The sequence below is a fragment of the Nycticebus coucang genome, chromosome 1 (assembly GCF_027406575.1).
Source record: "Nycticebus coucang isolate mNycCou1 chromosome 1, mNycCou1.pri, whole genome shotgun sequence".
In the NCBI taxonomy this organism is placed as follows: domain Eukaryota; kingdom Metazoa; phylum Chordata; class Mammalia; order Primates; family Lorisidae; genus Nycticebus; species Nycticebus coucang.
In genome coordinates, this window is record NC_069780.1 from 173,048,513 (window position 1) to 173,120,601 (window position 72,089).

The window sequence follows — 72,089 nt, forward strand, 5'->3', positions numbered from 1 at the left end:
GCATTATAAATAATTTTTACATTGAGTTGGTAAGGAAAGGATACATCATAAAGTGCCTAATATAATATTTTTCTTTGCCTTCATATTTTAAAAATTTTGTTAACCTCACCATTATGTTGCTGGCAATTACTTGGTTCACATTAGTTCTAGTTTTAACTTTTCAGAATATAGAGAATATTTAAGTATGCACAAGAATAATTAAAAACATAATAATCCAAAGCAATGCTTTTAGGAAATTGTCAAATTTGTGGGGAATGGTGGAATAGGGGGTTGTTGTTTTTATCACATAGTACAAATTTATTTTAGCTGTATGGTTAAAATATCAGGTGCATATTCCATTTTGCATAAAATTTATGTAAAATATCAATTCTCAAATATTTGGAGTTAAAGAATGTGGCTAATGGAAACAGACTATGATAAACATGTTAAAAATAAGATGAATAGAATTATATTACACAGAAATAAATGCTAAGAAAGAAATAAAATAGAACATAATCCAGTAATAGTGTCAGCAAGGAAAAGGAAAAATGAAAGTGAGAAATGGAAGTAAACCAGGTGGTCTTACGCCTTATAAATGCTAGAAATCGAAATTCCCAATGGAAATGCTAATGGGGTTCTAATTTAATGAGAATCATTGCAGTGTTTAAGCAGAATGCTATAACTTAATGGAATATATATATAAAATTCAAGGACATTCAGAACCAAAAAAGAAAAAGAAAAAAAAAAATTTTGGAGGGAGCGGCACCTGTGGCTCAATGGAGTAGGGCTCCAGCCCCATATGCCGGAGGTGGTGGGTTTAAACCCAGCCCAGGCCAAAAACTGCAAAAAAAAAAAAGAATTCTAGAGGAATAAACAGTCGTAAATGTGCCAAGTGGTAGATTACACCAGCCTGAAACATTGTGGACGTTCAGATGTTCGTTATTTTAAGGATATTCTATAAATGGTGTTTAATTAATAATTTTTCCTTCTTAGATGGTGTTCATGGATGATCACAGTATTTTTGGATGATGACCTTGAATTACAACATAAAATCTCTCATTCTATTAAAAGAATTTAATTATTATAGTTATAATAATTATGAAAAATCACCCAACATCTATCTCTAGGCTCCAATAAAATCTCTAGATAAAAAAGTCAAAAGTTGGAGCTGCTGTCCAGATAATTTTAAAAACAGCATGAAACATACCCGACCCCTTCTAAGATTTCCTTAGAGAAAGATGATAAACAGCAAGTGACTCCAAATGACCAACTTAACGGAGAAAATAGAAGGAAGAATTTGAGAAATCTCTTGAGAGTCAAGGGACCAGCAGTAGAGTAACACTACAGAAAGTAATCCTGGAGCTAAGGCAATAATAAAAGTAACCTCAATGCTGAACTCAAAGACATTGAAAATGGCTTCCACAATAGAGGCTACATGCTTTCTGTTATGTTTTGCATCTCCTTTTTAGAGTTGACTTTGTTAATTTTTTTTAAAGAAGGAAAAAAACACAAGTGCAAATGGGAAAGGCATTTTTCTGCAGGAATTAGTCTTTCCTAATTAAAGTAAATATTTAAAAGTCTAGTTATTTGTCACATGTATCTTAAGATAAGACTGGTACAATTATTTGAAGGTATAAAGATTTGGAGTAACTACTTAGAATTCTTACTTTTCCATAGGTCCTTAGAATATTTTTATCTCAATTGTATCAATATACTAGTCACTTACTAATAAACACTCACAGAAAATAAAAACAGCAAATATAATACATAGGAGTAGATTTCATCAGTAGATTTTTTATTTAAATTAGGGTGTAAGTATATAAGTAGAAACATAAACATCTGTTTATTCTGACACTACCTGAATAGTTTTATTTTTGCACGTGTGTACTTTAAACTGACTTTATGTCTCTACCAAAAGATAAATTGAGGCATGGCACTGTTCTATCAACAATGAAGAGAATACTTTGATGCTTTCATGGCCTGCTTCTGTCACTCTGGCCTGTTCTCTCTGGCTAGATCTTGCCATGAAACAATTTTCAGGGCCCAGTTTTAAATTTATCTTCCCTGTGAACTATTTAAAAATTCCCCATTCTATGTAATCTGTTATTTCTGTTGCTTTTATAGTATGTAAATTTATATAAAAATAATTTACATTTATAACTTTTATCTAATATTTAAATCTTCTTTTATGTGATTTTTCCAAGTTACATCTTCCTTTTTGCTAAAAACTGACCTGAACCAGGATAAATAACCAGCCACTCTGTGGTAGAGGAGAGGCATAGGTCTCCTTCCTCAACCCATTATAGGGTATATGGATTTATTTATCAATAATGAGAAATAAAAACTCATACTATCTCAAAATTTCTTACATTTCTAAGGAATATATAGGTAAGTGGATAAGGAAAGAGAGCAGTTCAATTTTGAAAATTGAAACAAAATCTCTGAATGGAAGGACAGGTATGTGCATTTTCATTGATCTTGCTCAGCAAAGGTCTTGAGCTATTTTTATACAAAGCAATATCTAAGAAAAGAAAATGCCTTCAAGTAAGTAATGTGATTTAGAACTGAAATTTCTGATTCCTGGCTCTGAAAACTTTAAAGGACAAATCTGGAGTAGTCTGGAGAATACTAGGATTTACTTATAAATTTGAAAATCTTAAAAAAATTTCACTAAATATATAACCTACAAAAATGGACGTAGTAAGAAACTAAAATTGTAAGAAATCTTTTACTCCTAGAACAAATTTTATAGTCCCATGATCAGTACCATCTTACTGTCCTATAAAAAAGTATCACCAAGAAGACACTTTTTCTAGATGGACCATCACATAGTAGAATTATACTGTGCCAATTTGGTGAAGCCAAAACTTTTTTTTCCAAAATTCTCTTCCCTACATAATTGTAGGTTAGCAATGGTCCAAATAAAACATTTTGCAAGAAATTTGGAAAGCAGAATTGTGCAGCAGACACATTATTTTTATACTTGGAAGATTTTTTCATTGCTTTTAAGTAGAATGGAAAAAGAAACTTGGAACAAAAAAGATGTGCTGTCAAATATTATTTATTCTAGATTTTTGCACTCTTCAACCATCCCCCCACCACCCTTATACCGAGCCTTTAAAATAAATAAAAAGTGGAATTGGAATGTTTCTAATGCAAAGAAATGATAAATACCTAAGGTAATGGGTATTTCATTTACTCTGCATTGATTAGTTCACATCATATTCTTGTATCAATACATCATATGTACCCCATAAATATATATGATTATGTACCCATAATAATTAAAAATAAGACTTTTTTTTAAATGATAAACTTGGGACATTATTTCCAGCCTAAATTTCTCACAAGAAAGGTTTTATTGCTACCACAAAAGAAAACTTCATATCCTATATGAGGTGAGAAATTCTCATGTTCTGCAGAGCTGACATTTTTGAATATTATGCCCGAATTATAAGATTACATGTGGTTAACTCATAATGCAAATGGAATTACCAGAATCCCAAGGTATCTCATGATAAACTTAGGATAGTGATTTGGAAGCATTCAGTCTAAAATTAAGAGAGATATGGAAAAATTGCAAAAAGGAAAGTTGCCTTTCAAGAGACAGCTAATAATCCTTATGTCCCATCCCCAGCAGCTCTTGTTGTTCCTGTATCTCTAACCACATTCAAGTTTTAACCAGGCCCAGAGGGTAACATACAAGCCTAACACATAAAAAGTGTTACATGCCTCTTCCCGTCCCTGAAAATCACATATGATTTAGATGTTTTACATTTATGAAACAAGTGTGAGATGATCAAGAGTGTGTTAGATTAAAATAAAGGAAATATGAATTTGATTTAGATATAACATTGTTATGATCTCACTAGACAGAGATTTTGAATTTAACATGTCAAATCAAAGGGATGGCAGCAGATTGGACTTTTTGCTTTGCTATTAATTGAACTCAGGCTCAAAAATGGCTTACATTAAATTAAATTAAAATACCAGAACTTCCCAGTCAAATGTATTATAGAGGGCTGTTAACTAAGACCAGAGAGATTGGAATGTTAGAGTGGATTTTTCATGTCATGCCTCTTACCTTATCTCTTCAAATAGCCCTCAAGTAGATCTAGGCTTGAGTCTTCACTAGGTATAGAGGAAATATATTCTTGTGGGAAGTTCTTAGTATTCTAAAAACTTCCTTGGAGATTACTTTCTACAGCAGCGGTTCTCAACCTGTGGGTTGCAACCCCTTTTTAATAATGAAAATACATTGCAGCATTAGGAAGGTTGAGATCCACTGCTCTATAGGCTGGAAGTCTAAGTAGATACAACAACAAGTAGAACTTGGATTCCAGAATTCCTTGAGGATCATGGGATACTATGGCAGTCGATGACAAATAGTGGCACTTAATCCTCAGAGATAAAATGTTAATGGTAGTTGTATTGGAGAACACAGTTGAAGCTACTAGAATCAGAGTATCAAACTGATGAAAAGATCATTGGTGTTGAATAGTTAATCACTGTATTTCCAGAACTGAAATAGACGAGCAGTCTGGTAATTTTGCATAAGTAAAACTATCTGTTGAATGGAATCAGTCTTAAGTTACAACCGATTCACAACCACCCCTCAGTTTACCTTAGCAGAGTTCCTTTCATCAAGAGAAGTCCGTATCCCCCTGAGGAAATAGCTAGGCACATAGCCAAAGATGAACATATTATAAACATTTCTCCTGGCTTTCCCCAAAGACTTATAAAGATATATGAGGGTTACTGTGCATTGGTGAAGGGGAATTAAGCAAATGTTTCAAGGACATTAGACATTGGCTCTGAATCATCGTAGTGTCTGAAGACTAAAATAATACCAGGGTGCAGGAGTCAGCATAGAGTCCTAGAAAGGTCGGATGCTCAGTGGAGGGCGTCCATCTCATTGTGGGTCCAGTGGATACCTTCACTCTGATTACCTTCTGAGTTCCAAAACACACAATTGGATCACACGTAATCAGCAACTGACCAGAATTCCCACATGATTTCCTGACTCCATGGAAAGGGCGTTATAGTGGTTGGGAAAGTCCAGCAGAAATCCCTAGCCATTCCTTTACATAAAAAATATTAAAACAAAAACTCTACCATATCCCTAGAGAGACTGTGAGGACTAATGCCACCATTAAGGACTTTTAAAATGCGAGGGTGGTGGTTCCAATCACAGTTCATTCAGATCATGGGTGGTGCCTGTGAAGAAGATGGCTAGAACATGACAATTATGAAATTGGATTAATGAAAGTATAATCATACCCTGACTCCAATTGCAGCTGCTCATCCAGATGTAGTTCCATGGCTGGAGCAAATCATCGCATCACCTAGCAACTAAGAGGAAGCAGTAGATCTGGAAAACGCTTGTTTTCTCTATGTCTGTTAGTAGCCGTCATTACACATACTTTGCTTTTGACAGGCCAAAGATATGTCTGGGCGATTCTAGCACAGGGTTATGTCAACTCCTCAGCTTTCTGTCACAATCTAGTCCATAATGATGTGAAACACCTCTCAGTTCAAAAAGATGTCATGTTCATCCATTATGTTTACGAGGTAATGATTTTGAATACAGTGAACAGGAAATACCAGCTACTCTAGACACTTTGGTAAGACATATGCATGTGAAAGATTATGAAATGCATCCTATAAAGTTCAAGGTCTGGCTACTTTAGTGAACTTTCTAGGGGTCCACCTCATCCCCGGAATGTTGAAATACCACTTTCAAGTTGAAGGGCAAGTTGCTTTGTCTGATCTTTCCTACTTTTTTTAAATTTTTTATTAAATCATAGATGTACATAATAATGCAATCGTGAGGTACTATGTGCTTGTTCCATATTCAGTCTGAAATATTTTCACCGAACTGGTTAACCTAGCCTTTATGGCATTTTCTTAATTATTGTGTTCAAACCCTTACACTCTACACTTAGTAAACTTCACCTACACCCTTCCAAAGATCTTTCCTACTATTAAGAAAAGTTGTAGCACCCTGTGTAACCCCTTTAGATTTAGAATGCAACGTATACCTCCCCTGCATTTAATTATATTACACTTTCTCATCTACTGGGTCATCAGAAAAGCAGTCAGTTTTGAGTGGGACCTAGAATAAATCTCTACAAAAAGTCCATCTGCCACGAAAGCACCTCTGCTTCTTTTACAATGTTATTCAAAAGATTTAATTCTGCTTCAAGTGTCTGTGGCAGGTAGAAATACCATATGGGCAGTTAGTAGGATGGTAAAAATGATTCAAGGAATTTAGCTTCGAAATTTTACAACAAAGCTAAGGTGTTTTCTATAGGTAATAATAATACTCCTTATGACAAACAACATCCATTTTCCCACTGAGCCTTTGTAGCGATTAACATGGGGTAACCAGTTACCAGGAGACCTGAGGCCCCGCCATAAACTTGGTTTAATCTGAAGGTAACCAACTAAAACTAATAAAGTAAATGAATGCAAAATTTAAAATTTGCAATGTTCTATGTGAGATGAAGGCTGAACTAAGCAAATTATCCTTGCAATTTATTTGATTAAACAATTTTTATACTAAAATGCAGGCTTAAAAACCATTTTGGGTTCTTAGGTGACTTATAGAAGGCATCTTAGCAGTAAAAATTTGGGGGAATTTTTTTTTTTTTTTTATTCTTTGGCAAACCAATGAATAGTCTGAATTGGAAAAACAAATATTAAATTGATTTTTATTTAAAGAGATTTTTGTTTTTCTCCTCACCTGTGGGAAACCTAAAACTTGAGGTAACTTGGAATAAGTAAAAAAAAAAAAAAAAAAAAAAAAAATAGGTTGTGGAAAGGAGAGGGCTACCTACGATTTCTGAACGGTGACAACTGGGCTTTGTGAAAGACAGGTAAGTGAGGAAGATAATGAGTTCAGAGAGCCCATGGTGAAGCTATTTACTAAAATGGTCTTGATTATGACTTCAGTCTTTTATGTTTGCAATGGACTTAATGTTTATTTAGTTCACAGTTCATATGTTGAAACCCTTATCCTAAGGTTGTTAGGTCATGAGTGGGAACCTCACCCTCTTTGCACCATATGAGAACATGATGATGTGAAACCCACCATCTCTGCAACCCGGGGAGCCCCTCCCCAGAACTCAGGCAGCTTGTCCTGATCTCAGACCTCCAGCCTCCAGACCTGTGAGAAATCAATTACATTTATAAGCCATCCAGTGTATGGTACTTTGTCACAGCAGTCCAAAAGGACTTAAGGCAATGTCCAAATCCTAAGTAATTGCTTACTGCATGCAATCAGAATGTTATTGACAACGTAGGCAGTAATGTAAAAGATAGTTTCCTCATTGTGATAGAATGTCAGCAGTTGCAAACAATAAGCATCAATTTTGTTGATTTCAGATTGAGCTAGAAATGTCATTTCTGGGCAAGAATATAATTGCCTTGGACATGTAAAAAGTATATTGATAATAAAACAACCAATAATAAATGGTAGTAGCAATAACATACATTGTGATTGCAAACATTAATAGACACTTTGTCAGATATAAATATTAAGTGCTTTATCTAGATTATAATTTTATGCTACTAAAATATATGAGGGAAAGCACTTGATTCCTCCGTTTCTCAGTAAGGAACTTGAGTCCCTAAAAGATTCATTAATTTGCCAAAGGTCAAATTTCTTGTGAGTTAAAGTCACAAGATGTCAAGTCAGGTAGCCATCACTGGAGACCTGGCTAATAATCACTATGGTAGAGTCCTCTCCATTCATAAAATGGGGAGAGAAAATTTGACAGGGTAATTCTAGAACAGTGAGTTTCTTTGAGTTATAAATGTTATATTTGCATGTATTTTATATTTATTTCCTAACATTTATTAAGATTATTTTCCATTTTATTTATGAGACATAATTGTGTCATAAAATAAATATCGCTAGATATATACTCCTCACATTGTTAATTCATTGCAAAGTCATGCACTTAAGACTGATTAAAATTGAACAAGTACTATTATGTAAACAGACAGTTTTATCCTCTGTAAGACTGGTGATTTAGGAAATACTTTTTATCATAAGTCAAGAAGACGGTAGAGCTATCATTTCACTATAAATGAAACAAGAGAATCAATTCTTTACACAGAAAATGGCTAATGTGGAAATTAGATTCTGTGACAACTCATTGAACAAACAATCATGAGCAACCACGATAAAATGTAATTTCCTTTATCTTATATTCCTTAAAGTTAGCAGTTAAAGCTGAATTCTCATGTATGCCATTCCATATAGTTTATCTTTCAAGCAGATGATTTTATGTGTCAAATATCTGTAGTAAGGGTAATTCATGAGCTGAGCTTTCAGGGGTGAAGAAATCAATGAAATATCACACTGCTGTTTCTTTGCTTCAAACTCATAATGGCATAATGTTAGTTGTTTTTCTTTTAAAATTTTTTCTGGGTTTGTATGAGCTTGTGTATCAGCAGGAAAGCATAATATAATCAAGGCAGCAGGGAGCTTCTCACTCCAACTAGAATGAATTTACATTTGTCCATTATGTAAATGATTCTTCATTATTTTCCATTTGGAGTAGTGGCAGAGTAAATTTCTATATACACTTATTAGAATGTTTTCAAAATCTTTATAAAATGACAATAATATTCAATTTTTCATCAATATTAAGATAGGTGACTGGTATGTTTCTTTTAAAAATAACAACTTGATCACATTTGCTGTTACTTCTTCTCATTATCTTGTATATGATTTAATCTAAAAAGCAACATTTGTTAAAATATTTATTATGTAACTTGAATCAGCCATAATTATAGTTGTAATAGTTGGTAGTCTTCAAATAGTTTTATAAAATAATTAATAGATCCTCTAATTTTCTCATTAAAAAGACATTAATATTATTTATTTTTCTAAATTAAGCATTTCTGTATTCTGACAGATTCCTTAATCAACCAGGTCTAAAAATATATTAAATAGAAAGTTTTCGGACTCTGCATTTTTGAATTATGTCTGTCTAGTTCTGGGCTCTCAAGTTATAAATATAGTTGAATGGATTTTGCTGCAGTATAAAAAATATTTTCAACTCTAGAAAAAGTTAAAGTGCAATTTAAAACTGATGCCTTTCTATGTATTTCATTTTATCATCTACCTTACTTTAGACTCAATGAATGCCATATATTTTTTATTTCTGAAATTTAGTTCACTTTATAGAAGCTGCACTAAGAGTCACTCATTCAGTCAGCGCAATTAATAACAAATGGCAGGCAAGTAGTAAAAGTGTTCAAACCATTTATTTTCTTTAGTGCAGACTTTTGGGGCAGTTGAGTAAGGCACAGTTTTCTCACTAGTACGCAAGTTTCTGTTGAGTGGCGTTTGAATTTTTCCGAGAGCATCGTTGTCCACAGAATAACCTAAGCTCAAGGCTCCATTCCTCTTATTGGATATTTCTTCTCCCAAACATGTCATCTACATCTGTGCCTTCAACCATCATTTTTCGTAGTGACAATTTTGAAATTTACAAACAGAACTCTAACCTTTGGTTTCTCTGCTTTTGTATTCAAATCTACCTTCAAAATACTTGCACTTTACTTTGCTTCCAACCACACCATTGAATTGTCATGAAAGCAAAGCCGGCTTCTTATTGCTGTAGCACCTCCTCTTGCCCTGAATCTGTCTGTCTTGCATCAGTCATCTCTAGGGTGTCTCCTCCCCCGATGTGAAGGCTTCAGTTCCTCCCTCTAAGGTCCAGTTACTCAAAGTACCGTGGATGAGCTCTACTCTGGACTTCTGGGCCGCTTTACATAGGTACATTTCATGAAGTACTATTACTTTGTAGTGCTTTTGTCAACAGTTCAATCCTACAGTTTGGCACCTAAGATTTTCCTTTACTGGATGAATGAATTCTTTTCACAGTCATGTTTTTTTTAACTATAAAAATCAACATCTCTAGTTAATTTATTTTTACTCTTTTGTATCTCCCAGAGGAAGACACACACACACACACACACACACATCTAAACAAAAATATTTTACTCATATTGGCATCTAGGTCTTTCCTATTTTTATATCTCTTGCATGGGCAACCCTTTTTATATGCTCAACTAAATCAAATTCTAAATTTTTGTCTAATAGCTAGCTACCTCTGAATCCTTTACAATTTCCAACATAGTTGTGAGTAATTATTACAACACAACTTGTTGTAAATCAATGTGACACAAAGAGCAAGCAATAATGATGACATTGCACAAGCTCTCTGTACTCCTAATATTTCTGAATTTATCTGACACAATGAATATTTGCTAAAACGAATGCTGGGGTAAGGAATGGTGCTGAAGAAGGTAGTAACACTTTATGGGTAAATAAAGTTGTTTTCCTTCAATTCTTGTTATCTTTCAGTTTCTTAAAGAAAATACGTAGTTGGAGATGTGAATTTTGGAGTAGTTGAAAATAAGGAAAGATGTAAAAATGAAATTGGGTAAAGCTATTCTAGACGGATGTTTTAAAATTGCTTGAGAGAAATAATCTCTGTTGACAGAAACCAGGAGAGTGATTCCTCTTGGGCCAGTTACTAAAACAGAAGATAAATGAGACTTCTGGACTAAAATGATTAACAAAATTGGTATACATCTAAAACAGTAACACCTTTTTTAAAGCTCCTTGAAAATATAAAAATTGTTTAAAATAATTAATATATAGCATGGAAATATACAAAAACAGCTATAAAAACTAATTATAGCAACTAAACTTTATATTTGGTTTCTATGGTAGGGAAGACTCCAAAATATTCCCCAATAATCCCTGTGTCTTCTTGTGACATATAATCATCCCTGAATGTAGGTGAAATCTGGTAATATGGGGGATAACTTTGCTGTGACTAAATTATTAATAACATGACCGTGTGTTAATCAAAAGTGTTATTATTCTGGGTGGAGCCAACCTAATTAGCCAAGCCTTTCAAAGAAGGGAAAGAGTCAAAAAACAGAAGAGCGCAAACAACCACCTTTTAAATTCCAGAAATTGTCGGTATTAAAATCATCCATTTAGTGAAACCAATTTTGAATTCATGGGATTTCTTTGTTTTTATTGAATTTTCTATATTTTATGTTATCTAATTATTATTGTAAGCTTATCTAATTATGAATCCTTATTACTTTATCATCTTTCTTCTTTTTTTGTCACCATCTTAAGTGAAAAATGTGTTTCATGGAATCCCTAGTTCTTTTCTTTCCAAAAATAAACGTTTAAAGTCTTACTTCTAATCAAGACTACATTAGCTGCATCAGAAAAAATCTGACTTAGCAAGTTTTTATTTTCATTCAATTAAAATATTTTCTATTTGCATTATGAGGTTTTCTTTATAGTTCAAAATGTAAAGAGGATAAAATGTTTTCGTTACATGAATGTCTTATATAATGCTCACATCAGGGCTTTTAGTGTTTCCACTACCAAGAACAGTGTTCACCTTATCTGACATGTAGGTTTTTATCTGCCACTCCAGGACCTTTCCTCCTTCGTACCTTCTAATGTCAGCCAATCTCTTCCTGCCTGTGTGTCTCTATTGATTAACTCCCACTAATTAATGAGTACACGTGGTGTTTTTTATCCATTCCCAAGACACTTCACTTACGATAAATTTCTCTAGTTCCATCTAAATGCTAAAAATGACATTATTTCATTCATTTTTATGTCTGAATACTACTCCATGGTCCTTGTATGTGTGTATGTGAACATATACACACATATCCTGCACATTTTCTTTGCCCACTCATGAATTCATAAGCTCTTAGGTTGATTACACATGTTTGCAATTCTGCATTGTACTGCAATACACATTCAAATGCCTTTTTCCTTTGGGGAGATATGCAGTAGTCTGGAATTGCTGGGTCACATAGGAAGTCTACATTTCTTCTTTTGAGGAATAGCTGCTTTCTTTTTTTTTTTTTTTTGTAGAGACAGAGTCTCACTTTATGGCCCTCGGTAGAGTGCCGTGGCCTCACACAGCTCACAGCAACCTCCAACTCCTGGGCTTAAGCAATTCTCTTGCCTCAGCCTCCCGAGTAGCTGGGACTACAGGCACCCGCCACAACACCCGGCTATTTTTTTTTTTGGTTGCAGTTTGGCCGGGGATGGGTTTGAACCTGCCACACTCGGTATATGGGGCTGGCGCCCTACGGACTGAGCCACAGGCGCCGCCCAAGGAATAGCTGCTTTCTATAGGGTTTGTACTAATATGCAACTCCACTCACCATGTGTAATCATTCCTTCCTGTCTGTATCCATGCCATCCATGCCATCCATGCCGTCCATTTTGACAGAGGTAAGGTGGTATCTCATTGCTCAATGTGTGTGTGTGTGTGTGTGTGTGTGTGTGTGTGTGTGTGTGTGTGTGTGTGTTCAAGACAGGATCATGCTCCATCACCCAGGCTAGAGTGCAATGTGGTCATCATAGGTCACTGCAACCTCTTTCAGTCTCAAACTCCTGGGCTCAAATGATTTTTCAGCCTCAGTTTCCCTAGGAGCTGGGACTACAGATGTGCCACCATGTACAGCTATTTTTTCTATTTTTTTAGATACAGTCTTGCTCTTACTCAGGCTGGTCTGTTTTTGGCCTGAAGCAAACTTCTAACCTTGGTCTTCCAAGGTGTTAGAATTATAGGAGTGAGCCACCAAGCCCATGGTTATTTTAGTTTTAATTTGACATTTCTCCAATGATTGGTGATGCTGAGCATTTTTGCATTGTTTGTTGGCAATTTGTGAATCTTCTTTTGAAAAATGTCTGTACATGTCTTTTGAGCATTTGTTTGAATTATTTGTAGAATCTGGATGTTAGCCCTGTGTCAGATGCACAGTTGGAGAATATTTTCTCCTATTGTGTAGGATATCTATCTGTTCTGTTGATAGTTTAATTTCTGGACAGAAGCTTTTTAAATTAATTAAATCCCATTTATTTATTTTGTTGTTGTTGATTTACCTTTGGGTTCTGTCATAAATTCTTTGCCTTTGTTGATTTCTAGAAAATTTTTTTTTACATTTTATTCTAGAAATTTTACAGTCTCATGTTTACATTTAAATCCTTTACTGGTCTTGAATTGGTTTTTTGTGTGGCAAGAGATAGGATTTCTGCTTCAATCATTTGCAATTGGCTATCCAATTTTCCCAGCACCATTCTTAACTGGGGATGCCTTTCTCTTGCGTATTTTCTTGTCTACTTTCTTGTAGATATATGGTTTTCTGGGTTCTTGATTCTCTTTCTTTTCTTTTCTTTTTTTTTGAGTTTTGAATATTTATTTTCCTGGTTTTTACATAATTTGCAAATTTACATAATCTTTGATAGTGGCTATGTTTAAACAATTGGCTTGCAATGAAATCACTTAAAATTGGATAATCGGCTCTCCTAAGCTGGGACAAGTCAGCTCGGCACATCATTCACTATCCCTGCACTTCTAGGACGCCTCAGGATTATTTTGATTCCCTTTCATTGGTCTATGTCTCTCATACCAGCACCATGTTGTTTTGATACCTATACCCATGGTGTATAATTTGAACTCAGTTAATGGGATGCCTCAAGATTTATTCCTTTTGCTTAAGATTGCTTAACTTGTACCTGGTTTTACTTTTTTATTTTTTAATTAAATCACAGCTGTGTACGTTAGTGCAATCAAGGGGTACAATATGCTGGTTTCATATACAATCTGAAATATTTTCATCAAACTATTTAATAGAGCCTTCGTGGAATTTTCTTAGTTATTGTATGTAGACATTTGTATTCTGCATTTAGTAATTTTCACCTATACATTTTTTGTATTTAATATTTTAATATCATGTGTTACATTAGTAGTTTTTTATAAATTACATCAAAGAGATATTCCTTGGATAAAACCTGTATAGCCATATAAATTTATTTTTACATATTGCTAGATTCATTTTGCTAATATTTGGAGGATTCTATGTCTGTTTACAAAGACAACTGGTCTGTATACTATACTCATAATATCCTTTTACTACTAGAAAATTATCCATCTGTCTTAGTTCTATAGAATGAAATTATTTCTTAACACTAACTTATGAATTCATTCTGTTTCTATCATGATCCATGCAAGATTATGGAAATTTTTATTAATATAGAAAAATTAATAATTATAATTATGCTCTGTTTCTTTCAAATGAAAGAAAGCATGTAATTCCTCTATGACAATGCACATTTAAAATGAAAATTGCTAAGTCTTATTTTATGGTGCTTTAAAATATTTTCCTTCCTCAGTTGTGTTATTTTAAATCCATGAATTTAAGATACACATGCACAATGGTGTTTGTGTCTTTTATATTGTTGGCCCATAAACATTATTTAAACATTGCAAGGTTTTGCATTAGGGTATTATTTCTTAACCTCTCAACTAAAGTTTATAAATAACTGATTCTGACCTTGTGTACACTGTAAATAAATGAGGACTGGGTACAATATCAAGCTTACCACAGCTGATCATAAATGCACAAGAATGTTTTATGTTGGAAGGAATAAAAAAGTTGACTATCATTGAATGGAAAACAGAAGCATGATTATACCCAGAAAATAAAGGCAGTAAATGGTTCATTTGCTCTCTTTCCATTTGCAGAATTGTAATAAAAATGCCAACTAGATTGATATTTAGGCAAAGAGTACTTTGCAATAAAGTTAAGATTACTAGAGGAGATGCATTAATAAAGAAAATTCCTCTCTGAGTCTGCTTTTCTGCTTCAATTTCAAGAGTACTTGGGTATTTTAATTTCAGTTATAGGTACTCATTTAGCTTCTGATTCAAAGAGAACTCTCTTTTCTGTGAAATTAATGTGAACACTTTTATGTTATTTCATTTCACCATGCTTTCTTAGATTTTAATCTCAATATTTTAAAAAGTCACAACATTGGAGAGAAGTTACAGTCCTGTATATCACACAAAGTGCTGAATGCCTACAGTTTACATGTTATTAAGCTGCTGTAGCAGCAGCTGCATAGATTTAACACAACATATGGTGTTGATTCTATTTTTTAATGAAAATCTGAATTATAAATCTCTTGTAACAAACCAATGATGAGATGTTTAGTAAAGCTATAACACATATTACTTGATATTTTAAAATGCCACTTTTTTTATTCCTATGAGCAAAGGGATGATAGAATTATGAGGGGTGTGAAAAGAGGAGAGGAAATACAATGGAAAGAAAGAACAAAGACAAAATGTAGAATTACAAGATAATAACTAATACCCCCTAAATTGAGTCTCATAAAATGATGTTTATTTTTGTGGGTTGAGTAAAGTTTTTTAGAAATTTTCTAAAATTCAAAGCTATAAAATCTGAAGAGATGTGTGTGTGTGTGTGTGCGTGTTATTGACGAAGTATAAAGAGGTAGATAGCACAGCAGCTAAAAAGAAACTACACCGCTCAGGATTTGAAGAACACTAGCTATATGTTTCAGATAAAAATGTCAATATGAATTCTATAAACTAAAAAAAAAAATAGAAAAATTAAAATAAGGTAAAATTTTATACAGACTCTCAGTCCAGAAAAAGACCTTGGTGAAGCTCACTTTTTTCTAAACACCAACTCCTGTTTTTATTTTCCTATGCCATTTAGGCATCTTATGGCCTCCCCTCCCTTTGTTGTGGTTTATAATCTTTTCCCCTAATAGAAAAAATCCTTTTGACTAAAATATTTCCCTTAAGGTTTGAGAGACTTTTTAAATACTGTACCTGGAATTTTTCCACTTAAAAACACACACCACTTAAGAGATATTCCAGTGAAAAATTTATTACCCTTAAAAGATCCAACAAAGGGGAAAATCACTCTTTGTTGGTACACTTACGGTGATAAGATGTGGGTATTTTTAGGAGTAAAGTTTTTCCGTGTGTGTGTATGCATGCATGCACGTGAAGAAACTTGGTTCACCATCTAATATGTCTTAAACCTCACCAACACAAAATTGACATTTTTGTTACCAAGATGCTTTCATAACTTACATAGCAGACATTCTCACAAGCGTCATTCTGTCATCACCAATGGCTTTGTCTCACTCTGGCAACATCACTTTCAGATTATAAATCAGAGATTAGATTTATTTCTTTGTATTCATTTTCATAGGGCCAAGCATTAATACATTCTATCCTCTCAATTGAGAATACTGGAAATGACAGCTTTTCTTTTCAGAGTAATCTTTTACTTCTACTGTTCCAGTTAACTTTGCTAGGGTCCATTTCCTCTTTATTCATAGTAAGCCTCCCTCCTCTATTTCCCAACCAAGGAAGGCCTCCATGTCCTAGAATAATTTTCCTCACTTTGATTTAGCTGGCCCAAACTTGTGTCAATATTAGAGTCAGCATGATTCACTCATTCAACCACATAGAAAACTAACAAAGTTAGTTTTAAACTCATAAGACATAAAACATTTTCATCTAGCAAAGAAGAAGATACTTTTAAAAACCCACAAAATTAGTCTTTCATATCGGGTAGTATAATTTATTTTATTTATAATAAACAATATGGATCTTATTAAGCTAAATAACACAGCTTATAAAATATTTATAGTTTTTACTAACAGAATTCATGGTGCATAGAAAGTCACTGTCATTGTTCTGATCTGATTATTGCTACCATTATTATACTCATCACCACTGACCACACATAATGTGTAGTTGCATATTGACCTCTCTGCAGAAGGAAATAGTATCAAGAAAAACAACAGACTAACAGAAAGGAAAAGAGTTAAATATTAAATTAAATCATGATATCAGGCTCTCTGTGACAGCAAAGAAATTCTGTTTATAATACAAAGCAAACATACTTAACTCCTTCTTCCCTCATTTATATTAATAGTTAATATTAATTGCTCCAATTTTCTATTCCCCACTCAATTCGGTTGCTAACTAGTTATGCTGAGGTCCACAACCCAGTCTTCTAGGTGCGTTTATTCCATTTCTCACTTTGCTTCTCTCTCACAATGTCTTAGGGGCTTTGTACTAACTTGTCTATATTTCAGTATGTTTTGATTTAGCTGCCATATTTTTTGTAAATTTCACTTTACTTCATTATTCCCCTTCTTTGTCTTATGAGGCTGAAGTTTATCTATAAGGCCAATAACTCTTAGATTTTGAGGCTATTCTCCAGATCTTGCTGGCATACTTCATTCTTATTTAACGTTTTTCCTTTTCTCTCTTCTATCTTTTTTCAAACAGCCTGTCTCCAACCTCACTAATTGTCTTTTCATGTCATTTCTGCTTTTCAGACGGATGCATTTCTCCATTTGTTGATTAAACTCTTAAGGTGAGGAATCTCAGCTAGATTTTTTAAAATTATTTCAATCTCTTTGTTTCATTTCTCTGATAGACTCTGAATTTCTTCTCATTGCTGTCATGACGTTCATTGAGCTTCTTTAGGAAAGTTATTTTCAACATTTTGAATTCTCTATGGAAAAGGTCAAACATCTCCATTGCTCTGGATTGGTCATTGGAAGGTCAAATATCTCCATTGCTCTGGGATTGGTCATTGGTACCTTACTTAGTTTGATGAGATCATGATGTTTGTAGGTATGTATCAATGTCTGGACATCAAACAGTTAAGTATTTGTTTCAATTTTTACTTTCTGGACTTGTTTGAGTCCCTCACTCTTGGGAACACTTACCAAATTCTGAAATGGCTTTGAGTGTTGTGGTTTAACCATAACAGCCCCAAGTCTAGTAATGTTGATTTTTGGAGTGTCCTGGTGGTACCACCTTGGTGATTTGGGTAAGATATTGGAGAATTTCATGGATTACCACTAAGTTTCTCCCTCTCTTTCATCAGTCTTTGTGCTGGGCTTTCAGCACTGGGGGAGAAGTGACGTGGGAAGTCCTGCCTTGCCATCAAGGTCACACCTGAAGCCAGCCAGTCTCACCAAAAGCCAGTGACTATTGTCTGGGTAACTCTGAAATTTATTTAAAAGTCAAGTGGTCTTTAGCCAGCAGGTTGTGAATCATGCTGGGGTTTGAGCCTTTCCTTCAAAGAAGGCTGTTACCTTTGGGCCTATAGAGCATCCAGAAATGATATCCAAATACTAAGGTTGGACTCTGGCTGCTCAGGATTCCAGCTGATACTTTATTTTACTATGGCCGAGCTGGTACTTAAGTTGCAAAACAAGGTCCTTTGAGCTCTTCCCTCTCCTTTGCTCAAGTCACACTGTCTATAGTTGGGGAAGGATAACACAGGTACTGGCTTGGCCCAGCTGCTGGTGTCTCATTGGGTCATATGCACCCATAGTCCAGGATTCAAGGTGCTCTTTTTCTGCTGTTGGTGGGGCTGGCAGGAACTATGACTTCAGGCCAGAGCATTCCCCTCTGGCCAGGCTACTCAAAATGCCCCTACTGTGGGCATCAGCCTTCTACTGGGCTGTGTTCCCACATGCCAGGGCAACCTGAATTACAGTGCAAAGCCTCACCATGACTTCACTCTCTCCAGTCCTAGAGCACAGAGTCTCTCTCCTATCGGCGTTCTGGAGGGATGACACAGGCAGTGCAAGGCTGTCTTTTCTGCTTTCTTCAGTGCCCCTTTCCTTGAGATATAATGTCAAAACCAGAGAGTTGACCGCACTCTTGATTTTTGGTTCTCCTGGAGGTGCTTATTTGTATGCATTATTATTGAATTAACTGTCTCTGCAGAGAAATAATACTCTTCCTCTTTCAGCCTCAATAATTTTATTTAGCAGTAATATTCCTCTTTTTACAGATAGGTTTTCTCATCATAATTGTGTGTAAAAATATTATCTTGATTAAAGAAAAGAGAATTACTGCACAATGCAATCATAATTTTAGAGGAAAGGCCTAGCATCTTTATTCATAACTTCAAAAGAGCAGGTATAACATTTTAAAGTCTGGGATTTTGTATTTGATGAAATCAGTAAAGACCTCTGAACTTTATATTTGTTTCCTCAAGCACATCATATTTGACACAATTTTTAAAGGTCTCTTATATCCCAGTTCACTTTTCATATACCATTGTCTTGGTCAAATGCTCTCTTTATGTTCGAGAAAGAAATGGAAATTTCTATGCATAAATATTATTTTAAATTTGTATTATAAAATAATTGTTTTTCATACTTAAGAATTAATAAGTTCATAATAATAATGATTTAAAAAACAGAATAGATCATAATTTGTGAAAATTTAAAGTTAAAAGCTGCTGTCATTTATAAAATAGAAAATTGAAAGGTTATAATTATTACAGTTATAAAAGTATAAGAACAACGTTTTAAAACATTCATAGAATTGTGCTCCATCTAATATCACAGAACATAACTGATAGCTATGAGTTCAAGTCTAGGAAATCACCCTAAATGCTTATTTGGCTAGGGGATCAGTTAAACAAATGTCCTTAAGCTATTTAAATGTGTCATTTCAATGGAAGACAGATCTCAAAAAAATGAGTTGGTGGACTCAGAAACACATGGGTCCGTACACACTGTGACTGTCCTATTATTAGAAGCTAAAAGGTAATTACAGATCACAGAGGTGGAAGTGGCTTGATAAGTTCAGAATAGAAAGACAAGGAGAAAAATGATGGTCTAATTTAAAAAAAATAGCATGTGTGTTTAAACCCAATTGAGTTATTTAATGAGTAGATTTATCGAAAGGATGGTACCCTGTCAGACCACTTCAGCATATTGAGTAGCCCAAGGGGAAAATGTTGCAAGGAAGCTTTAATTAATTTCCTTCATCTAATCCTCTCTTAACACTGAACAAGCCTTTGTCACACGCATCGTATTAATTCCAAGGACAGAGTAAAAGCCATTTAAAAGCAGTCATATCCCACTAAGGTTGTTATGAGAGCATTTTCAAGTTCTTCATTAAAGTTAATGCATGTAACACTAATACCAGTCAGAAACCATATTATAGTCCGGCACTTTCATAAAATATAGGTTGCTTTGATCTGTTCTTATATACTAACACTGTATTTATAAGTAACTTAGGGAGGCAGAAGTCCAGGTTATTTAGTTTTAGCTGGTGAGAGATTGTAACTTCTATAACTGCTGGAAATACCAATTTATCCCAAGCCTTTGGGTATATCAGTTTCTATATCTAAAATTGAATGCTAGACTTAAAGTTCTTGTATTTTATCTAGAGTTTTTTTCTCTCAGGGTCAGACAAAGAGATGGGAGCTTAATGAGGTGACATATTAAAAAGTTTTATGAATAATAAATATTATCCCTATTTTTGTAGGACAAATGGAGTCATGTGTAGGTTAAGTAACCATTAAAACTGTGATCCTTTAAAAGGATCCATTTACACTGCATTTAACTGCATTTCAAGTACTTATTCCTTTCTACTATTCTTAAGTTGTCACTTTAAGTGCCAAAGGTGGGGAGAGGGTAGCTATCATTAATAAAAATATGCGAATATTGAATTTCTTAAATTATCTTTTCAAATGCATACGAATATATCAAGTTTAATGCTCAAAGCACAGGTTTTTGCTCACTCTTTGCAAAAACAGTTCCTTTGATTGAGATTTTCTTTAATGTAATAGGAAGGAGTAAAAAGATAGGATTACAGATAAACAGGCTTTCCCTTCAGTAAATGTGCTTCCGCAAAACTCTACTAACAGACCCTTGCCTGAAATGATAGTAGAGAAAGAGCTCCACAGGCCATGTTGAAGAATAGTTGTATAATGCTTCTCCAATGACAGGTAGGTGGAGGGACATGTTTGGAGCGAATGTCACAGCAATATTTTACAATGGCTCACTCTTGTAAAATTTCTCTCTCCATGGGCTGATAAAAGTTCTCATAAAATGAGCCTTCTGCAGTTTCCAAACATGAATTTTACAGTATTTTGGAGACCTCCGTTGATTACTTTTTCCTCTTTATATTGAGGATTTTTCGCCTTCTCGTTTTAAAAAGACTCATTGTCAGCATTTGCTCATGTTCAATCCCCCTGTAATCAATCAAAATTCTGCTTAATAGCAAATCTCACCTAAAGTTTCTAATTCTTCCTCTCTCTTGTTTTTCCAAGAACAGCTTGATAAATTTCCAACTTTTAATTCCTTCTACGCTTTTTCACCTTTGTGAGTTTTTCTTCTTCCATCCTCCTTTCACACGTAGGCATTCGTGTATATTTTTTTCTTGCTTATATTTTTTTCCTCATTCTACATTTTCTACTTTGCAATTTGATCTTCATTCACATTTTCAGGCAGAATGATAAGCAAACATTTTCAACTCAGACTTAAGTCCAGCTACTAACACTCAGTTTCAAACTAGAAAAGAGGTAAATGGGAAAGAAAATAATCATGGAGTCAGATGGGTGAACTACTACTGATAAATCCATGGCTTTCCTGACATCATATGATGGAAATATTATCCCAGACTCCTGGTTGAAATTGACTTAGTATGAATAGTACAAAATAAGTTGGATCAACAGAAGATGCTCAGGAGCTGGAATGTCAATGGATCTGTAACCCTGAAAGAACAACACCTTCATAGAAAAGAATAGCCAGAAAAAATTGAATAACAAGTGCATGCGTTTAACACAAGAGAGATTTTCTGAAATGGCCTGAGCCCTAGATAGAGGAGATAAAATATCTTAAGAGAGTGTACAACCACAGTTCTGCTATTTGGTAGGGTACGCTTTGTGCTTCAAATTTATATTGTCTGTACAGTCAGTAAAATACACAGTCAAATGTTAAGCATATGCTGTTCTGTATGACTCTAGAAATTAAAGTTCTCATTATTCCATCAGACAAAACAAGTGAGATCTAGTAAAATTGCTGCATAAGGTAAGTGAAGTCTTGAATGATTGGTGAAGGAAATAGGTCAGTATCCCTTTCGATTCTGTGACCACGGGCAGCTTGACAGACTACATCTTGTTTGCCAATACCTTTCAAGTCTTTTGAGGAGATTGGAATTGACAAATACTTTGAAGGACTAAACTTCTTCCTTCTTTCTTGAGAAATAATTAAGGGCTTCTGTTTCTAGTTAACAGCTTCGAATAGCATAAGAAAACATAAGTGCTATTTAACTGGAGTGAAGGGTAAAACCGTTATAGACTCAGTTAATATGCAACTTGGTTAGATCTTATTCATTTCTCTTGCCTCCCTCCAGACAGGACATGACAGCAAAGCCTTGGCTGCACTGACTGTGTCTTATCTCTGAATACCAAAGCTGGAACCAGGGATGAGTACTAGGAATGGACAGTATTGTGTCCCAGGCAATCTACAGTAATTCCAGCATCCATCCAACAGGGATAGATTCAGTTTCATCTCTGAATGAGATGTGATTACCTAGTGGCCCAACCTGGTGAATTATTTTCCTGAAATGATTTTGGTTAATAAGAGACAGGAGGTAAGAAAAAAATTACAGAGAAATGTCTGACCTTTCCTTGCCCAAGGAACTAATCTGCTGTCTCTGTTGTTGAATTGTATGAGTATGTTCTATGATTGAACACCATATTTTTTCTTTGAAACTATGCTCATTTTAATAAAAAATCACATTTTATTCCCTATCTCTCTTTTTCCACATTCTTAATTAAATAAAATACCAATTTTATTTCCCATCCCTCTTTTCCCACATTCCTTCTTTCATCTGTTTTTACGCTAGCAATAAACACTTAGCCTGTAAGATTTGCCTCATGCTCTGCTTACTAGCAAACCAAGGATAAAATATAATGTTTATGGGAAAGACAGATAAGGTACAATAGAGGGTTGGATAAAAGAAAATTTAAGTACTTTATAAACCTATGATTATGTGAGACCTCAGATTTATACCTTTTAGTTACTAACACATTCTAACTCTTATAATATTATTGACACTATAGGCAGTGCTTTTTAAAAAAAAAAAAAAGCAGAACTTTGAGTTTTCACTATAGGAAAGGCATTTAAAATTATGTTCGTCAAAGACAGTTTTTTACCAGTGCGAACAGACACAGCAATTAATTTTTCCCCTTGCACAGCTATAAAAATATTGGTAATAACCTGTCAGTAATGACCTTTAAATGATATTGACCTTTTAATCTCATAATAGTAAAAATTCAATAATGTGTTGGTGCACATAAACTGTACTTCAAAATTCCTCCACAAATGGGTAAAGCAAGAATTAAGAACCCCCAAATACTGGTTTGTTTAATGTAGTCACATACAGGAAGTGCAAGAGTGTTTAGCAGCAGTAAATTATTTTCACATTCAGTAAAGAAACATGTATATACGAGAGTCCTAGTGCTCGGGCTGTATGACTGGGGTTTTACACTGAGTTCTGCAATAGCCAGCACAATTTACACTAATATTAGAATGAGTGTGAAAGGGTAGTGTGATAATAGGAAATATTTGCACCTGTGAAAAGTTCATGCCCTTTTAAAGGCAATGCTGTATTACATTAAAACTTATGTAGCAATCTAATGAAAGAGGCCATTTTATGTTAAATTACCAAAAAAAGATGTATGCTATGAACGCTTTTTTATCAATGCTTTAGCAGAGGATCACCCACAGTGATCTCTCCTTCACAACCATGCTTCCATTATGTGTGATCAGCACCCTCAATCTGTTTTCCAGGAAACCTACTCTCCATTGTTACCACTATATGTTATTTAATGTATATAATATTTTTTCAGGGAAAACATATTTTATTATCCTTGTGCTTGGCCAGAAAAATTAACTCATGTAATAAAATTTGTCATTTGTTTGAATAAAAGAAAAGGAAACACTCCCCACCCCACCCCAAAAAATGCAAAAGTGTCAAGGTAATACAAAAGATAAAGAAATATTTCCCAAACAAATTCTATCAGAACAAGTGCATATCCATATAGAAAAATACGTAACTCCAAACCTAATTTAACCAAACATAAATTTAGCTCAAAATAGATCACACTTATTAAATAAAAACTAATAATAAAAACCAACTTTTTAAACAAGACAAGCTGTAGCTAACATTTTATGTAATGATAAAATTCTTAAATTGTTCTATGACTGGGAACAGGAAAAAGTTTTTTTCCCATTTAAATCTGTTAAGAGAAAAGCTTTAGACAAATTAAATTTTTAATTAATCAAGGAAAAATGATTTGCAAATTGAGCAGCATTCAGAATCACAGCTGATTCAGAGAGTCATTGGGCCGCTGCATGGTTGAAGAACTTTGGACAGAAAAAGGAAAGGGACCTGCAGAAAATGAAAGTGAAACAGGTGGATTGGTTACAACTCAGCATTTGCCTTACTTAAACACAGTTTGAACAGGTGGCTGCCTGTGATTGGTTGAAGCATGGCTGCAGTGACTGGCTGAGACAGGTATTGTTACAGAAGCACACTCCTACATTCAGTTTTCAGTTTGCTTACGTAGTAAGGTGGGTCACAGCATTGTAGTGTGTATTAAGAACTCAAGTATACAAGTAGAGCAAGCAGGGAAGCTTTCTCAGGTGAGATTTCAGTTTAACAGCTACATTTATTCACAAATGAACTGTTAAATATTAATTTGTAGAATGAGACCATGGAAAGAAATAAAGGCCATATGGACTGGATAGGAAGAAATAACCTGTCTTCATTTACAGTTTACATGTTTGTGTACATAGAAAATCTTAAGGAACCTGTAAAAAAGATAACTAGACTACCAAGTGGGTTTAGCAAGGAAATAGGACACAATATCAATACCCAAAATTAATATTCTAGCAAGGAAAAGTTGGAAATTGAAAATTTTAAAAGACCATTAGCATCAATAAACATGAAATACTTTGTGATAACTTTGACAATAAATGGGAAAGTAATAAAGACTAGAAATGTAAAACATTGCTGAATTTAGAAAAAAAGTAAAGGAAGAAATAGACGATGATCATTGACTGACTCAAAATTAGGAAATGATACAATATAGAACAATTATGAAATTGTTCTATATATTTAATTCAGTTTCTCTTTTGTTGGAGAGGGAAAAGAAATTAATAACCTGATTTTAAAATTTAATGAAAAGTCAAAAAATAGTTAAAATTTTGAAAGAGAACATACTCTACCTAACTACAAGACTTTCTATAATGCTATAATAATTAAAACTGTAATGTTAGCATAAGGATAATCAAATAGAGCAATAAAACAAAAGACGAGTACAGAAATATATTCGCACATACATAGTCAAAGATGCCCAAAGTGATCATCAATATGGTGAAGAATAATGTTTTAAACACATATGATGATGAAAACATTTCTTTATATTTAATAAATTAAAATAGCAAAAGTGCAAAAGGTAAGTTATTAAAACTATTTGTATGTGCCAGAGTCCCACCTTATGGGCAGGGTCCGTTATAAGACCTGTGGATCCGGTGGTGACCTACTGAAGAAATATAAAGTTAGAAATAAAGAGAGAAAGAGACAAGACACATAGAATAGAATTTTCAAAGGTGGGAACACAGGGGACCACCATCATTTTGTCAGTTCCATGCAGCTTTTATTGAAGGCTAATTGCTCATTAGCCTAGAGGGTAAGCTGAAGAAGGGAACAAAGACTCCAGCAGTTTCTCTGAGCAAACATATCAGCTCCTATTGTTTCTATAATCATTAACCTAAAGCATCTGAGCAGTTTGAGAAATCTGGAACCTGAGCCTTGTGTGGGGGCAGCCTCCTGTCTGTGATCACACACAAAGATTCCTAGGGAGGTGTTAATCTCTGCTAGTTCACTGCAGAGTAAAATGCCAGTGGTGTCAATCTTGTCTGAAGAATTGGTGGGAAAAAGGAGTTCTCTCATCACCACCACAGAGGATTTTTCTCTCTGATAAGGGACATTAGCCCTCCTACACATATTTCAGGGCTCAAGCTGTTCCCTGGATCTCTGTGCTGGCCAAATACAAGTCTCCACAATGGGCATTTGCTCTGACTGTTTACTGGGCAGGAAGCTGCCTAGTTAATGCATCTTGCCAGGTCTTGCCACAGTCTCTTCTGTGCCCCTTATTTTCTTCATAGTGTTCACAGACCCAGCAGGGATGTTTGTAAGCTGTATCCCCCAACAGGTCAGAGTTGTAGGAAAAGCAGGAAACTTGCTCACAGGTTTAAAGGTAAACTAGCTGACTTTTCTTTGTTCTGCCTCACTCAGCTTACTTTGTAATCTTTCCCTTTTTCTGGGGCTGTTTTCCATTGCCAAGAATGGGTCTTCAGTCTCCATTCTACCTGCATCATGAAATTGTTACTTCTTTCTGGCAGTTGATGATAAATGTGGTCAATTTTATTTCTTTTAATGTTCATTTTAAAATGCCAAATATAATTTTTATTTATTCATTGATGCAGTCAATAAAAAATTACCAATAGGATGATAGAATTGTGTTATAAAATCAGACTCATATGAACAGCAATCTCAACCCGTTTCAAACTTTCTTAGTGATTTTATAGTTACACTGGCAGAGCAAAGAAGAGCCTGGAACTGACAATGCTATTCCCTGGCTCTTCTTGCTGTATCAGGTTGCAGACTCTGCCAGATTAACATATGAAACCTCCCAGTAAATGTGTGTGTGTGTCTGTGACTGACATAGAAGGTAGTCTTTTAAATCATGAAACATTCCAATTTGTGAGTCAAACACAGCCATTTTCTTTACTTCATAATGCCTCATCCTGAGATACTAAGTGCTTCACATGAATTAGAATTATACGTTAAGTCCTATCATTATTTCTATGTCACAGGTAAGGAAATTGAGGCCCAGAGTGTTTAAGTAAATTGTCAAAGGCCATATAAGTTAGGAAGTCACAAATCCAGGGCTTGAACCAGTGTCTTGATTTTTAAATAAAAAACTACAGAGCCACATTTAGGTTATGGGGGAGGTTGAGATACACGAGTATGCCAAATGTGCTGATGTTATTTTATACATATTAGGTAAGATAGAGTAAGAGTGCAGAATGTCCATTTAGAATTTTTTTAGAATTCATATTAACTTTACCCATATATATTAATTATACTGACCTCTAAAATGTTCATTGAATAAATAGAAAGTATTTTTTTTTTTTTTTTTTTTTTTGCAGTTTTTGGCCAGGGCTGGGTTTGAATCCACCACCTCTGGCATATGGGGCGGGCGTCCTACTCCTTTGAGCCACAGGTGCCTCTCTAAATAGAAAGTTTTATAAAAAGTTCTTCAATCTACTAATTTATTTTAGTTTTGTTATTATATATATAATACAACACTTTGAGAGAAAATTCTGATTTTTATTTTAGAAGTTCAAAAGTTAAGTAAAAGAAAAAAGTGTAAACAATAGTATCTTTTTAATAGGTAAACACAAATGAAAAATAAAATCATGCAAATCATGTGCATAAATTTCCAATGTAGATCTAAGGGAAACAATTGATCAGGATCTCTAGTCATCTTGGATATGACAGGAAAAAGTTAAGCAAAGTTTGTTGTGTAATGGTTTGCTTTCCAATAGTAAGCTACTAGTCTTCTTGAAAGACATGACTGGTTTTTTTTATTTATTTATTTTATTTCCTCTATGAACACAACAGGGCATTTTGCTGGAAATTACCTTCATATGGCTCATGGGAAATAGTGGGCTATTGGAAACCTTTATAATAAATGGTAAGCTTATATTAAAGAAGCAAACATAAATATTTAATGTTTAATTTATTAAATACTCTAATTTAGAAAAACTCTTTATATGTTATAATAAATGTGAAAATTCACAAAAGATTATTACATATTTTGATATTTTTAAACAATATGTAGCTAAAGTAAGTACGATAAAACAAAGAACTTGAACACAAAAACAAGGTAGTAAGCAAATATGAATTTACATTTTCCAAGGGGATAATAAAAATCAAATCATACTTTAAAACTTATTTCACTAAAACATGAAAAAAATTCAGGTAAAGCATTCAACACATTTTTGTTTGGGTTAATTGGAAAAACCCTTTTAATTGTTATGAAATACTAACCCATACACATAACATCAACACATACACTTTAAATATCTAATGTTCGTCCAAATATTTAAGATAGTTCATTTCTGAGAACAAAAATAGAGTCATCAGAAAAAATGATGAAGATACTTCCAGATGTATGATCATGAAGTTATCTCAAAAGCACTACTTTGGAAAATAATAATAATTTTTAGGAAAAAAATACTTAAATTATGAATATTTGAAATAATTTGAATGATTCACCTTTGTTATATTTCCAACAATGTTCATTTAACTTTTTATTTTTATTTAATTTTTTTGTAAGAAAACTTAGCATGTTATCTACTCTTTTAACTAATTTTTTAGTGTCCGGTTATTAATGACAATAGGTACAATGTTGTACAGCATATATCTAGAGACCATTAATCTTTGGGGGCTAAATCATTATCACTAATGATTATTTTTAAGGAAGACTAGTGCTATTATATATAAGTACCACATTTTCTTTATCCACTCCTTTATTGATGGACTTTTAGGTTGATTTCATATCTCAGCTATTGTGAATAGTGCTCTAAATACATTGTCAGGATCGTAATTTCAATTATTTTGGTTAAATATTCAAAAGTAGGATTGTTGGATCATAAGGTGGTTCTATTTTAAATATTTTAAGAAACATCAACCTGTTTTCTAAAAAGTTTTCCAAAAAGGTTGCATTCCCACCAACAGGGTTCTAGGGTTCCAATTGTCCCACATCCTAGCTAACATTTGCTGTCTCTCATCTTTTTGATAATAGTCATTCTAACAGGCATGTTTGAAAGAATATCTCACTCTGATATTGACTTGTGTTTACCTGATGATTAGTGATGTTAGAAATATTTTATGTACATGTTGGACATTTGTATGTCCTTGGCGAAATGTCTATATAAATCCTTAGGACACTATTAGCTATTAAAAAATTACTTGAAAAGCCAGGAGCGGTGGCTACACCTGTAATCCTGGGACTTTGGGAGACTGAGGAGGGTGGAGGGCCTGAGCTCAGGAGTTTAAGACCAGCCTGAGCAAGAGTGACACTCCATCTCTAAAAAATCACTATGTGTTTTGGCAGAAGCCCATAGACCCAGCTCGTTGGAAGGGGAGGGGTGAGACAAGAGAATTGCTTGAATCCAAGGGTTTGAGATTGCTGTGAGCTATGATGCCGTGGCACTGTATCCAGGGTGACAGAGTGAAACTTTGCCTAAAAAAAAAAAAAAAAAAAAAAAACTTGAACATTCTTTTGTCAAATGTTCTAAAGCACCAAGTTGCAAGTTGTCCTTACTTTTTATAAAAGTATTTTAAATTTAACTTATTAAAAATGTTACTGTAAAGTTATTTGTAATAGTCATCATAGATTTGAAGACTCTGATAGCATGCACATAATATAATTTTATTCTTCAAATTCAAATCTAATCAAGGATTTCATTTTCTTCTAGGCTGAAATGCAGAGCACGTGTAAAATAGAAACTACTTTAAAACATTAGCACATATTTGTACATGTGAGTTTGCAGACATAAATACCAATGAAGCACAAAGGAGTGTTTCGAAGGAGAAAGATCACAGGGAAGACACAGAGTGACAAAAGCGTTAGGACCAACTGCGTTTCAGGAAGAGAAAAATAGACAGAGTGTCAGGCCAGTGGCACTAAGGCAGTGTTTGATAACTTTGTGTTTGCCTAAGAATGATGCTCTGTAAATGTTAAAAACTTTAGGAATAAATCAAATATGCAACATTGTAAATATTACACAAATCCACATCTTACCACATGCCGTGTGACAGTGAGAGAAGAGAGAGAAAGAGATCTTTCTCTTACATTCCCTTCTACCCTAATTAGAAGATATCTTAGATCTTTTGTCATCTCTTAGGGATATACATACTGTGGCCCTTACAACTAGAGACTAATGTGTGAAGACACAGGTCTGAAAGACGAAGATTTCTCCTGAGAGCTAACATTTCCAGAACAAATTCAGCAGCTGACAAATATTAAGTCTCTAGATCTCAGAAGATGGTTAAAATCAGTGATCTCAGGATGACCAGAAAAAACAATTACTGAAGATTTTCTCGGAACCTAGACATTTGTTATAACTTTCATCAAAGGCCTCTTTGGTGATTATTATTTTTATTATTTTTTGGTAATAATCAATGTTTGTAGATTTGGCCAAGTGTTTTAAATTTGATAGCCGAGTAGATTCAGAAAGATTATTTTCATGGAAAAACATAGTTTTTCAAAGAGATTTAAATATAAATGAACATAAATATTCCAATTTAAGATGAAGAAAGAAAGAATAAAGCATGATTTGACTCAAATCCATATATTTTTTAGTATATAGCATACATAATATACGTTGTGGATTGCTTATTCCTATTGAAATGTTTTGTTTCATTTTATTGCACTGAATTCTCACAGCAGGCATCCTGCTCTTTATCAATAAATGTTTTTCATTTTTGAAGAATTGATGAATTTTTAAAGACAGCTATCATTTATGTGGTGTACATATTTCCCACTCTTCAAAAAAGGAGTTTGTCATTTTCCACTCATATTACACAGTCAGGTTTAAGAACATACCAGAGAAAAAGTATTTAGAATAAATATTTAATAATTCTTATAAGTAAGGTTGATATTCACAGAAAAGTAAGTTTTTCTATTTCATGACGTAACTTGAATTCTTATCCTTATGTACAAAAATGATTAAATTTTGGAGTATTGTCTTCTTTACCCTAGTGAACGCCATTCTTAAACATTGGAGAGGCTGTATATTGTAATTGTTAAACTTGGAACAGGCATTCAGGTTAAAACAGTAGATCAGCCTCTGATAGACTGTGTTTCTTGAGCAAGTTGTTTAAACTCATAGGATTGAGATAAAATGGAAATAGACACCTCCACATCTTCCGTGATGGTTAAATAAATTCATGCATAAAGGACACTTAGCATATACATGACCAGCATTGAATTTATTGTGTCCTTGTGATTATGAATAGTCTGTGGTCCTATCCAGTCACGAGGAGAAAAAAATATTTCACAAAATATAACTCAGTTACTTTTTCTTTTTCTTTTTTTAGACACAGTCTCACTATGTCACCTTTGGTAGAGTGCTGTGGCATCACACCTCACAACAACATCAAAGTCATGGTCTTAAGTGATTCTCTTGCCTCAGCCTCCCAAGTAGCTGGAACTACAGGCCTGGATATTTTTGTTGTTGTTGATGTTGTCGTTGTTTAGTAGGCCCAGGTCGGGTTCGAAGGCACAAGCCCCTGTGCATGTGGCCGGTGCCCTAACCACTGAGCATAGGCATCGAGCCTCATTTAACTTTTTTAGGTGTAGTTTATTACAATTAGGATCCACAATCAAATGCACAAAAATTTCTTAAAAGAATAATTTAGTTTCACTTCCCCAAGATGCTTTCTAGACAATGTATTTTACCCTTTGATTAATTCATTATGCATAATTCATTCTATAACTTATTATCCTCCTTTCACCAAAACCTGTCTGTTAATATTGTCTTCTCAAATATAATTTCAGTACCTCCTTCTTCCATTGTTAATCATAACTGAATTCTTGGATATGAATTATTGTTTCTCCATCTTAAGTCCCATAATAATGATCTCCTCCGTTGATAACAAAGATTATATTCAGCCTGTTTTTGTTAATCTACACCCAGATCTCTTTAAAAAATGTGTTCATAATTGATGTATAATAGTTGTACATATTGTTGGGGGACAGTGTGATATTTCAATGCATGTGTACAGTGGATGTGGATCAAATCAAGGCAATTAGCACATCCATCACTTTAAACATTTAGCAATTCTTTGTAGTGATAAAATGCAAAATCTTCTCTTCTGGCTACACAATTGGGTATTAAAACACTAGAACTTATTCCTCCTATCTAACTGTAACTTTGCACCCACCTATTAGCCTCTCCTTTTTCCCTGCACCATTCCCAGACTTTGGTCACTACTCTACTCTTCCTTTATGAGATAAAATTATTAGATACCACATGAGTGAGGTTATATGTGCTTACCTATCTATGCCTGCTTACTTCATTGAACATTATGTCCTCTGAGTTCATCCATGCTGCTGCAGGATTTATTCTAAAATAGAATAAATAGGGTTTATTCAACCCTAAAATAGGGTTGAATAGTATTGCATTGTGTGTGTGTGTGTCAGATTTTCCTAACTATTTATCTGTTGTTGAACACTTAAGTTGATTCCATTTCTTGGCTATTGTGAACAGCACCACAATAAACATGGGGGGTCTCTTCAGCGTGCTGACTTTTGTCCTTTGGATATATACCCTGTAATAGAATTAGTGGCTCAGATGGTAGCTCTATTTTTAATTTTTTTAATATCTATATTGTCTCTCATAGACATACACTATTTTATATACCAGCCAAAAATGTATAAGTGTTTCCCTTTCTCCACCTCCTATTCAGCCTTTGATATTTTTGTATTTTTGATGACAGTCGTGCTTACCAGGGTGATAGAATATCTCAATGTGTTTCCCTGATAATTAGTGATGCTGAGCATTTTTCACAAACTAGTGGCCCTTTTTATGTCCTCATTTGAGAAAAGTCTATTCAAGTCTTTTGTACATTTTTAAATTGCACTATTTCGTTATATTGCTATTGAGCTCTTTAAATTTCTTATATATTCTGGATATTAGTCCATTATTGGATGCATAGTTTGCAAATATCTTTTCCCATTCTGTAGGTTGTCTGGTGACTCTGTTATTTCCTTTGTTCCGTGCAATATTTTCAGTTCGATGTAATTCTATGTGTCTATTTTTGCTTTTGTTGTTTAGGCTTTTGAAGTTGTCACCCCAAATTCAGTCCAATTTCATGAACCATTTCCCCTATATTTCATTCTATTAGTTTCATAGTTTCAGGACTTACCTCTAAAAGGATGGGCATTACCCATATATCAAAACCAGATAAAAGCACACAACAAACAAAACTACAGGCCAATCTCCTTGCTGAAAATACATGTAAATACTAGCAAACCAAATTAACAACACAGTAGAAAGAGTTTTCACTATGATCGAGTGATGCAAGAAGTTAAGGATGATTCACCATTCACGAATCAATAATCCTGATGCATCACATTAATAAAACCAAAAAGAAAAAAACATTATCATTTCATTAGATACTGAAAAAGATTGATAAAATCCAACATGTCTTTATAATAAAAGCTCTTAGCAAATTGGATATAGTGAAAACATACCTCAAGATAATAAAGGCCAAATATGACAGACCGACAGCCAACATCATATTGAGCAAGGAAAAACAGATCTAGAATTCAGATCCCATGCCAGCTTTACAGTCATGAGATTTGATATTCATCACATACAGTATATGGCATGAACCTTTTCTATGTTTTATCACAGATCATTTTTTTAAATAACAAAACTATTGATTTTAGCATATTCAGCACATGAATAACATATTACATGTAGATATATTTATACGCAGAGGATGGTCTTCACATCCATCCAGGAAAACAAAAAAGATGTTAAGTCTCCATTTTTCTTTACAGCTGAATAGTGATCCATGGTATACTTATGCCATGGTTTATTCATCCGTTCGTGAATTGATATGCACTTGGGTTGTTTCCACATCTTTGCGATTGTGGATTGAGCTGTGATAAACATTCTAATCATTTTAGGTAAGATCAAAATAAAGTAATCTTATCAAGAAGTAATTTTTTGGGGGGGAAATATTTTACTGTGAAGTTTGTGAAAATGTAAAATAATAAAATGTATATGACAGCCTTTATAAAATGAAAATGAATAGGTTATTGTTCAAGATGTTTGCAGCATTGTAGTCTTCAAAAATGTATCCTTTGTCAAAACAATTTGAATCTATTCAGCTGTCAAATTAATAAATACGTATATTTCCTAATGCAATATGACTCTTTTAATTTTTTTGTTTATGTTAGTGAAACAAGGCAGGTGGCGCCCAGCCAGCTTGGCTAAGCTTAGGGGCCGACCTGCTGCCTCCACCCTGGCAGTGTTGGTGCTGCCACAAGCGGTAGAGGAACCAGCAGGTTGGAGGAGTGGGGTTGCAGCAGGAGGCTCCAATAGCCAGAGGGGCCAGACATCTGCCTTAGTGTCTCCTTCCCCTGCACTTGTGGCTGAACTGGGACCTCCCCCATTTCCCTGGCTTAGTCAATTTCATGTAAGTTTCCTAGGCTTGGAAATGAAAGGGACTTTATCCATTTATTAATGTACTTGTTCATCTTGCCCCAGCAGAAAGGACTATATCCATTCATTTGTTACTAAGTCATGGCCTCACGTAACTACAAAGGACCCCTGTGATTATATATACCCATGGAGAAAGAGCCCAGAGAGAGAGCTTTGCCCCCCCACCCATTTGGGGTGTTTCTATCTGCCAGGAGTTTTGGTGTTTTTGTATTCTTTTCTGTAAATAAATACTGTCTTACCACTGATCTATGGTCCATGGATTCATTCTTCAAATCACGGAGACCAAGAACCTACCGAAGATGAAATGCCGGGATCATTAGCTTTAACATATAAACTTTAACATATTTCTGAATACTTTTAATACTACATAATAGCATACTATTAACTGAGTAATTCAATGCCAATCATGTTCAGATAATGGACAATTCTAGGATTTTAACTAATTAAGAGTCAATTAACAAGGACATTTTTATTGAGAAATAGAATAGTGCATAGGGGGCAGTGCCTGTGGCTGAAAGGAGTAGGGCACTGGTTCCATACACCAGAGGTGGTGGGTTCAAACCTGGCCCCGGCCAAAAAAAAAATAATGACAATAATAAAATGCAAAAAAAAAAAAAAACAATACTATATAGAATTCATCATGTTTTCAGAATATACATCGTTTAATACTGGATCTGAAGTAGTAACAAGACTATATATTTTATTAATTTTCATATAAATAAGGATCAGATGTTCACTCAAAACTAAGCATGAGCTACCCTTTCATGCATTCAAAAACATCTATATAGTGCTTACTAGGGGACAGGTTTTCTTTCAATTTGTAGAACTTCTATAAATCTGCAAAAGACATCAGGCCTAATCTCATGGAGCTAAGAGATCTATAAATCACAATCACATTTAAAAACTTTTGTAAAGACCTGTTGATGTTGTTATTTCTAAAGTATACTGAATTCCAAAGAATTAAAAATAAATCATATACTTTACATAAAATTATAGGCTAAATTAAGCAAAGAAGAAAGAAAGAAAGAGAGAAAGAAAGAAAAGGAAAAAGAGAAAGAGAAATAGAAATAGAAAGAAAGAAGAAAGGGCGAGAGGGTATTTTTATATCTGAGAAACAGTATCAGTTACTTGTAAAAAAATTTAATTAAAAAAAAGTTTAGACCTTTTCTTCTCAATTCCATAGAAAAGCATCTTTGTCTTTTCATGAGAACAAATTCCTTATATTATATTAAGAAGAAACTATTCTTATGTTTTTTCACAGCATCAGGACCCAGAGTAATCAAAATCATTCACCAGAAAGCCCACATATCTACAGCACAGTCTGTCAAATACAGAATCATTTTTTAATGTACAGAAGCCAGGAAGAAATAAAATGAAATGCCTGCCCTTTAGCATTTCAGAACAGGGAAACGGATTCACTCTGCCCCATTCCAGTTAAGTATAATACATGTATTTTTGTGCGTGTTCAAGTCTCAGAGCTTCTGATGGGTGTTCTATGTATAGAAGACTTTCTTCCTCTCAGCTTATTTCCTTTGGAATGGCAGCTGCCTCAAGTAAATGAGATTGAGACTATTTCTCAGTGGATCAGGTGCTAGTTCAATAAGATTAATGAACAGCATGAAAGCTTAGTTTGATATTTGAAGAAATAACAATCCATTTATTTGTTTATTGACTTGGCCACTGTACCTGGAATTCTATTCCATATCCAGTGAACTTCATTTCCCCAGGTCTGATTCAGGGTAACTTACAGACTTTTACAATACGTAAATATTTGTTCTAGTTTTTTTCAGTATTCCCTGAGTTTTGTGCACCTTAATAACTATTTCTGAGAAATAAAAAATAACTTAAAATTTAATAACTTTCTATTCTATTGTTTGTTATGATAATTTCATAATAATTATATGTTTTGATTTTCTTAAAAGTCTGCTAGAATTGGACTTTTTTAGCCTGCAAAAAAGCAACTTTCTAGTTTTCATAAATATATATCACAACTGAAGGATATTCTGACCAGTCTTTTGCTATCTTAATTAGAAATGTTTTGAACATAAATATTATATCTTGTTAAAATCAAAATGCTTTACTGTACCAGTTAAAATATTTTCTACATGTCTACAGGATTTCTTCTTCCTTTGAAGAAAGCTCAGTTTGCATCTGAAGTGCTGGGAGAATGGGGACCAAAGACCCCATTCTTGGCAAAAGAAAGCACCCCAAGGAAAAGAGGAAAAGTAGAAAAGTAAGCTGAGTGAGTTGAAACAAAGAAAAGTCAGCTAGTTTACATATAAGCTAGCCATTGCTAGCAAACTTCTTGCCTTTTCTGAAATTCTAGCCTGTTGGGGATATGGCTTACAGACACCCTGCTGGGTCTGTGAGCACTGAAAGGAGAGTAATAGCCATAGAAGAGATTATGGCCTATATCAAATATAGTCAAAGAGATTAATGGTCCTATATCAAATATACTCAGATTCAAAGGTACTGGGGATCAGGTTACTTCAACATATAAGCTTTTGGGGAGCATAATTCAATTTATATGAATACATACATCTTTGGGGGAGCATAATTCAATTTATATGAACAGATACATCTTCTAGGGCATTTCCTGCCTATAAAACAGGTAAAGCAGATACCCATTGTAGAGATTTAAATTTGCCTGGGGCAGAGACCAAGAGAGTAGCTTGACCTCTGAAATATGGTTAGAAGAATTTATATCCCTTATTGCAGAGGAAAATCCTCTGTGGTAGTGATTGGAGGAAAATGTCTCCCTCTCACCCATCCTTCAGAGGAGATTAACGTTGGTGGCATTTTACTCTACAGAGAACTCTTAGAGCTTAACACCTCCCTAGAAATCTGTGTGTGTGACCTCAAGCAGGAGGCTCTCCCAATACACGGCTCAGATTTCAAATTTCTGAAGGCTACTCTTAAGATTAGTAATAATAACAATTGGAGCTGATCTGATCAATCCAAGAAACTGCTGACATCTTTGTTCCCTCCCTCATCTTAACCCTCTTGGCAAATAGACTTTAATAAAATCAGAGTAGAGCAAACACTCGGGGCCATTGCCAGAATCCCACTACAGGCAATAGACCCTGAGCTCCCACTTTTAATTGTACTTTATGTTTCTTGATTTTTTTTTATCATTGCTTCTATCTCTATATTTCTTCAGTTGATTGCAGATTGTTTCCACAGATGTCAGCTGACCCTGCTCTCAGGACAGGACCCCTACATGAAGGCCTTTGTAGTTGAAACTGGCCCAACCCAGATTTTCTAGGATAAACTGATCAAGTAACATTAATCACATCTATAAAATGCCTTTACAGAGTAGTGCTTAAGTAAAGAGCTGAGGACTAGAGCCTAGTCAAGGTAACCCATAAAACTATCACAAGTAATTACAGTTTTCTAGGACTGCCACAGAAAAACATTACGGACTGTGTAGTTTCATCAAGAGAAATTTATTTCCTCACAGTTCTTGAGCCAGTAAGTTCAAGATCAGTGTGTTTGTCCATGTGGTTTCTCCTCTGACCTCTTTTTCCTTATATCTGCTGGTTTTATAAGGACACCAGGTTGGATTGGGGCAGACTCTTAGGACCCCATTTTAACTTTATAACCTCTATTAATGGTCCTATATCAAATATAGTCAAATTCAAAGGTACTGGGGATCAGATTACTTCAACACATAAGCTTTTGTGGAGCATAATTCAATTTATATGAATGAACTTTTGTGTAATGCTAACACTCTGGGAGACCGAGGCAGATGGATTGTTTGAGCTCAGGAGTTGGAGACCCACCTGAGCAAACATTTAAATTAATGTTTTTACAAGTAACTGATACTCTGTTTCTCTTAAAAAAAAAAAAAATAGCTGGGTGTTGTGGGTGCTGCAGTCCCAGCTACTCAGGAGGCTGAGGCAAGAGAATCACTTGAGCCCCAGAGTTTGAGGCACTCAACCCCAGGGCAATTGAGTGAGACTATAACACACACACAAAAAAAATCACTTTTACCATTGAATTAAAACATACACAGTCTTGGTATGTTTCAAAATATGCATCTGTCTTTGACTTGCTATAGAAGTAAGCAAATTTTATTTATGACATTCATTTGTGTTGGCTATATTTTTGCACCTTCTTGTAATGCCTCTGCTAGAAGTGAAGAGTGAATGTCACCATATTCAGTTACTTCTATGCACTACGAGTCAAAGAACAAAGCAAATGCCTGTTCTGTTTTCAGCATTGTGAAATTTCTGAAACCTACAATCTTTGAATATTTATTATAATTAAACAGTAGGACCCTTTTAATCTGTGCCTTTTGGGGTTAAATCATTAATTATGTAAAATTTTTTCTGACGTTAATATATAAATTTTCTTTCTTTGGAACTAATGTTAATCATGTATTTTTCTACATAAAATAATCTAAATTTTTTGTTTGAATAATTATTTTAATAAAATTGGAATATTGTCAAGTCTTATAATTTCTTTTGAATTTTAGCCTCTTTATTTAAGGAAATAATGTTATATATTTATGTCTCTTTTCAGTTGATGAACTTCATCAATGACCAATACAATTTGGTAATCTTTTTAGTGAATGTGCCTGTTGGTACAGTGATTGAGTCTTCCTTTTTTGATTTTATTATCCCTGTAGTTTTTTTAAATCTCTTTCATTTCTTCTTCTTATATAAAATATTTTAAAAGAAATACACTTAGTTTAGGTTTGTAAATAATGAAAAGATAAATAAGTCGATAACTAAGTAGCTCCATGTAGCCAATCTCTTACTTTGTAACAGAATTTGGCAAATTCCTTTTTATTTATCCATGCTGCATGCCAATAAAAATAATTATAACTTATATACCTTTAAAAAAGTCTTCAGTGGCCTTATTTCACATTTCCATAACAATATTATTTTACAAAATATATAACATTCTTTTAAAAAACACAATTCATTATTTGTTTTTAAAATTGTTTATGTATAAATTTCCTTTTTAAGGCCCTGATCTTTTTTCCTTCTCCTAAGCAATGTTATATTGAACACATCTTGTGCATATTATTCTTGCACGTACTTTTTCTTGTCATAAATAGTGCTGTGTTGAAGATATAGCGAACATGTATTATGCAAATTATTTTGTTCTTTTATGAAGATTTGTGTTTGCTAAAATGCATGTGCATTTAAATCTTGATTGATGATGCATAATAATGAGCAAGCCATCCGTACTGGGGGAGGATATTCCTTTTTTATCTCCCATGCTTAAATACTTAATTCTTAGTAAAATAACAAGTTGTTAGTTACTTCTTCAAACATGGATCTCCTTACAGGAAATGTTTTAAAAATCTCACTTATTCTTTGGCTTATATTCTATATGATTTACACTTAACATAAGTTTAGAGATATTTCTCAGTGCCATGAATTTATGCATGTAAGTAATTATGGTTCTTTGATAGGCTGAATTTTATTCAGACACTGGACAGCACATATATTACAGGTTAAAATATAAAATAGATACTGGTAGATAATGTTCAACATCAAATAAAACCAATTTTTGTTATTTTAAAAACTTGCCTCATTTTTTCTATTAGTTGTTCTCTTGCCTTACCATGCTTGAACAAAATTGTTTTCAAATTTGAAATTATTTATTTTCTATTTTTCTTCCATTCTTTTAGAGTATTTTCTTTATATCATTGTTTGTTATATTATTCAAGGCTCTTATATATCTTTTTATTATAACTTCATCAATATGAAATAAACTCCTATTTTTGTAATTTGAGCTACAATTTTTATTTTGACTGAAATTAATATTGAAAGTATTATTTCAATCTAGCTAAATATTTCCAGCTGTATCTCTGAGGATCACATTATTTTCAAAAGTTTTGAATTTTAATATTGAAAGTATTATTTTAATCTAGCTCAATATTTCCAGCTGTATCTCTGAGGATCACATTATTTTTAAAAGTTTTGAATTTTATTGTATTTTTGATATTTGTACTCTATGTAGTATAAAGACAGAAATTTTAAAAGGTCACCTAAATAAATTTATACTTACTATAAGTGTGAAATCAACATACAATTATTGTGGTTTATAATATACTTACTCTTATTTCTTAGTTTTATTTAAACTCCTGTCCTTCTTCTCTTAATCTTTCTGCATTAACTTAATTTCCCTTTAAAAACATTTAGAAATAGTTTATATGTTTATGTTAATAGTTACTATCTTATTTTATTATACATCTAGTTTAAATGACCATGCTCTAGAATTCAAATCAAATTTAGCATCAACAAAAATGCATATTTATGTATGTATTCCAGGTAAAATAAACAATAAAATGTCAATATTCATAACTTCAATTTTAACATGATATATTAATATAGCATAGACTAACTTGATATTTCTCTCCTCCATATCTCTAAACCCAAGGTTTGGTTATATTATCCAAAATATATTTTTTTGTTTGCAAATTCATAGGTATATATATTATGCACACACACACACACACACATCATTTAAATGAAAAAATAAAAATAGTTTTGGTTTTATATTGTACAGCATGGTAACTATAGTTACTAATAATGTATTAGATTATTGGAAATAGCCAAGAGTATATTTTAAATGCTCTAACTTCCGATAAATTATAAATATGTAAGGTTACGTTAATTTGCCTGATTTGAACATTCCATGATGCATACATGTATCAAAACATCACATTGTACACTATACATATACAATTATTTGTCAAGCAAAAATGAAGTGTGAGTTAAAAGGCCCGAAAATAACCTGAAAGTTACTCAATGATAAAATTAATAAATAAATTTTAATACATTTAAATAAATATTACAGAGGCTTTACATTTGGTTTTATGTTTTATTTGACATGATATCGATTGTTAAGTGAGGACAACAAGTTTCAGAAAACTGTGTCTAATTCATTTCCAGCAATCATAGAATAAACAGAAATCACATGTGAAGAATTACTTTTGTACTTATAGTTTTTTTAATGGGTATATGATATTTTTGAGTTTCATACAGATTAATAAGTTGTAAAGTAAGAAATTATATTAATTACCTAAAAAAATTAGAAAATATTTTGTTATTTATTAGAATTAATTTGAACATGGATTATTTTGCAACACAAATATTAAAAATCGCATTACATTCCTAAGTAGTGTTGTCAATATATAGTTAACATTTTCTGTATTTTTGTCTTTTTAAAAACGTATTGTGGCGTGGTGCCTGTGGCTCAAAGGAGTAGGGTGCTGGCCCCATATGCTGGAGGTGGTGGGTTCAAACCCAGCCTCGAACAAAAACTAAAAAAAAAAAAAAAGTTTTGTGTTTATTTTTTTTTCTTCTTTGAATTCAGTTTTGCATGGTATATTTATAGAATTAATTTTATTTATGAGAACAAAGGTGTGTAGTTAATTTTTTAATTATTGTATTTCTTCAATGTTAGTTTTTTACCCTTATAATTAGTTATAAAATTGTTTGTATAATATCCTTTTCTTGTAAAACTTACACTTGTTATATAGTTCTCTTTAGAGGAGTTATCTATTTATGTATTTTTAATCATTTTATCAGATAATAAGAAAAAATATGATTTTTTAAAAAGTGAAAATATTTCTTGTTATCTATAATTTTAGGATTATATTCTTATTTATGGTGGTTATTGATTTCACCTGTTTCAAAAAATGTTACCATTAATAAAAACATATTTTTTAATTTCAGTGAAATATTGTACTATTTATTATTCTGAATCTTTTACATTTCTCTCTAGATTCTTCTTCAAGGAAGTGTCACTTATGTTACTTCAGTTGCATTTAATTTATTTTAAATTCCCAGTTTGATAACTAAGTTTCATAAAGGAGTGTTATTATTTTTGTGGTAATACTATCTCCCAAACACTATTAAAGATATGTATTAAGCACTAATTTACTTTCTTTGATGGATAATCACTTTACTTGTTCCAACTAGTGTCTTTGTTTTATGCTTCCCTCAAATATCTGGTGACTGTGAATTTTTCTTATAAATTGTTAACAGAGATTAACATTTTCCAGTATTAATAGTTTAGGTGACTGATTCTCAGTCTCTCAGTACAATATTATATATTTTTCTTTTCCAAGCAATAGGTGCATTTGGGTTTACATGATTTCTGGTTTTGACTGTAGCTGTGCATTCTTGTTGAATAATCAGGAAGATATATTCAGAGAGAAATGAGAAATAGCCTGAGCACGTCTCAGTTTTTCCCTTTAGCTGAAAAAAATCTCTCTGAGAATCTACCTGACTGAATCTCTTCAGAGAGAAATCCTTCCTGATTTATTCTGGTATAAATACTCTAGATACAGAAAATAATAAGAGGTCTACCTGGCACAGCATTGATGAAATTCACATTTGCCTATACATGAGACATCCTCTTCCAGTTTCTGGGTCCTGTTTCTAGTCTGACACATTTGGAGACTTATGCTTTGAAATTTTACTACTTTGAATTCCCCTATTTTACATATATTATGGGATAGAAATTCCAGGTTGGGTTTGTCTTCTTCAGGCTATCTGATTTTTGTTGTCTTTATATTGTTTGGTAACACCTTAATAATTTATTCTTACAAGAGAATACGCTTAGGTTCTTAGGATACCTCCTCAAGAGTTTAATTGTTATTTACTTTGTTTATGGTTATCTTGTAATTTCACTGTGAGTTTAGCAGGAAAAGAGGTGAACATGTTTTTAATCACCCATCTCGGACTCCAAAATTCCACAATCTTTTTACATACATATTACCAGATCTGAGAGAACAAAAGAAACAGTTAACCAAAGTCAGTGTTTAATTTTATACATATGATTACAGTCCTTTGAATTATATTTGGAATTATGTAAATAGCAGTTGGAATCAAATTCCTATTAGGAGGAATTACACATTCTTAAATGTGATTATTTTAACTTTGTTATGATCAGTTTTAATATAATGGCATAACAGTTTTCTGGAATCTAGTTTTCCACTTACTAAAAATGAAAGATATGATTAATGAATCTGTCTTAAAAGTGCTTTTAGAAAATTAAGCAAGAAATAATACAATAATAAAGTAAGTGGGTCTGATTTGTAAATAAGAAAAGTTATTTGGTTTCAAAGAAATTATAAATAGTCATTTCCCAGAATTTAAATTGAGTGTAGATTAGAAATTCCATCAAGAATGTCAGTTTAATTCACTAATAGTTTAATTTTTAAAACACATAACTTAAGTGTGAATAAAAATCACTTAAAAATGAAATTACATTTCCAAATGCAAATATTAATGCTGTGCCCAAGAAACTAAATTCTTATTTTTTATATTTTAAATTAATGTAAGTGTACAAATGTTTTGATTACATTCTTCTCTCCTCCAAGGTAAAGTTCAAATTGTAGTTGACCCCTTCACCCAGGGATGTGCTGGTCACCCTCACATTGTGTACATTAGGGGGCATCCCACCAATTGCCCTGCCCCTTCCTTCCATTCCCCTCCCCCTACTCCCACCCCTCTTCCTGTTCTTCCCTCCCCATGCCAGACTGTATTTGTGTTTTATCATTCGGGTGGACATGCAATTATTTACATATTGGTTTCATTTTAGTATTAGATATTTTTATTTTCCATTCTTGAGATACTTCACTAAGAAGAATGTGTTTCAACTCCATCCAGGTAAACATAAAAGATATCAGGTCTTCAACTTTTCTTATGGCTATATGGTACTGCACCATAAATATACGCCACAGTTTGTTGATCCATTCATGGGTTGGTGGGCGTTTGGGTTGCTTCCATTACTTGGCAATTATGAATTGAGCTGCAACAAATATTCTGATGCAAATGTCTTTGTGGTAAAATGATTTTTGTTCCTTTGGGTAGATAACTAGTAAAGGAATTGTGGGATCAAATGAAAGGTTGACTTTTAGTTCCTTAAGAATTCATCATACTTCTTTCCATAAAGGTTGTATTAGTTTGCAATCCCACCAGCAGAGCAAAAGTGTTCCCCTCTCTCCACATCAATGCCAGCATCTGCAAATTTAGACTTTGTAACGTGGGCTAATCTTATTCGGATTAGATGATATCTCAGAGTGGTTTTGATTTGCATTTCTCTAATGATTAACAATGATGAGCATTTTTTTCATGTGTTTATTGTCTATTCATCTGTCATCTTCAGAAAAGTTTCTGTTCAAGCCTCTTGCCCACTTATAAATGGAATTGTTTCCTCTTTTCTGATTGAGTTCTCTATAGGTTCTACTTATCAGACCTTTGTCAGAATCATAACATCCAAAAATCTTCTCCAAAAAAACTTTTTACTTTGGTTGCAATAGTCTTAGCTATGCAGAAGCTTTATAGCTTGATCAAATCCCATTTATTTATTTTTAGTGTTGCTATAATTGCCAAGGAATCCCCCTCACAAGAATCTCCAGATGATTCTGATGAAAGACGCTGTTCCAAGAAAAGTGCTCTTCATTCTACCATTCAATTTATTTTATTTTTATTATATTTTTGTTATTAAATCATAGCTGTGTATGTTGATATATTCATGGGGCATCATTCACTGGCTTCACAGACCGTTTACCAAGTTTCACATATACCCTTGTAAGATGTACCGCTGGTGTAATCCCCTTCCCTCTACCCACCTCCCCTCTCCCTCCCTTCTCTTTCCCCATTCCCCCTATTTTTAGGTTGTAACTGGGTTATAGCTTTCATATGAAAGCCATAAATTAGTTTCATAGTAGGGCTGAGTATATTGGGTACTTTTTCTTCTATTCTTGAGATACTTTACTAAGAAGAATATGTTCCAGCTCCATCCATGTAAACATGAAAGAAGTAAAGTCTCCATCTTTCTTTAAGGCTGCGTAATATTCCATGGTGGACATATACCACAATTTATTAATCCATTCATGGATCGTTGGGCACTTGAGCTTCTTCCATCACTTAGCAATTATGAATTGGGCTGCAATAAACATTCTGGTACAAATATCTTTGTTATGATGTGATTTTTTGTCTTCTGGGTATATGCCCAGTAGAGGGATTACAGGATTGAATGGCAGATCTATTTTTAGATCTCTAAGTGTTCTCCATATCTCTTTCCAAAGGAATGTATTAATTTGCATTCCCACCAGCAGTGCAAAAGTGTTCCCTTTTCTCCCTATCCGCGCCAACATCTCTGGTCTTGGGATTTTGTGATATAGGCTAGTCTCATTGGAGTTAGATGATATCTCAAAGTAGTTTTGATTTGCATTTCTCTGATGATTAAAGATGATGAGCATTTTTTCATAAGTCTGAAGGCTGCGCGCCTGTCTTCTTCACAGAAGTTTCTCTTCAAATCCCTTGCCCAGCCTGCAATAGGATCCCTTGTTCTATTCTTGCTAATGCATTTGAGTTCTCTGTGGATTCTGGTTATTAAACCTTTGTTGGAGACATAACCTGCAAATATCTTCTCCCATTCTGAGGGCTGTTTGCTTGCTTTATTTAATGTGTTCTTGGCTGTGCAGAAGCTTTTTAGTTTGATCAAGTCCTAGTAGTGTATTTTTGAAGCTGCTTCAATTGCCCGAGGGGTCCTCCTCATAAAATACTTGTCCAGACCAATTTCTTCAAGGGATTTCCCTGCACTCTCCTCTAGTATCTTTATAGTTTCATGTCTTAAGTTTAAATCTTTGATCCAGTGAGAGTCTATCTTAGTTAATGGTGAAAGGTGTGGGTCCAGTTTCAGTCTTCTACAGGTTGCCAGCCAGTTCACCCAGCACAATTTGTTAAATAGGGAATCTTTTCCCCACTGAATGTTTTTAATTGGCTTGTCAAAGATTAAATAACCGTATGTAGCTGGGTTCATCTCTTGGTTCTCTATTCTGTTCAAGACATCTACTTCTCTGTTTTTGTGCCAATACCATGTTGTTTTAATCACTATCGATTTGTAGTATAGTCTGAGGTCTGGTAGCGTAATTCCTCCTGCTTTGTTTTTATTTCTGAGTAATGTCTTGGCTATTCGAGGTTTTTTCTGATTCCATATAAAATGAAGTATTGCTTTTTCAAGATCTTTAAAGTATAACAGTGGAGTTTTAATAGGGATTGCATTGAAATTATATATTGCTTTGGATAGTATGGACATTTTAACAATGTTGATTCTTCCCAGTCATGAGCATGGTATGTTTTTCCATTTGTTAATATTTTCAGCTATTTATTTTCTTAGAATTTCATAGTTCTCTTTATAGAGATCTTTCACAACCTTTGTTAGATAAATTCCCAAATATTTCATCTTCTTTGGCATTACTGTGAATGGGATAGAGTCCTTAACTGTTTTTTCAACTTGACTATTGTTGGTATATATAAAGGCTACTGATTTATGAATGTTGATTTTGTAACCAGAGATGCTGCTGTATTCCTTGATCATTTCTAAGAGTTTTGTAGTAGAGTCCATAGTGTTTTCCAGATATACAATCATATCATCTGCGAAGAGTGAAAGTTTGATCTCTTCTGACCCTATGTGGATACCCTTGATCGCCTTTTCTTCCCTAATTTCGGTAGCTAAAACTTCCATTACAATGTTAAAAAGCAATGGAGACAATGGGCAGCCTTGTCTGGTTCCTGATCTGAGTGGAAATGATTTCAATTTAACTCCATTCAATATGATATTGGCTGTGGGTTTGCTGTAGATGGTTTCTATCAGTTTAAGAAATGTCCCTTCTATACCGATTTTCTTAAGTGTTCTGATCATGAAGGGATGCTGGATATTATCAAAAGCTTTTTCTGCATCGATTGAGAGAATCATATGGTCTTTGTTTTTTAATTTGTTTATGTGCTGGATTACATTTATAGATTTACGTATATTGAACCAGCCTTGAGACCCTGGTATAAAACCAACTTGGTCATAATGTATAATTTGTTTGATGTGTTGCTGGATTCTGTTTGTTAGGATCTTTTTGAATATTTTTGCATCTATATTCATTAGTGATATTGGTCTATAATTTTCTTTTCTTGTTGGGACTTTTCCTGGTTTGGGGATCGGGGTGATGTTTGCTTCATAGAATGTGTTATGTAGTCTTCCTTCTTTTTCTACCTTTTGGAACAGGTTGAGTAATATAGTTACTAATTCCTCTTTAAAAGTTTTGTAGAATTCTGACATGAAACCATATGGTCCCGGGCTTTTCTTTTAATTAGGTTTTGTATGGTTGATGCTATTTCCGAACTTGATATGGGCCTGTTCAACATTTCCACTAAGTCTTGGAAGGTGATGTGCTTCCAAGTATCAGTCAATTTCCTTCAGATTTTCATATTTCTGAGAATACAGTTTCTTGTAATATTCATTAAGGATTTTTTAGATTTCTGATGAGTCTGTTGTTATTTCATCTTTGTTGTTTCTGATTGATGAGATTAGAGATTTTACTCTTTTTTTCCTGATTAGGTTGGCCAGAGGTTTATCTATTTTATTGACCTTTTCAAAAAACCAGCTTTTTGATTTATTGATCTATTGTATTATTCTTTCGTTTTCAATTTCATTTAATTCTCCTCTAATTTTGGTTATTTCTTTTCTTCTACTGGGTTTGGGGTTGGAATGTTCTTCCTTTCTAGTTGCTTGAGATGTCCTATTAAGTTGTTAACTTCCTCTCTTTCCTTTCTCTTGAGGAAGGCTTGCAGTGCTATAAATTTCCCTCTTAGAACTGCCTTTGCGGTGTCCCAGAGGTTCTGATAGTTCGTTTCTTCATTGTTGTTTTGTTCCAAAAAGTTGGCGATTTCTTTCTTAATGTCATCTCTGACCCAGCTATCATTCAGCATAAGGTTATTTAACTTCCATGTTTTTGTATGAGTATGCAGATTCCTGTTACTCAGCTCAAGTTTTATTCCATGGTGGTCCAAGAAGATGCATGAAATAATTTCTATTCCTTTAAATTTACTCAGGTTAGACTTCTGACCTAGACTTGTGATCGATTTTGGAGTAAGTTCCATGGGCTGATGAGAAGTATGTGCATTCAGTTTTGTTGGGATGAAATGTTCTGTAGATGTCTGCTAAATCCAAATGTTGGATGGTTAGGTTTATTTCTTTGCTCAGCTTCTTGTTGGAGGATCGATCCAACACTGCCAAAGGAGTGTTGAAATCTCCAACTATTATGGAGCTGGAGGAAATCAAGTTGCTCATGTCTGTTAGAGTTTCTCTTATAAATTGAGGTGCATTCTGGTTGGGTGCATAGATATTAATAATTGAGATCTCATCATATTGAGTATTACCCTTAACAAATATGAAGTGACCATTCTTGTCCTTCCTTACTTTTGTTGGTTTATAGCCTACTGTATCTGCAAATAAAATTGCAACACCTGCTTTTTCCTGATTACCATTTGCCTGAAATATGAATGACCATCCTTTCACCCTGAGTCTGTATTTGTCTTTTAAGTTAAGATGTGACTCTTGTATGCAACAGATATCTGGCCTGAGTTTTTGTATCCAGTCAGCTAACCTATGCCTCTTTAGAGGACAGTTTAAGCCGTTCATATTGACGGAGAATATTGATAAGTCTGGCGAAGTTTTGGGTATCGAGTTTTTCAAAAGTCCAGTGGGCATTTTTAATCCTTTCACCAGTGTGGAAATTGGAGTTTGATCAGAAGTTTCTGAGTGAGTTTACTTTTGTGGTATAGGATTGGGTTGTTCATTGTGGAGGATAGGTCTGAGAATATCCTGAAGAGCTGGTTTGGTTATGGCAAATTTCTTCAACATCTGAATGTCATTAAAGTATTTAATTTCTCCATCATAAATGAAACTCAGTTTAGCTAGATACAAGATCCTGGGTTGATAGTTATTTTGCTCTAGGAGATTAAAAGTCGGTGACCACCCTCTTCTGGCTTGAAAAGTTTCATCAGAGAGATCTGCTAATCTGTCATTCTAATATTCTTCCCTTTGAAGGTAATGGTTTTCTTTCTCCTGGCAGCTTTGAGGATTTTCTCCTTCATATTAACTTTAATGAAGTTAATTACGATATGCCTGGGGGATGTCTTATTGGGGTTGAGTCATGCTGGGGTTCTGAAGCTGTCCACTATCTGAATTTCAGAATCTCTAGGCATGTCTTGAAAATTCCCTTTCATAATTTCATGCAGAAGGGTCTCTGTGCCCAGTGAGGCCACTTCATCTGTTTCTGGAACTCCTATGATTCGGATATTCACCTTCTTCGAATTATCCCAGAGCTCTCTGAGAGAATGATCTGTTTTGCTCTCCATTTCTCTTCCTATTTGAGAGTTTGGGAGCATTCAAAGGCTTTATCTTCGATGTCAGAAATCTTTTCTTCTGCTTGCTCCATTCTGTTGCTGAGGGATTCTACTGTATTTTTCATATCTTTGAGGGCTGCAAATTCTTGCTTCAGTGTGTCTAAGTCTTTGGTGGTTTTGTCTTTAAATTCATTAAATTCTTGAGACAACTTTTGAATTTCTCCCGAATTCCTAATTCCACTTTGTTAATCTTGTCTGCAATCCAAATTCTGAATTCGATTTCTGACATCTCAGCCAGTTGTTTATAAATAGGTTCTTCAATTGCATCTGCCATATCTTTCCTTGGGGGGGTTGATCTATTCTGGTTATTCATGTTACCAGAGTTTTCCACTGATTCTGCCCCATGGTTGTTTTGCTCCCTCTGATTTTTTCCCCTGGGGCTTTGTCGAGGGCCTATACAGTGTTGTGGCCTGAGAAACTGGGGCCCTGTCTGGTGGGGAGGGGCTAAGTGGTTCTGTCTTATTTTCAGCTGGTTTCTGTTCCACCCTATTGAAACAGATACTCTGGATTGAAGTCTCAGCTGTGGAGAAATATCAGCAATTAAGTCACCCCACCCCCCACCGGCAAACAATTGGAAAAGAAAAATCAAACCTTCCTACCACCGTGCACCCAGGGCACCACCTGATTTGTCCTCAGGTGATTGGTTCAGTTCAAAAAGTCCAAATCAATTATCTCAGTCTGCACCTGTCTCAGGTGAGAGAGTTTAAGAGGTTTCTGGGAACTGGATCACAAGCGTCTGGTGACTACTCTGGTGTGGCTTGCTCCAGTGCTGCGTGGAGTCAGGAGGAGCCACCCAGCCAATAGATCCTTGCACCGCTGTCACACCCAGTCACTGATAGCCCTGCAGTTGGCTGACCCAGTTGCCTCTAGTGAATCGGTACTCCAGGAGTTTGCACCTGCCTGAATCACAAGGAAGTCTGTGAGTCCACACTCTGCCTCCCTCTAGCAGGAGGAGGTGAGGCCTGACAACCTTGGGTGCTTGATGAAGGTTGGGGGGGTTTCACTCAGGTCCAGTCTCGCCCCTGATTAGTGTTACTGACAGAACAGAACAGAACAACTCTGTGGTTCCCCTGCAGAAGAGAAGCTGAATTGAGTTCTAAATCAGCTTGTTTTTGCTCTTGCATTGTCTATAGGCTGACGCTCCCCTGAGGGCCAGGTGCTTCTTAGGTTTAGTAAAGCAGACCTCTGGGTCAGCCCCGCCCTGGGAGTTTCCTGGGTTTGCAATTTGGAGTAGCCTCAGGCAAATCCTATACTCAGAGTCTCTGGTTGCCCAGGGAGACAGGGGATGTGGCTTCAGAATATTCAGTAGTAAGCCGTATTGCTAGCTAAAGAGGGCTGCTGTTTTATGGCTCAGGCAACCGCTGCTCCAGTTGCTTCCTGCCAACCGTCCTCTCTCTGCTCCTGTACCCTAGAGTCTGCACCGACCGGCTGCAGCCCAGTACCATCTACACCCCTCGAGCAATCGTTCAAGAGTCTGGACCCCTGGGGGACAGGCCTCCAGACTTTGGAGTGAGAACAGAGGGGAGTGCGGGGAGCACTGGGAGCCTGGGGTTGCGGGCAGAGAACACACACAGCTTTACACAGTTTTATGCCTGGCTGTATTGTCACCAAAAGACGGCTGTCGCACTGCGCCTCAGAAAACTGCCACTCGGGTGCAGTTCCCTCACCGCCCACTGGGACTGGCCTCCAGACCTCAGTGTGAGTAAAGGGGAGCACTGGGAGCTCAGAATTCCAGGTAGAGACTATATACAGTTTATACAGTTTTATGCCTGGCAGGAGGATGCTGTGGCACCCTAGTAGGGGAAGTAAGTCCAGTTTTTAGAGGTTCTCTCCCATGGAGTGTAGTGGGAGGACCTTTGAACTCTGCCCGATTGTTTGTGGGGCACTCTGAGCCATTCTCATGGGGTAGGGGACTCCCGTCTGCTTGGTGATGGATTTTGTACCTTTTGTTTGTATCCTTGTGGTCGCAGCTCACCTCAGCGGAGTTGATGTGCATTCTTCAACCTTCTCTTTTACTGCAGCTCAAATCCGCCAGGTTACTTGCTGAATTTTTGTCCTTTAACTCTCTACTGGACGGGAGCCTCTGGAAAGCTGGCTTCAGTCAGCCATCTTGTCTCCTCCCCCAACTCTGAGAATTACTTTACAGTGATGGCACACACTATTCCCTGCTAGTGATGATGAAGAAAGTGTTGCACCTTCCCAAACCCACACTGACATCTGCGGTGAGAGAGGCCTTACGATGCAGAGTCCACACCAAGCATGAGCTGCAGGGTAAGGAAATGAACATCTTCCTCTCACAGTCATCTCCCTTCACCTTGGGTTTGAAGTAACATTCCTGGACGCTGTTCAGATCCACCAACTGAACAGACTCCCTGAGCTTTGGGATAAGATACAGTAGTGTCTGCAAGAGGACAACCTAGTTGTTTTCAATTTATTCCCAGAATAACAGCTCCATCCTTTCCGGTCTGGAAGATCTTTACATTCCTCCCCTTCTAGACACGGCTGCATGTGGCACCACCATTTCTGTTCCACTATGGAACTACTATTCAATTTAAAAGCATGACAGAAATGGACAATCAGATCTGGTAATGCTGCAGCAATATGATTACATGACAATAATAACAGTAATAATAATAATAGTAAGCACAAATTAATTGCTTTACAATTGTCAGGTGATCTTCCATAAACTTTACATTAATGACTTTTCCTCATCTTTAATACAGATCTCAAAGTGATTTTCTACTAATTAAATTTTTATAGCTGCTAAACAATTTAGTTTCAGAAGAAAATGCTATCTGTCTGATGTCAGGCATGGAAGTGTTGTTTGACACAACAGCTGTCTTTCACAGTAGCCAACCTTTCCTGCCTACAGTTCTATTTTAAGTAATAATGAATTTTGATAATGAAAATTTGAAACATATATATTTCATATAAGCTAAGTATAATAAAGTGTATAACATGACTAATAGAGATAGTGTCTTTTGTAACAACTTGGATGAAACAAGATATCATTACCTAAGTGAAATCTCTAAGTGAAAAACAGAAACCACATGTTCTCACATATAAGTGGGAGCTAAGTGAAAAATGTATGATAGCAGCAATGGATATTAAAAACTAGGAAGGTGGGAAATGGGAAGGTTGGGTGAAGGATAAAAACTGAGAAGTACAATGTATACTCACCTGGTGATGGGTACGTTGAAAGTTCTAACTTCAGAATGAGACAATTTATCCACATAACAAAAAAACACTTGCACATCTACATTTTTTGAAATAAAAAAACAATCATTGAAAGAAAGTCCTTGGAATAACACATCTTTGAATACTGTAATCAGAGTTTTAACACAGGAATTGAGAGTTTTTAAACTAAATGTCCCAGTTCCCTTCACAACTGGACATAGCCTTAAATACGTACTTTTCTTGAGTTTTATTCCATTAATGAAATAGTTAAAAATTAATGTGCTGCTGAGAAATATATAGCCAGTTGTATATTCATATTGTGCTGAATACTTTAAATGCTCAAGAATATTAAACTATAATAGCTAAATGATTTACCTTTAAAATTCAGGGATTATTGCTATGCTTTTTGATTCATATTTTAGTAAGTTCATTGGATTCAGAGCTGTCAATATTTCCAAATAACTATAATTATTCCAATGACAAGTTGTTTCAGATATACATGTTTTTTATCTCATACTTTATTTTACATGTCATCTACACTACATCATCTAGACAAGACAGCATAAAGAAAAGCATTTTTAATTTTTCTCATGGATACAAACTCTTTTCATAACTTTGGTGATTTGCATTTATATACTTTTAAGTTTAAGGACTAAGACAACTGAAAAAATAAAATTTGCTCTTTGTTGTTGCTGTTGTTATATTGTCACTATACAAGTAATTATTGTTAACTATTATTATTGAATAATACAAATTATCACAAAAGTCACAAAAATTAAATTAGATGAAATTTAGCATATTCCTAATTATAGGGAAAATATAGAATACAACATAATAGAAATCTAGTAGAGAATCAAGTAAAAATTACCAACAAGATTTAATTTGAGATAGAACAAAACATTATACAGCCCTGTCAGATCCTCTTTGGTAATTCCTTACTTGAATTTATCTGAAGTCTCTTGACTAGACTCTCAATTCACATGAAATGAAAATCAGGATGCCCTAGCTTAATACAATCAAGTGGTTTTGATTTCCCTTATTTTCTTTATTAAATGTAAGACAAGAAACATTGAAATAGAGACCATACCATCTTCACCTACGGATAATGTGGCAACACAGTTGTGTTCGCTGATCAACTTAATCAGTCTCACTGCTTTCCTAGCCATGTTTAATCTAGCGGATGCAATGTGGCATGGTTCCAACAAGGAGATGAACACAAGTCACTAAATAGAGCTTTTAGTATTTTATAGAATGGCCAGACACTATGTGCATGCAATTTATGTTTTTTTCCATCTGTTTCTCTTCTTTATGCTTGGAAAATGGCAGGTTTGTTTGAAGTTTATCTTCACTCTATGAATAGGGAAACATAACCTACATACTGAGATTGCAGAACAGGAAGACAGAGTGACAGGTACCAGCTTTGATCTGCCTCTGAAATTTTTGCTACTTTATTTATCAATCTGTGATTTAAATTGCTTTTGATTTTCATTTTGTTTTGTAGGTGAACATATATCCTATCTGACATAAATGGAATTTCTCAACATCTCAGTGATGCTTGGTGGATATAGCCTCTTGGCTGCTTGAGTTTCAGCCATGTATATACTAATACTTTCTACTCCCAAGGATTAACATTGCAAACGGTAAAAGTATTCTACCATCCTCAAAGGAGAATTGCTCACTGATTTTCACTAATTAAAAATCATTTACCTCATTCAGCAAAGAAATCCAAGATTTGCCTTATATTTCATAGAAACAACAGCAAAATATATAAACAAGCAGACAGGGGAATGAGAGACTTGTAATGACTGATGTTAATGGTGTTACTTGGTTTACAATCTTTGTTGCACTCTATCTTTGAGACAGAGCACTAATATAGAATAATATACTTAATATACTAAGAACACTTAATATTTATAGCTCATTTACTAAAAGTGCTTTATATAAGAAAATAATCATTTCATGCTGTGTTTACATTCTGTGGATGGAATTTTAAAATTATCTCCCCAAGTTTCCTATTCCCTGGTTATTCTGTCCAACACCAACCAACACCAAAATAGGCACTGCGTGAAGGGACTTTGCAGGTGGATTGAGGTTTTTTCCTCTGACTTAAAGTAGAAAGATTATTTTGCATTATCTGAATGATTCTAATGTAATCATTAAGCCCTCAGAACCACAGAGAAAAATAAAATAGTCAATTGGACATAGATGGCCAAAAACTTCTAAAGAATGTGGAATAGGCCCAGTAGCCAAGGAAAGTTAGCATCCTCAAGAACCTAGAAGCATCCCTGATTCCAGGGTAGTAGCCAGGAAGAAAACAGGGACCTTAGCCTTGCAGCCATGAGAATGTGAATTCTAACAACCTGTGTAAATCTAGAAGTAGATTCTATCTTAGCACTTCTGGAAAGAACACAACCCTGTGGACCTTGACTTTGGCCTCATGGGACCCAAGCAAGCTAGATTTCTGCCCTATAGAATGATAAGATGATGTTTGTGCTGATTTAAGCATCTAAATTTAGGAGAATATGTAATAATAAGTCTTTAGATATTCTTTGAAAAACTAGTATATGTGGTAATGTGAGAGACTGTTTAAGGGATTTGTAAATAATATTAGGTTTCAAAAATCATTTTCACCAAAGTCTGAAATAGAAATCAGATCAGAACCCTCAAAAATGACTACTAAAAAGAGATACATTTTCTCTTCTGAATTTTTATTTATTATTATTATATATTTTTTTAAGACTGGGATCTCATTCAGACACCCAGGCTGTAGTGCAAGCACAATGGCATGATCATAGTTCACTGCAGCCTAGAACACCTGCTGTCAGCATAGGTAGGAAAGCAAGACATGAGCTGATAAATCATGGAACAGGCAGGGTGAGCAAATAGGACACTGAGTAAAAGAACATACTGTGACAATAACAAGATGATGATAATCACAACTCTCATAAAAAACATAAAACAACGCAGGACACATCACACATTACAGTCCCCTCACCCAGCATAACAGTGGGCTCTGGGCTCCACTGCACATCTGCACCTAACCATATAAGGAAAGAGATAATATCTACACTGGTGAAGAAAAATAATATCTCCCAATAGCAGGCAAGAGATAATATCTACACCAGTCAAGAAAAATAAGAGGAAAAGAGACAGCATTATGAAGGAGGAGAGGCCAGGCAGGGAAAAAAGGGATGGCACGGAGAGAAGTATGTCCACTTCTAGCCTTTGTGGAATATACTACGCCTGGAACCCAGGGAGAGCCCAGGGCCATGGTCTGCTTGAAGGTGTGCCCACCCTTAACCCCTTTAAGAGCAAACTTTCCTTTGTAAATTTTGCTGCTTGCTGCTTCAATACTGTCTCTTGTTTTCATTATCTGATTGTGAGAAAATAAGAACTGTAACATTCCTGAGCTTAAGTGATCCTTCTACTTCAGCCAACCCGAGTATCTGTGACTATAGGCTCACCGTACCACACAGGGTGAATTAAAACACACAAAACAAACCAACCAAACAAACAACAACAACAACAACAAAAGATCAGGGATGGGGGTTGCCCAGGCTAATCTCGAAATCCTGGCCTCAAGGCATCCTCCTGCCTCAGTCCAAAAGAGAAAGAGTTTAAAGAAGGAAGAGCAAATACCAAACACAGGACTTAACCAAAGGGGATAGTGAATGGCACCATGGACAGCTCCTGGTGAGCTGGCTTCCCAGGTGAAGTGTGAAAAATAAATGCCATGAGTCTACATTTATTCAGAGTTTTCACTAGTGTCAATTTTTTTTAAAGAAACCTTACATGCATTAGTGTATTTAAAAAAAAAAACAAAAACATTGCTTTTTATTAACATTTGTATTGTAACTTTCCGATTTTAACTGTAATGATGGAGTTTAGTGAGAAATATAAGGAATTCATTTAAAATTATGTATTTTAAAGTTTTTGCATGTAAAAGGTAAGTTGATAAATACAATTTAATCCTTCCTATTCATTCCTTCTGTTGTTGCATTGAAGTGCTTTTCTCTATTTATTAAAATGTAGTATTATAGACTAATCATTTGCGTCTTTCCAAAATTCATATTCTGAAAACCCATCCCCAATATGATGGTATTTGGAGGTGGGTACTTCGGGAAGTATTCAGGTTATCTTGGGGGAGCCCACACAACTGGGATTAGTGCCATTGCAGGAAGATGATGCTGAGCTAGCTAGCTCTTTTTCTACCATGTGGGGATGGTAGAAAGAAGGTAGGAGAAGTCAGTTGTCTGCAAACCGGAAGAGAGCCAGCCCTCCCTAGAACCCAGTCATGCTGGCACCCCCCTCCCCAGACTCCTACTCTCTGAAATGTGAGAAACTTCAGTTGTTTGTAAGCCATCTAGTCCATGTTAATTTGCATAGCAGCCAGACGTGATAAAGAAATATACAGTAATCACTATACTCCTCTTATTCCTTCATGTTAATGATATGTTTAATCAATCCATGTGTATTAACTAAGAAACGCCTTAGTTAATAATATACATAAATTTACAGACATTGCTGCAACATTATGGGAATTCCTGAGCAAGGTCTACCACTACAGGATTTATAGAAATGTAACAATGGGCAAAATGTTACATTTCGAACACCAGAGATCTTAGTCACTGGGGAATGACTAAGTTCATGGGGAAGCTGGGGACTGTTAATCAGCTATTCTTCCTGCAGAAATTTCTCTCCAATGAAGACATAAGCAGACTAACCCCCACTGATCCCTTGCTCTATGTAGATCCTCTTTTCCATGCATGTTTCAAAAGCAGTTCCTCCTTTATTGTTCAGACATTCTGGAGAGACTTATGAACTCTATCCCCTATTTCTGTTGATGGTTTCAGAGTACAATTGGTACTCATTACCTTCCTCTTCCTACTTCCCATGCTAAATTCCTTCCCACCCTTAGAAATGACTAGAGGATTTGGTACAGGATAGCTACATAATTTTCAGTGCCCTTTGCAAAATACGATATAGAGCTTCTTGTTCAAAAATTATTAAGAATTAAGTCATAGCAGAGTATTAAACAAAGTGTCTAAGCAGGAGGACCATCATAACTTCACCACTCACATACCCATGAAGCTCTGTGGCCCAAATATAAATTTCTAAAACATTGAGACCTTGGTAATCATGGACTTTTCTGGCTGAATGTTCCATGTGCACATTCAGTTATAATTGGGCAAGTACCAAATTTTACAGTGAAAAAGCATATCAATTTAAGTAATGAGGCATGAGGAACTGAATTGTCCAGGTTTTAGCTGTACAAGCAGAAAAATGGAAGTTAGAATTTTCTAGGTAATAAAAAAGAGGAATGCTATTGAACAAATTTCAATGTCCAAGTCAGTTGAATTGAACATTTTTCAATTATAATTTACTTTGTTTTCATGTGCAAATAGCTTTCTATTTCCTGACAAAGACTTGTGATTTTTGAAAACAAGCAATGTCACCAGCTTGAGCAAGAGTGAGACCCCCATCTCTAAAAATAGCTAGGCATTATGGTGAGCACCTGTAGTTCCAGGTACTAGGGAGGCTGAGGTAAGGGGATCACTTGGGCCCAAGAACTGAGTTGCTGTGACCCATGATGCCGCAACACTCTACTGAGGGTGACAAAGTAATATTGTCTTAAAAAAAAAAAAAAAGAAAGAAAAATAAAAGAAGAAAAAAGAAAGAAAAAAAAGGAAAAAAGAACCAGCAATATCTTTGAAGTTTTCTTATTACACAAATACATTTTTAACTGACTGAGCTAAAAAATAGCATTCCTAGATCTCATGTTCTCAAAGTTGAAAGTTCATGAAAAAAAAAATTGAGTTTGAAGAAAAAGGCAAAAATAATATTTAGTAAAATATTTATAGAAATCTTCTATTGAAGGAATTAATGTGTCCTGTTCAGTAATTATTAATACTAATAATATATTTATTATAAAGCACATTCTAGTTGTAAGTGAACATTTTAGTAGTTTTACATATATTTTCTCACTATGTGATTCATGTCTCCATTGTATGGATGATAAAACAGAATGAACAAATCTGTGAAAATTTTAGGAGTTCCCTTTAATCACTTTTAAGATAAATTATTGGGAATCAATGTGGAAGAGAGGAACTAACCAGAGTGGAAGTGGTGGGGATTAAGGAAAATATAACACAAGAGAAGACTCAGAGACAAAAGATGGGAGCAGGAGGTCTGACTGAGCTGATGGCTACAGCTAGCACAAAATCAGCTTTATTTTATAGTATCTCAACAGGGTTGTTTACTGGGAAGCAGCATAGATAAAAGACATATTTTTGGTGCTACAATATCATTGGAAAATGTAAATAACTTTAACAAAGACAAATCATCCTGTAAATGGTTTCTACTTAACTTCGTTAACATATAATAAGACGAAAAAAGGGAAAGATCACAGTGATTTCTGCATAGCTCCTAAAAATTAACTAGACAAAGAAAGAGCTATGTGATTTCTGGCAGTGGGAGCACGAAGAAAGGAATGTGGTTATCTTGGGAAAGGAGGAGAAGCAATTTGGGGTTCATTCCCTGAATGTTCACCAGGTTGTGGAGGCCCTTCCACCTCAAGGCCTGCTCTCTATAATTAATTACAAATTTTAAAGGTTTATACATTGGTATAAACTACATAGTGTTTTGAATTATTTATTTTTTGTTTAATTATAATTTTCCTCAAAAAACATACCCATTAAATTTTATTAAAGATAAAATTGATCACATTTTTGGAACTATCATTTATTTATAAAGCTAGCACTCAGTAAGAGGACACTTACAAATTTTTCCAAACTGAAAAATGAAACTTTGACTCTAAGGTCACTTTTTGTTTGTAAATTATTTCTTTGTTTTGCTGTGAAAAAAATATTTCTTTTAAGAAGTTTATGAGAATTTTGCTTTTAAGAAATTTACTATGCCAAATACTAAGTGTTCCATATTAATGCTAATTTAAATGTGTTATGCTATGTACTATAGAATGACATTGACTTTTTTCCTCTTATCTAATGACATAAAGATTAGCTGCTTATAAATTTTTATCCCTTAAAGAGACTCTGGATTTAATCTCTCTGGTAGCTGTGCATTTATCAAAAAAAAAAAAAAACATAAAAATGAATAAAGATTTCTTATCGATAAATAAAACTTCGAAGTTCTGTGCCTTCTCACTCCTTCTCCCATTGTTTCTCCAGGCTCACTGAATTGCCCTAAGTTTATGATTATTGTTATTTCTATCCCCTAAATCAATATTTAAACTACCATGATAGTTTTATGAGAAAGAAAATTATCTTACATGGTGGTAGAAAAAAAAATTACAGTTATAAGAAAAGAAGTCAGTTGAAAGTAATCTTGTTCTGTCAGCCTATGTATTACTTCAGAGCCCTTGTCTCAATGTAGTTTAAGAAGAATATTGATCTAGGACATACCACATTTTCATGTATTTATCATTATTGGAAGATGATGATATCTTTCATTACGTACTCAAGAGTAACTGAAATTATAGGGATTGTGAATACTGCCCCTCAATTTCATAGTGAGTTCTACTAAAGTTTGAATCTTGATCCCTTACATGGCTTTGAATAACTTGGGATATTTATATCATTTGTGTAGCTGTTACATTTATATTTTTAAATTTCAAAATATTAACAAAGTAGAAATTGTTTTAGTTTATATAGGTCCTTTTTTTTTTTTTTTTGAAATAGATTCTCAATCTGTCACTCTTGATAGAGTGCTGTGGTATCTTAGTTCACAGCAACCTCAAATTCCTCAGCTTTAGCAATCCTCTGGCTTCAACCTCCCCAGTAGCTTGGACTACAGACCTGTACCACCATGCCATGCTATTATTAAGAATTAAGTTATGCAGAGTATTAAACAAAGCTTCTAAGTAGGACACCTATTATAACTTCACCATTCACATACCCATGAAGCTGTTTTGCCCAAATCTAAATTTAAATTTAGTAAATAGAAAAACTATTTACTAAATAGTGTGGCATCACTCTTGGTCAGGTTGGTCTCAAACTCCTGAGCTCAAGCAATTCATCCACCTGGGCCTCCCAGAGTGTTAGGATTACAGGAGTAAGCCTCCACACTCTACCCATGGGTCATTTTTATAATGCTTGAGCCCGGGCTATAGGTGTGCCCATTACTCAAATAGTATTCATTGTACCCCTTAGGTAGTCTTTGCCCATCTCCCCATTGCCAGTTGATTTCGTCTTTTACTTTCCTCTGTGTACATGTGTGGTCATTGGTTAATTCCAATTCAATAGTGAGTGCATATGGTGTTTTTTTTATTATTATTCTGTTTCATTTTCAAGCTGATTCACTTAGAATGGTCTTCAGTTCTGTCAAAACTGATATAAAATGTATTAATTCATCTTTTTTTATATGTCTGAGGAGTACTCTGTGATATGTGTATTTCCAATTTACAACTTTTTTAGCCACTTGATGTTTAGTGTTGCTCAAAGTTACCAAGATGAAACTTGTTAAGAAGCTAGTATTAGCACTTATTATTTCAAAAGTTTAGAGAAGTATAGGCAATTAAATAACACTAATAAATTTTAACCTTTTGCATAAATAGGTCCACAGGGAATACTGCTTTGTTTTTCTCTACTTGGAGTAAAGGAGAGGGAGGTAGGCAAACCCTCCAAAGAAGCTCCTCTGAGCAGAAATGACATTATGTGGAGATAGAAGCATAAAGAGAAGATGAAATTCTTCCTTCTCCTGAGGTTGTTTAACAAAGTTTACCATACACCTTGCCTTTAATCATACAGCAGCAGGGATGGGAGAGGAGAAGCACAAATGGAATTGGCTACTATGATGAGAGAATAGGAGAGGTTGAGTAAGCAATTAGAATGAACTTTCTCATACAGGCAAGAGCCACAGGGCTCCAAGCATTAACTATCCAGGAGATTTGACAAAACGTGAAAATGAATTCACCGTCAATATTAGAATAATTATCAATGTCACAAAAGCTAGCCAGATTTTCTAAATACATAAACCTCATAATGAACTGGAAACAATAAAATAGCAACTCTCAGCTAAAATTAAATGAAGTCAAGGAAAATTAATGGTAATATAATATTAACACATGGATTATGGGAATATAATCTATAAACTTGACCAACAAGAAAAAAAATTGTGTGACACTTACAGAAAAGTATTTTATTCAAAAAATTTGAAGTAAATTGCTATTGAAAAAGTATAAAATAATAAAATTTTACAGACGACTTCATTCAAGGTAGATAAAAATATTCCCATAGAATTTTAATGAGAAAATAAATGTAATGACCAAGAACTCCAAGTTGAAAGGGAAAAATTTTATAAGCTCATTGAAAATAAAGTGAACCTCACACAGAACAAATAAATAATTAAGACATGAGAAGGAGGAAAATAGATGTAGCTGAAAATGGAATAACTGACAGCAACTAAAAGATAATTTCTATTTTTAGTGATCTTAACATTGAGAAAAAATAATTTAAAATAAAATTTCTTCTGAAAGGAAATTCATAAGAGAGGGAATAATTAAATTTGAAGCCTGCATAAGTACACCAAAAAATGATAATGAAACAGATAACAAACACTGAGACACATTTTAAGTAGCAAAACCTCAAGAATTTAAGGAAAAAAAGTGAATTGAAGCAACCAGGCAAACAGGACTAATTCACTTTCGTGGAGGGAAATTCAAGCTGGGCCCAGATTGGGGTGCCAGTCAGTGTGAGAAGATAAAAGAGCTATCAGCACATTTTTTAGATGAATAAAATATTACCCTATCTTATACCAAAGTTAGGTATTGTTCAACCAAACCAACAAATAACAACAACAAAAAAAAAACCACGGAGCATACATATTGTTCAACCTGAAATTCAAGAAAATGCAGAAAGAAATTGGTCTTTCTTGAAGATAATATCCAGCCAAACAAAAGATTCAGAAAGCAAGGGATAAATCTGACATTTCTGCACAGAAAGCAGTGGGGTCTTGTGAGAAAAGCTCTGAGGAAAGGTGAAACAAAAAATTTGTACCTAGTCTTTTAATCTTGGTTTTCACTGAATCAAAGTGACACGGAAGCATTCATAATCAGGAAAAACTCAAATACTCGCAAAGTTCTTTCATAATTATGAAAAATAAAGCAAAACAACAAAGTAACTAAACAAATGAGACAATGAAATCTTAGAGACCAAGAGGTGAATGTGACCAAGGAGCCAGCGAGTGGAGAAGCTGGGGAGCAGTCAGTGTGGAATTTCTGAAGAATCCAAACTTATGCACAACCAAGAAAGACTGAGTAATGTAAAGACTTGGCTATTTTTGAATTGCTGTTGAGGCAGTAATGAAAAATACCAAAAATATACTGGTATTTTTGTGCACTTATTATAAAAGCTGGAATAATGTTTAGACCAGGTGGGGATGAAGTAATGTAGATCCTCAAGCAATCTCTATCTGGCCTTATGCGGTGAAAAGACTTTTATGTATTTTAGAATATTATTCATATTAAACCACTGTTGATAGTAAGGGTATAGGAGAAAAATTTAAGTAACAGAGATGATTAAAATTGGGAGATAATGGGTGGAGATATGGGTGGAAATTTAGGTGAGCTAATTCTATGATCTTTCATAAAACTGTGTAGTTTGATTCAATACTAATTCAAATTATGTGGCATTTTATATTTAAAAAGATAATGCTTAAACATTTTTTATAATCTAAAGTTTGAGAAGAAACTCTTGCAATAAATAAATTTGTATCTGAAATTCAACAAGTCTTTCAGTTATTATTTCAGCTTCTCTTATACTTCAAATTCAAGTAAATATACGAATCTAGCATGCAACCTTTTCAAGTTCTCCAAGAAAGCACAACTTAAAGCCATATTTTTATGCAATACTGAGGAAAATTTTTCAGAGAAAAAAGATGAAGAACAGTGGGGAACTAACAAAGTTAAGGGAAGGTCAAAACCATATTCATTTATCCATCACTATGGGTTACTGCTTGCATGGTTCTAAGGTACCGAGAAGCAGAATGAAGGCTATCTTAGGACCGGAGGGATAAAGAAGTGAGCATTGATTCATCAGCTCCCATTTCATAGTATTCAAAGATTTATTTCATATTGCACTAATTTTTCTCCACTTTGGGGTTGCATACTCAAAGGCAGCCAGTTTGCATTTAGAGTTATCAGTTGTCCTGGTTTTCCTAGGACTGATGGTGGTAGTGACTCTTGGGTTCTTAAAAGGCTTTTGGTGCTGAAAACAGGAAAGTCCTAAGCCTATAGGGCTGTCCAACCTGTGGTTTGCTGTCTTATTTGAGGCTGTTTGGCTTATCCGTGGTGTCAGATATCACATAAAGTATGCATGGACCATGGACCTTAAATATGTTCATCATCTTTCCTTAGTGTTTGTGTATTTAATGTGTGGTCCAAGACAAAACTTACTCTTCCAATGTATTGTGAAAAAGAAAAACGATTGAATACCCCTGTCAAGGAACTGTCAATGATTTGATCTGGTAGTGTCTACAGAGATGTTATATGGTGTGGCACAAAGAATATGATATGGACTTGGGGTGATATTATTTTATATCCCAGAACAGATCCCCTCAGCGGTCTTTGAAATAAGACAGAGAATATCTTTCCTGGCATATAGGAAGAATCTGACAGCCTGCCATTTGTGTACTAAGATCATTGTATCCTTGCAACATTTCTAGTTCTTGGGTCACAAAACAGGTTCCCCAATGTTGGGAGAAAAAATTTTCATCATTTCTCTTAGAGAGGGGAACTGGATACTATTTTAAGGGTTCATAGAGATTCCTTAAAAATAGTATCCAGTTTTCAGTTTACAATTTTTGAATGGACTCGAATAAGATAATTAGTGAAAAAGAAACTGTTTACATTGCTATCAGTAACTAGATAATCTGTATGAATAATAATATATGGAATTTGCTTTTGCCTTCTGTAACTGTTTGGCCTTAATCCTGAGTGTATAATTTTCATTATATAGTTGACTTCTGCCATGAATACTTGACTTTCTAGTTCAATTTATCTTATGTGGTAGCTGTGGTTACATGATCACTTGATGTTCCAGAGTTGGGTTTATTTAGAACCCAGTGGCATATGATGAGCTGTGAAAACTGAGTAATTTACTGCCACAAAATTAAATACCTCATTCCCCAACCATAATATTCTTTACTGAGATCTTATAATTGGGACTTGATAAGTTTCATCATAGTATCCCCATGCATCCTGGATTCCCAAGCACCATTGGAACTGCTGAGTTGCATGGTCCTTTGGAAAGACAGCTTGCAGTGCACTTTGACCAGGTACAGAGCCCTCCCTTTAGCTTGTCACCTCTACCACACTGGTTAAACAGGACAGGGCAATATCCTCAGTGTCAAATGACACTAAGCTATGGCACTTTCTAAATCATAGCAGAATCAAGTTTAAAGTGTCATTTTCTTTATTGGAATTACTTGCGTACACTGTGCAATTGGACCTTTAAAAATGTCACCAATGTTGGCATGTATGTGACACAACCAATTTATACCCTCCCTCTAGGATTCACATGACTTTGTGTGGATTTTATGGTAATTGCTTATTCCTGCTTACCATGTTTAATCAGCATTATGCCATCAACATAGGTACCAAAGTGATGTTCTATGGAATTATAAAACAATCAAAGTGACTCTGGCAGAAGGTGGACAATGTATAATATCAACTTTCTCATGTAAATAATAGTTTTGATCGTATCAATGGGCTATATGAAGGAGGCACACAACACATTAATAGAAGCATATGGAATATCAGAGGCAATGCTGATATGCTTCAAGGAAGAGACCACATGCTGCATGTTGGATTGAGACTTCCATTTATTATCTTTCTGTAGGGTCACTTCGATCCGTCATGATTTATCAGTTTTTGATTTTGTTTTTACAACAACTTAATTAATTTAAGACTTTGAATATGACATTAACCATTATTATTTCTACTGGAACATGATGTCTTTTTTATTTACTCTCCTTGGAAATAGCCAGTAAAACACCCACAGGGAATAGGGTGTATTTTCAGGGTGTCTCACGAGCCCCTCCTTAACAGAATGGCAGACATTTCACAGTTCAAGAAAGCTGAAAAACAGTTGAATCATTTTGCTTGGTTAGAAGTTCATCTATCCCAGTTGTCCACTCATGAACCAGAAAAAACAAACACAAGATATGCTCTTAGATGTAATTACTACTTTTGTGTTAAACTGGAGCCAAAATCAGTCATCACTGGGTCTTCATAATCCCCTAAGGTTTAGACTATAATCATGATATTTCAAGCATCACAATATCTATATAAATGTAGACCCCATATCTGGCTATTCTATGCATCTTTGTATTACCTCTTTCCCTAGAATGTAGTTCTCCTGTCAAAATGACTCACATCTTCATCCTTCAAGACTTTCATTCAGGATTAATGCATGGCACAGTTTCTGTGAAAATGGAATCCACCCTAGTAGGCAAGAGGAAGTGGTTGCTTTGCAAGCATGGAGCATTCACGAGAATCTGAGTATTCTTGACATTACCTCTCTTCAGTCTTGAGGTCACGTTCTTTCTGTATTAGATGTCTCATTTGAATAGGCTGTTAATCAGACTCCATATATCCTAATATTGTTATTTCCCCTTTGTAGAGGATGCCAAGAGCCAGATGACCTCTGGGGAAGAAGATTTGCAGCTGGGGGATGGACCCTCAGCCAATTTGTTTGCAGGTGCTCCTTACGGAGAAAGAGCCAGAGCCCATGGTGATCCTTAGGCACGCAGTCATTGTCTAATACTCCCCTCACCTGTCTTGTACTGTCTCAATAAAAGGCTACTGCAGAGGTTACTCGGAGCTAAACTGCAATCAAGGTTAGCCCACCTCCTGCAAGCTTGTACTTCTAATCCATGTCAGACCTGGTTCCTTCCTGCAGTGATCCAGACCAGGGCCATAGGGGCTGTGATAGGGTGTGATACCCCTTTACTGTACAAATGCTTCACTTACTGCAGTAGAGACCTATGAATCATTTCCTCTAAAATACATAAAGTGGCAGATTCTATGGAACTCTGTAATATGCTCATATTTACAAACCAAAAGTATTGGAGGACGGATCTTAAATAAATAAATGTTGCAGCACTTTTCTCTCCTGTAAGAATAGTGTTGAGAAAGAAGTGGCTTATTAGATGGTTCCACTACTAGCATGTAGCATATAGATCCCACTTCCTTATCTTTGATCTGTGTTGCTCTCGGTACACCACAGGGGGGGAGGAGTAGTCATTGCAATGCTTTTGTATGTCAGCAGTTATCACAACCATATTGGCCATAAGGAGGAAAATTTATTACTTTGTAGAGAGGATTCAGCTATAAGTCCCATTTTTAAGTTAAGGAAATTTACATGAGAGAGATTAAACTCATATTGCTCATATCAGGTATCCATTACATTAGCACCTGGTACTTCACTGGTCATAGGGAGAAATTAAACTCCCACCAGGTATCCTTAGCCCATTATCTTGAATATTGTGAGAGAGACTTCTCTGATCCATGATGCAAGAGTCACCTGGAATTCTCCAAGCTCATGGTTTTAACTGGCAGGGCCCTTGTAGCTAATGACCATTTAGGATAGGATGAAAGAACAGAATCAACATGTTTCTAGAGAAAGACAGGGTTTAAGGAGGAAGCATGTGGGTGTTGATAAGGAAATTAGGTTACTCAAAGCCATTGTGTCTTCTGTAGTCTTTAGTTTTTTGGTTATCCAGACATTTCATAAAATAAAATTAAATGACATTTGTTACTTTTAAATTTATTTTAAATTGACAAAAAATTGTATATATTTATCATATACAATGTGATGTTTTAAAATATGTGCCTATTGTAGAAAGGCTAAATCGAGCTAATTAAGTTATGTGTTACTTCAGATACTTGTTTTTGCACCAAAACACTAAAAATCTATTTGCTTGAAGATTTTTAAGAATACAATGCATTACTATTTTCACCATTTTATATGATTTTTTAGCCATTGACAATCTCTCCAATATGCCATGATCCTGTCCCTAATAACCACTATTCAACTCTCTGCTTCTATAAATTAAAATTTTTTATATTCCACATGTGAGTGAAATCATGAATATTTCTCTTTCTGTGTTTGGCTTATTTCATTTAACATAATGTGTTCCAGGGTCGTCTATGTTTTTGCAAATAACACTACTTGCTTCTTGTTTCAAGGTTAAAGGTATTGTATTCTATGTACACACTTCATTTTCTTTATCCATTCATCCATTGGGGGAACACTCAGGAAGTTCTTATACTCCTTCAACAAATGATTTCTTTTTTTTTTTTTAATTCGTATCTAGTAGTAAGAATGCTGTAGTGGAGTTCTATTTTTATTTTTTGATGAACTTCCACACTATTTCTCATAATGGCAATACCAATTTATATTTCCATTATAGTGTACAGGGCATACGTTTCTCTACATCCTCACCAACACTTGTTATTATTCATCTTTTTTTTTGGATAATAGCCATTTTAAAATGTGTGCGGTGATAATCATTGTGTTTTTAATTGGCATTTCCATGATGATTAGCATTTTTTAATATATCTATTGGCCATTTATATGTCTTCTTTTGAGAAATACTATTAAGGGCCTTTGTTTTTAATAGTGTTGTTTTCTTGTATTGAGCTCCTTTTATATTTTGGACATTAATCTTTTATCAGATAAATGGAATGCAAATATATTCTCCCATTTCATGAGTTGTTTTTTCACTCTTAATTGTTTCTGTTGTGCAGAATCTTTTTATAATGATATAGGTCTTTTATAACTGCATTATTTTCTGTAGCATAATGTTTTTAAGGTTTAACCATATTGTAGCATATGTCACTACTTCATTATTTCAATAGCCAAACAATATTCCATTGAATATATATTATACATTTTATTTATTCATCATTTTATGGTTATTTGTGTTCCCACATTTTGGTTATTAAGAATGATGCTGCTGTAAACATGGACATACACATTTGTATATGGGCATATGTTTTCATTTCTCTTAAATATATACCTTGGAGTCTTGTTATTTGGTTCATATGGTAATTGTTAAAAATGAGACATGTGGGGAATAAGAGGTGATAGCTAAGCTATATGAAGTTTCTTTGTGAAGTGATGAATATGTTCTTAAATCAACTGTGGTATACAGCTTTGTGAATATGGTTCACCCTTTAACAATACAGGTTAGAATAACTTAGTATTTTGTCCTGAGAGACCCATGTATAAGGAGGGCTGCAGAGCCCACTGGAGGACTTTATTAAGCACAGATTTGATTATATATAGATACTCCTAGAGCCAATTTTCCCCACATACTGAGGGACAACTAATGCAAATAGTGTGTGCAGAACATTTGCAAGTTATAATTCAGCAGGTCAAATGTTTGTTTAACATGCTATTTTGTTTAGAGGTATTTACCATGCCTTTGTTATTTGTGATTTATGGTTTTACCTCTGTACCTCTGTGGCCAACCACATGCCATGAGCTTTACAAAAACAACAAAATTTAGATGGATTATCTGTGTTTTTTTTCTCTTGAGACACAATTAGGAACTGACCACAGACAGTGCTAAAAAGGGAAAGTACACAATATTTTTTAAAAATAGTAAACCAAAATATTTTGCTTTAATCTCATCTTTCACAACCCATGGCAAATGGCTGAAAGAACAAATAAATAGTATAAATTTGATCATTAATACAATGAATAATCACAATTTCCAAATACAGACTAAATTATGTCAGCCAAAACTGTGAGAAGTCTTCCAAGATAGTACAATATTTTTATTTTCCAAAACTCTCACTCTCCAAATTTATATATATTTTCATAAATGTAAATGTTTTACCCTGCACATTCTCTCCAAATTAGAGCTAGGATATCAAGACCTGTAGGAAGGCTGTGGATAAAGTGAAATATATCCTATTGGGACCCATATATTTCTGACAAAAGCAGATACGTAGAAAATAAAAACAAGCTTACAAACCATTTCTATATTTTCTACTATAACCTTGTAGTTGCTGAAATAAAAGCTGCATAAATTAGAAAGAGGGATATAGAGATAGCCAAGGCACATTGTCAATAGAGGAGTGTGCTGAGTGACCAAAGGCTCTCAAGGCTACACTTTCTGTTCCGTGCTTTCTGTACTTCTGGAATGCAAACCTACAAACACCATTTTCAATCACCATTGCTATGTAGATTCCTCATGCTTTCTCCCAATGGAAGTTTCTCAACTGAATTTGGAAGAAAGAGTAAAAGAAAAAATATATATCATTTTGCAGCTTCTCTCAGGATTTCGAGTTGGGATGGTAGCATTCATTTCCAGAAGGGCAAAAGAAGGCTTCTTGCCCACTGTCTTCTCAGCAGGGAACCTCCACACTAAGAAAGGAGGGTGCAGATGTGGCAGGCATAGGAAGGCCGATCAGCTCTGTAAATATATTAAAATTCATTGGACTGTGTGCTTAAAGTTCGTAAATTTTACATGTAACATAATTTATGAAGTTTTTTGTTTGTTTTTCTTTTATTTATTTATTTTATGTTTTTATTTCAATTACGATAAGGGTACAATTTTTTAGATTACATTGTTCTCACATCCAGGGTAAACTTCCAGTTGTAAAAGAGCCCCTCACTCAGGGGGCGTGTTACACACCCTCACTACTTGTGCATTAGGTGAGATTCCACTCATGCCCTCCCTTCTTCTGCCAATAGTCCTCCCTTTACCCCTTGCCCCTGTACTAGACTATATTTGTGTTTGATTGTTCATATGAGCATGTAATTGTTTATATGTTGGTTTCATTTTAGTATCGAGTACCTTGGATACTTATTTTTCCATTTATGTGATACTTTACTAAGAAGAATGGGTTTCAACTCCATCCAGGTAAATGTAAAAGATGTAAAGTCTCCATCTGTACACGCTAAAGTTTTTTAATGACTGAATAGTATTCCATGGTATACACATGCCACAGTTTGCTGACCTATTCATGCATTCATAGGCATTTGGGTTGCTTCCACAACTTGGCAATTATGAATTGAGCCACAAGAAACATTCTGGTGCAAATGTCTGTGTGGTAAAATTATTTTTGTTCATATAGATATCTAGTAAAGGGATTGGAGGATCAAATGGAAAGTCTACTTTTAGTTCTTTGAGGATTCTCCATACTTCTTTCCAAAAAAGCTGTATTAATTTGCAATCCCTCCAGCAGTGTAAAAGTGTTTCATTCTTTCCACATCCATGCCGGTGCTTGCAGTTTTGGGACTTTGTGACATGGGTTAATCTTATTGGTGTTAGATCATATCTCAGAGTGGTTTTGATTTGCAGTTCTCTAATGATGAAAGACAATGAGTTTGTTGTGTTTTCTGGCCATTTGTCTGTTATCTTCAGAGAAATTTTTATTCAAATCTCTTGCCCACATATACAGGGGGTTATTTGTTTTTTAGAGGATGATTTCAGGTATCAATGGATGTCAGTAGCAATGGGAGTATTTAAGCAGTGGGAAAGAAGACTTTTCCTTTTGTAGCCATATCATCACTCTTATAACCAGTTGCAAGCTACAGATATCTTGATACTTAAATACTTAATGCTTTTCTTTCATCTGACAGGATACTGACTGAATCTAGCAAAGGACTTTGTGATAAATCATAACACATCAACGAAATGTATTCTGAATACTAGAGAAAAGTTTCTGTCAACCAACCAATTTGTTGAGGATGAGTATGGAAACAACAGTTTTGTATTCAAGTCCCAGATGACCTTGGTTACCACAAATGCCAAGATCTCTTGACATGAAGCAAAATAGTTCAAATATTGACTACAATTGTAAGGAAAATGATATAGATTCTGTGCATAAAATTAATTTACTTCAATTAGTAAGAGGAAATTTGTGATGAAAATATGATCACATAAAAACAAAGAAAAATGAAGAAAATGGGTCCCAAATTTCTCACCTTTTAAATTATAAGAAAAATTTGTATGAAAAATAAGTTCAAAGAAGAATTTATACGGTACCCAAAGAATACGGAAATGAGCTAGAAATGTTACAACACGGTAATAAACAAAAAGCCAATGTAGAAAACAAATGCCACCTATAGGTGGAAAAGTTAAATGTTCCTAGGGGTTATGAGGCTGATTATAAGAAACAAAGACAGAAAGAAAAAGAAAGGTCAATATTGAAGGAATGATAAACCTAAAAGGACAATGTAACTAACATGCACTGCTGATATGCTTAAGAAAAACTAAGCAAAAATATTTAAATATAGAAATAACCAAAGATATATTTTTTTAAGAAATCCTTTCTATAGATAGATGAATTGAACATGCAGAATCAAGATGTTCATACATTTCAAAGAAGTAACTATACTCAACATTCAAAATCAAAGCATACTCTGGCAAAGATGTTAAAATTCGAGTACAGAGAAAGAATCCTAGGATTACACAGGAGAAAAAATGATTCTTCCTGCTAGTGTAAAATACCAAGTTGGATTTGACTTCCCACAGTAATAGTCAATGCAAAAAGATGGTTTGATCAGTATCTAAGCTACACTCAGAGAAAGAAAATGTGATACAAGAAATTCATAATCAGACAAGTTGTACTTTGATTATAAAGAAAACTTTTTAGTGTGAAGATAAAGATGCTGAGGCAGGGGATCGCT